The 60,948-nt window shown below is 35.1% G+C and overlaps 2 protein-coding genes across 12 annotated transcripts in view; one reads left to right on the top strand and one right to left on the bottom strand.

The window, feature by feature from the left end:
• Positions 1–475: 475 nt before the first annotated feature.
• rasgrp4 (RAS guanyl releasing protein 4) lies at positions 476–52,202 on the bottom strand. Of its 5 annotated transcripts, none has more exons than XM_056478213.1 (17): positions 51,708–52,202; positions 42,827–42,999; positions 39,891–39,996; positions 39,567–39,629; positions 39,340–39,471; positions 29,488–29,629; positions 29,074–29,247; positions 27,006–27,122; positions 21,145–21,420; positions 19,688–19,768; positions 12,926–13,030; positions 12,638–12,747; positions 10,714–10,864; positions 10,284–10,320; positions 10,036–10,188; positions 1,657–1,865; positions 476–1,264 (listed from the first exon to the last, which is right to left on the bottom strand). In XM_056478213.1, exons 1-17 carry the CDS (start codon positions 51,728–51,730, stop codon positions 1,244–1,246), a joined length of 2,073 nt encoding a protein of 690 aa, XP_056334188.1. In that variant the 5' UTR covers positions 51,731–52,202; the 3' UTR covers positions 476–1,243. The 5 variants fall into 5 exon arrangements, with proteins under 5 accessions (XP_056334188.1, XP_056334185.1, XP_056334184.1 ...); XM_056478210.1 differs by having other exon boundaries at positions 476–1,511; positions 42,827–42,996; XM_056478209.1 differs by having other exon boundaries at positions 476–1,511; positions 51,708–52,201.
• A 7,344-nt stretch (positions 52,203–59,546) lies between these two features.
• Positions 59,547–60,948, top strand: part of ryr1b (ryanodine receptor 1b (skeletal)) — a 188,007-nt gene continuing 186,605 nt past the window's right edge. For all 7 annotated transcript variants that reach the window (XM_056478876.1, XM_056478873.1, XM_056478870.1 and 4 more), the window contains exon 1: positions 59,547–59,780. In XM_056478876.1, coding sequence (XP_056334851.1) covers positions 59,733–59,780 — 48 coding nt within the window. In that variant the 5' untranslated portion in view covers positions 59,547–59,732. The remainder of the gene's footprint in view (positions 59,781–60,948) is intronic.

Here is a 60,948-nt window from a genome sequence, read left to right as displayed (position 1 = left end):
ACTGTAAATCTGCATTCTATGAATTTAGAAAACAAAAAATCTGAACGTCTATAAAAAATTCTGCCTTGAAAAATTCAGTTGTCTTACATGTCAGATGTTCAATTTCCAAGTTATGAAATTCAAATTAAGAAATTCAAATGTAAAAATTCATATAAAGAAATATAAAATTCAGATGTATTAAATTACAATTGTCAATAATTCAGATGAACACAATTCAATTTCAGATTGTTTTGGCATATCATTAGCTCCATATTAAAGGTAGAAATTGAAAATAGTCACAAACCTTTCACCGGAAGTTGATCATTGGCTGAAATACACTAGCTGTGCATAGAGCCCATTACTTGTATTTAAGATATTGTGATGTGCACATAGAAGAAAACCTTTTCATGCTCAGAAAGCAACATTAAAGTGTAAACAGCATAATAGGACCCCTATAATGAAACCTGGATTTTGACGACAATAAACACATTTCGACTTTTTCTTTCACATTCATATTTTAATCACACCAGGAGTGCTTTATCGTGGAAAATACTTAAGTTGTATCATTCCTCAATAAATAAAAATCTATAACCTAAATTCATGATTTAGTAAAACTGACATTCAAGTTGGAGATGACAAAAGAGATAACAGAAAACACATTAGAAAAACAATTGAAAATAGGTCCAGTGTTCATCAGAAATGACCCTTAATGTCACTCTCCCGCCGCTTTTCATTAATGCTCATACTTTAATACGCCGGAGCACTAATGAAGCCGATTGTGATCATTTTGAACCGAGACGGGACTATTGTCCGACATAAAACAGTGACGCAATACCCTTTGTGTGCTACTCGATGAATTGTTCATTACATAAGGCACAGTGATGCATTCTGGGATGCATTATATCAGCACCGAAATGGCATCCCTTTACAGAGGAGGTACATTCTTACTCTTCAAGTTCAATACAGTTGATCACAGTTGAAGTTTTCCAGTGTGGACATTAAGACAATACAGTTTCATACTCTGCTCAAACCTCACTCATCCTGACATAAGACCCATGTGGTCTCGTATAAAGACTACCGGTAGTGAGATGGATGGTGTAGCAGTCCAACTTTGAGTACTGGAGGTCCATTGATGTGGTCCTCGCTGGCAGTTTACGCTGGTGCATAGTGAGCTCTTAACGTACGGATCCACCAATAGGCTTTCAAACACAGATCATCAGCAATTCCTTAAATAAAATCCCTTCTGGGTAGAATTTCATCATAGTTAATGAACGTCATGAACAATCTGTTGAAGACAATAGAAGAAGACAGTTGGCGAGAAAGACGAGGACACGTTCTTCAGTGTGTTCTGTCCAGTGTATTTAACAGTTCCCCCACACACACACACACACAACCAGACAGCCACATGCACAAAAACTACTTCAGTCTGGTTCCTTTCGTTTATCTTTGTTCAGCTTCAGTTCATCCATTTTCTCCTGTAGGAGAGAGCTAGGGGCAGATGAACCTCGCACCCTTGCCGGAAGAGTTGCGCTCTGGGATGATATAAGGCAGGTAGGTGACGTTAGTCTCAAGACGTTTTGGTTACCCACTCGCTCACTACATTAGCTTCAATGTAATGTATTTTAAAACACGCTGTGGAAAAGCTTATAAAAGAAACACCATGCTTCATGGCAATACCTTTTCAAGAGGTGGATGCTGTTTCTGGGAATGAAGACGATCTTTCCGTTTGGCCACTGGTGTCCAAACTCCCGGGTCTGTCTGAGTGGACCTGTCAGATAGTGTAGCCGCTTCTGCGTCGCTGTCTGATGAAGTTTGACCCTTGGAATGTTCAGATTCATTTCCATTTGGAAAGACGAACGTTTCCTCTTCAGAACCTGATTGAAAGGCTGTAACACAGGAGAAGGTTTAATAAATCACCTGTCAGTTTAAAGTCCCCATATTAAGCTAATTTCATCTATGAGTTTACTAGTGTGATGGTGTTCAGCGAGTAAAGACACTTTTCCACAGCATGGTATGGAACTATTTGATTCAGTATGGCTCACTTTCGGGGGGCTTTATTAGTAGTTATGGATCGTTCTTGAACGATTCATTCATTTTGAACGAATCTTTTGTATGACTCGAGAACAATGAGTCCTCTCAGGGACAGTGCAGGTGGAGAAGAATAGTTTCGTTTTTTTCTCGAGTCCTCTATCGGGTTTGAGTCGTTCGTTCATCACGTGAAAGACAGAAGCCAATCATATGCAGTCAGATCTGGAAAAATATTTGATCTGTTCATTTTTCGAGTCATCTCTTTTTACATGCTGTCATGTGATAAACCAGTGACTCAAAAACCCGAAGACTCAAAAGGTGAACAAACAAGGGCTCAGACTGTATGCGTTGGTTAAGCTTATATGGACCTATCAGTATCAGGTGAACGAATGAACGAAATTTGATCAACGTTTAGGCTAGATGTAGATGTGTTTGAAAGCATCTCATAACATTTTATTCAATGTTATTTTGGCAAATTGAAGAAATGAGCCAAAGGTTCATTTATTTCGAAGACTCAAAGGTCAGAGTCAGTAAAATGATCCGAACTTCCCATCACTATTTACCAGTGTCACTTCAGGTGAGGTTTCAAGCGAGCTGAACCATGATGTATACACACCACTGATTAGTCTGAGAGAATTGTTTCTGCTACTGTCACTATTGGCATAAGACAGACTGTCTGGTTTCTGTCGCACATTTGTTTAAATTGCATTTGTGATGATATCACGACCATATAGGTGGTGCAACTAAAACAATAATCCCATCCACTTTAAGGGATTGTGTTCACCCAAACATTGAAATTCTGTCAAGAATTATTGACTCTGGTGTTGTTCCAAACCCCAAGACCTTTGTTCATCTTCAGAACACAAATTAAGATATTTTACATTAAATTCGAGAGCTCATCATCCTGCATAGACCTATGGAGAATGAGGGACCTCACTGATCTTACATTAAATAAAACAAAGTCTCAGGTGATTGTAAGAACATGAGAGTAAGTAAATAACAGCATAATTTTTAAATTTGCGTGAACTAACACTTTAAGTGGCACTAAACTGCGGTGGAAATACAAACCAAGCAGAGCAAAACTTAAACAAGCCGTGCTGAACTATACCGTACAATACCATGCAGTGGAAAACAAAAATAAGAGCTGAACAACTGTAGCTCACATTGATGTTAATCCTCACTAACACTGTCCTGTTTTTAATAATTCTTTATGATTGTAACTTGTCAGACTGTACGAACATGATCCCCATGTCCCTATAAGATTTTAGTTGTCAATGTCAAGACAAATTAAGACACAACATACACATGCAAGACTCATCTTAAATTTGGCATCATCAATCTTTGAGACATTCAGTAACGTGTTCGTTTTACTCATAACATGTCTTGAGAATGAAAAAAAAATTCAGCATTTCCTCAAGGTAGTTTGAAATTGTCTCACTGGTAATCAGGTTCAAAGCTTCAATTGGTTCTTAATTGATGCTTTTCATAAGAGAAGTTGCACTAAAAGTGTCTGATATCTACTGCTGCTTGAAGAAGAATTTTATTAGTGAAAACCTGACTTCAGTAGCCAATAAATGTCTGTGAGTGAATGTCAAACCAACGATCAAAGACCACAGACTTTAGCTTAGAAATAAAGGAATCTTTTTGGATTTCCAAAATTAGCCTCAGACGACTAAATCGAGGTCAAAATCAAACAATGTGAGTTAGGGTTTAAAGCTGGTTTATACATCTGTGTCAAGCCTAGCCATGCATTTATACTTCTGCATGCTGTTTGTGTTACTCTGCAATAACCCTTCTGAAACGTTAGCTGGCAGTAGGTTATGTATGTTCCTCTGTGTAGAGTTTCTTTGCGGGACTTTTGTTTTTTTCTGAATGCTACAAGTAACGTACAAGTAGCTAAAACTTGCTCATTCAGAGGAGGGAACTTGTGGACGCATAAAGCTGCGGTCACATTGGGCTTTGTGTGTGCGAAATTCTGTCGTGCGACGCTGCGAAAAGGGGCGGGATTAAACAAGCTTATTAGACATTTAAAAAAGTGAGCGATTGCTCCATGTTTTAAATTTCTGTCCAGAGAGGTCGTGTTTTGATCCTCGATTGGTCTCACGCAGTCAAGTGATGCGATTTAGCAGGTTAGAGTTCACCAAGCTTGAACTTTGCACTGCAGCAACCTGCGAAATTTAACGCATGACCCCGCGTTTCCGGTCTGACGCATTCGCGTGCGTATGAATGGAAGTCTATGGGAGGAAAAGTCAAGTGTGACCGCACCTAAACACCTTAGAAGATAAACACAAAACAAAGGTTTCCATCTGGAGCTCCTTGACGGGACTCGACACTTGTAAACACCATCGAGCTCACAGCTCTCAATGCAGCCCACGCTTGTCTCAGCTACCAAGCAGACCAATCACAGAGCTTGCACTACGTGTCGTTACATTTTTTGAGAGGTGCGCATCAGTGTCGGCATCAGCCTATGCGACCAATCAAAAGCTGTGCGCTTGACACAGAAGTATAAATCAGTCTTTAGAGGCTGCTATCAAGTTCCTGTCATCTATTGCTAATGGCTATAACATACCAAACCAACAGTTAAATACCAGGTCAGTATTTCAGTGTGTCCCATACCATTGATACTAGTTGTACACCAAATGGGGTATTCTGGCTATTTAAACTACATTCGGTGTGTCTGAAATAGCTATATAGTAAAACACTATATAGTAGCGAGTGGCTTTAGGGCAGAGAGATGTGAGAGCTAAATGAGGCCAGAGGCATTAATGTTAACGACTGTCACCTGTGTGTGCCACCTGTCTCTAATCTCACAGAGGAGCTCTGGAAGCTTGAATGAAGGAGAGACAGCAGTGGAAGATGAGAAGGGACCAGGCCTGGACACTTTGTTCGCTTTCAGCTTGGTGGTTGTCGCCACCTGTTTGCTTTATTTTCATTATTAAAATGATTTAAAGATCTTTGGTTCTCTGCGTCCTTCATCCCAATGGCTGGGGAGCCATCTAAACTCATTAAATATTTTGTGATAAACCGTATGTGAATTGGTCTAAGTTAATCGCATTCGCAAACCAGTACACCAGACAACCTACAGAATGCTGAGATTCTGAAGTGTGAATCTATGTGGCCATGGGAAACACAACGCAATAACACTGACGCAGGTAAATCACGACATAATGACAACATGACACATGTAATGTCTGAATTCCAGCAGTAACAAATGTTAACTTGAATTCACAGTAACCAGAATTAGGCAATTCAATTTTAGAGTCTTCCAGTAAAAGAGGTTAAAAATATTGATGACTCGTTTTGCATTACACACACTTCTGTCCAGTCAAACTCTTTGTAGAGTTAGAACACTTGCATTATTTACAAGCAACAGTAAATGTCTAACCCTAGTTCATGGTTGACCTAAAACATGTTTGCTATACTAAAATCCAAATATGACAGAAATGGCAACAGATGTTTCCTTTTGTATTTTGGCATGCGTCTGACTGAAACTGATTATTAAAGATGAAAAAAATGTTGACTGGAACTTGGTGCTTATCCATCGGAAATGGCAGATTGGATTTTGACCTTTAGGGTCTCCAAATGTTTGGAGTCCAACAAATGTCACCAGAGAAGCTTTTTTTTTTTCTTCACTGAGACATTTGAAAATTAAATGCAGTGACATGTATTATGCACAATAAAATCATCCACCATCATCACAGAATAAAATCATAATTTGGAATAGCATTCACTCTTACTTTATCTTACATATATTCTAATAAACTTGAAGCATAGTAGCTCATTAAAGAGACAGTTCACCCAAAACTGAAAAGTCTGTTATTTGCTCTGCCTTTACTTGTTCCAAACCTGTTTGACTTTCTTTTGCTGAACACGAAAGATGATATTTTGAAGAAATCTGTAAACCTGTAACCATTGACTTCCATAGTAATAGTGATTGCTTTTCCCAACATGGAAGTCAATGGTTACAGGTTTCCAAATTTCTTCAAAATATCATCTTCAATATATCTTCAGTGTTTGGAACCACTTGAGAGGGAGAGAGAGTAAATAGTGAGTACATTTTCATTTTGGTGTGAACTATCCCTTTAAGGACAGTATGCAGATTAATAATAGCTGGCAGTCTCCGTCAGAACTTCTAAGAACATCACATCACACCTAAAAATACAGCTCTATTCTGCTGAAAACACGAATGCTCAATTCATGAGTCAAAATGAGTATTAAATATAGCTCAATTCTACAGAAATGCTTAATTCAACACAACATCCTCTAAGCCACAAATAAACATGCACCAGTTTGTTTGCTTTGCAGGTAAATAAACACAGTATAAGAAAAGAAAAATTCACATATTCTGCAAGGGGTTCCCAAACTTATATATACAGTTGAAGGCAAAAAATATTAGCCCTCCTGTGAAAATTGTAATTGTTTTTGAAATATTTCCCAAGTGCTGTTTAATTTAGATATGATTTTAACATTTTTTTTTTGTCTTTAATGTTTTACTAGTTACTTTGCAAGTATTCAGATACTGATACTAGTATTCAGCTTAAAATGCAAATTAAAGGCTTAAAGGTGTAGTAGGTGATCTGTCAAAATGCTAGCCGTTAGCATAATTATTTTGAAACAGTTCCTCTCCTGCTGTCCAAAGCCACGCAGTGACGCCCCCCAGAAAATTTTCTTAGGGGTGGCCAGAAGAGGCCACACCAAATCTTGGAGTGGCACACACACACACACACACACACACACACAAAAAATGAATTCAGTGTAATGTTATATTTTTGTTACTGGTAAATAAAATAATGCGGTTTTATTCATTTAATTAATTACTCTTGAAATATTGCAGTTTATTGCTTGAAATAATTCAGCACGTACATGTGCAAACCAAATAAAATCAATATTTAGTTTAAAAACCTTTTTTTGTATATATATTTTCCAGTTATTTTTCATATACGTTTATTGTACAGCATATAGCACATGCCATGTCTAAAATTAATGAAAATTAATGAGTTTATAAAACAAACAAATGAATAAACTGAACAAAAGGCATTACTGTATACACACACACACACACACACACACACACACACACACACACACACACACACACTATACAGACCCTAATAATATAATTTATCCATATTCCTTTTTGAGACACAATATTATTAATGCAGCTTCTATTAATGTACCTTAAGGTAAATATTAAATTGTCCTCGCTGTATATTGAAGGTGTGTGCATGCTGTCAACGAAGATCGGGGAGTCGGAGGGGCAGTGAATCAACTACGACAGTGGCACCAATCAATCCACAATAATTTAGTGGCTGCTATTTATTTATACATTTATTTATTGAAATATTGTGAATTTACACAAGTACATGTACTTTATAAATATCAACAGTATAATCATACTGGGGTGGCCACAGGGGTGGCCAGAGTTTACACAGAGGTAGCCTTGTCCCTCAGAAGCCACGCCTCCTGAATTCACTAAGATGACAGTAGACAACCCACTAGATCATGTCATTCACCAGTTAAAAAACTTTATATTACTTTAATATACAATTCTAAATGAAAAACTGTATCAAATCTAGCACGTTGTCAGTTGTGGTGTAGTTATAGGGAGCAAAACTTGTCATAATGTGCAATATTTCATGCATGCAAGGATCTCTGGTTTCACTCTCTCATGTGCTTTGTCGTAAAGCCACTGCTGTATGCTTAGTGGTTAGGAGGCAGGGTGCAGGAATCACACTTAAGCCTCATTCACACTACAGGTGACTTGCAGTGGCAAAGCGACAAGCGACCTTTCATTTCAAAGGAGAGCAAGCTACTCCGTCTATGCGTGCGACAGTGACCATTGGCGACCAGGTGGGTGTGTCGAGCAACGCGACAAAGTTGAGAATCCTTCAACTTTTTGCAAATGAAGAGCGACTTTCTTGAGCGACAGCCAATAAGAGTAGGAGCACCAGTAGAGCTCACATGATCCTCTCTCAGCTCGCTCAGAGGCCAGTTGGATTCTCCATGCTGTAGAGCTACACAGACCTGTTTCAGCAAGCAGTGTTGCCAACTAAGCAATTTTGTTGCAAGATTTAGCAACTTTTTATACTACCCTAGCAACTTTTTTCCCAAAAAGGACCTAGCAACAAATTTAGCAATTTTTTACATTCATTTGGCTACTTTTAGCAATTTTTTACATTCATTTGGCTACTTTTAGCAACTTTAAAAAAGTGACTCAAAAGAGCAGTGGCTGCAGGCTTCACCCAACACACATATCACATTCAAGTTAAATTGCTAGCTCAGATTGTTTTTCATAACTGTTCATTTACTGATATTTGTTTACATGTATAATTGTTGGTAATTTAGGTAGCAATAAATTCCAATAGTGCTATAATTGTCACTTTCACAAATGTGTTAATTTCACAAGTTAACAAGAATACACAAGCTGTGATTGTTTAAAAGAATGTAACTGTTCATTATCAGTGTTATATTTAAAAATAATCTTATCAAAAAGTGTTTGTATTACTTTTACAAATAGTCAACTATATTTTTCATACAAATCTAAATGGACATATTCAAATAATGTTTATCCTGAGATGGCCAGTCAATTTGAGAAAACATTAATTATTCAGTATACTACATAAATAATGTAGTTTTGAGTAGCGATTACGCAATGACATTATCACGTAAAGTAATATGTTAATAAGAACCTATATATTGTGCATCTGGATGTAATGTTTTAATATAATATAATACACGGCGCCTCAGAGTAGAGACATGATGGGCTTACGCTTGTCAGATACTATATGATGACGTCACTGATATGCAAATGAGTGTGTGACGTCATCTGGTAACATTTAGCTACTTTTCATTGGAAATAGTTGGCAACACTGGCAGCAGGTCGCCACCCAGAGCGACAGACAGCTACAAAGTCACTGCTTGTGTAAATGAGGCATTATTGCTAAGCCATACTTACATGCTATTTCAGACCAAATATTCAGAGTAGCATGGTAAACAATATAGGGACCGCATTACAGATTGTCATTGCTCAAAAATGAACCAATGCGATCTGAATATAATACCAACTTCACCTCAGTAAAGCAGGCTAGGCTAGGTAGAATAGCGCTATTTACACTATTTGTTTTGTTTTTAAACTAAATACAAATCTACATTATCAATGTAGTAAAAGGTCACTTATGAAATTGAAAATAGTCACATCAATCTTAGGCCGGAAGATTTCAGTGGCTGAACAACACTTCTGTGCATATAACCTATTCTAAAATACTTTTAAAACATAACATTACCTGTCTAAAAGAAAGCTATGGAGTCATCCTTCCTCCAGCGTGCCAAAGTAACTCCAATATTGATTCAAGATTTAAAAAATTTTTGATTCAGCATTTGTTTTTACCGCTGTCTCTCTCTCTCTCTCGTGTGCATGTCATGAACGTGGCACACATTACGCACAAACAGCAGATCTGCGTGAATGGATGCACAGATGTCCAAATCTACACATCTTTTGGGATACTCATCACAATTATGAGAATTGTCGGCCTGACAAATTTTAATTGGATGAACATTTTTCAGTCTTATGCCTTACCCAGAATATAAAAATACATATAAATACATTTAAATAATTTATTTTAATCAGTACTATTGGACTGTAAAGAGACTTTCAACCAACACAACCAAAATGTTTCTGAAGACAATCACCTACTGCAACTTTAACTATGTTAAATAGGAAAGTCATTGCATAACAGAGCATTGTTCTGTAGTCATAAACTCTCTCAAGGGAGCTAATAATATTACCACAAATTATTTTTAAAATGTAAATGTTTGTATTCCTGCCAAACTAAAAGAAATAATTATATTAAATACTGTGAAATGTTCCTTGATCTGTTCAACATCACTTGGGAAATTTTTGAAAAATAATTAGAATTTCATAGGGAAAATAATATATATATTTTTTTCCTAGAGCTGTATAAGTATATAATATTATGATGGTCACTGAAGGATCTTGATCTATTTAGCATTAATGAGCGGCTCACATACATTGAGAAAACTCACTCCAGCTGTTGCCTTTAGTGTGAAGGCCTGAAACTGGGCCTGGTGTGCAGGGACAAGAGCTACTGTTGACTTGAAGCCTCTTCAGACACTCCATTCCCACCACATCCTTACAGTGCTTATGACAGTTCACTCCGCAGTCTAAAAAAGAGAGATAGGAAGAAGCTGCAGAGTTATTGTGGTGCTGAGGTGTCATTATATACAGTATAAGGACTGATTGATTAAGATATTGTAACCTTTGCAGTGATAGCCTTGTTTTATGACTCCCCATAACTAATGGAAAAGCAGAGGGGGGAAAAGTTAGATGTTGCATTTAGTCAAATCTGATCAAATGTATTGGCTCTAAGTTTGAAGGAACACGCCACTTTTTTTAAAAGGCTTTTTTTTTCAAGTCTCCTAAAGTTAAACAGTTGATGAATCATTTTTGAATTAAAAAAGAAATATATATATTTTTAATCGAGAATATTAACAAACATTTTTGGAATCAAATGCTAATGGTCTAATCCGATTCAATGAATTATGCTAAGCTAAGCTAAAAGTGACCCTACCAAACAAGAAATCGGCTCAATGGATTCAAAAATAGTTTAAGTCAATTGTTTAACTCTAGGTGACTTGTAAAAAAAAAAAAAAAAGGCTTAAAAAAGTGGTGTCTGTTTAAATACGTACAAATCCTCCGCATGTGTCGCAGAATGTGGGTCTCTTGTACGTGGTCTCATGGAAGTTGTGAAGGTTGTGGAGGTTGAAGCCGAGTTTGGCACACACTGACATCCCACGCATGAAATAAGAAGTGATTTCCTCCCGACTGATCTCTCCTTCTCTGGAAAACAGAGCAACGCAGAATAAGACCTGAATTCATTCAGTCCAGGAAAAAATCCAGTTAACAAATAATTAAATAAATAATCGTCAGCATTTTTACATCTTAAAGGTTGCGTGAACTGGAAGTTGTTGAGACTTTTATTTTAGTATGTTGATTTACTTTCAACTGAAATTAAATATTGGGAAAGGGGCGGGGCTTACTATTTGCGCATCATTCCCTCATGGCAAACTAAAGCTGCGGTCACACTGGGCTTTTCTTCCCATAGACTTCCATTCATACGCACGTGAATGCGTCAGACCGGAAACGCAAGGTCATGTTTCAAGTTTCGCATGTTGCTGCGGTGCAAAGTTCAAGCTTGGTGAACTCTGACCTGCGAAATCACATCACTTGACTGCGTGAGACCAATCGAGGATCAAAACACGACCTCTCTGGACAGAAATTTAAAGCATAGAGCAATCACTCGCTTTTTTTAATGTCTAATCATCTTGTTTAATCCCGCCCCTTTACACAGCGCCGCACGATAGAATTTCGCACACACAAAGCCCAGTGTGACCATAGCTTAATGGTTAAAGGGGTGTGGTTAAGAATGTTGTGGCTGAAGACTTCAAATTGACTTCAACAGAGAAGAAACACCACTTAAAAAATTGATTGAAGAAAAAAAAATTTGTAGATTAACTTTCATTAATTCAGGGTGTTAAACTCAATGCCTGAAAGATCGCAGCTCTGCAGAGTTTACTTCCAGCCCTGTTTCAACACACCTATCTGTAATTATCAAACCAGCCTAAAGCACTTAATTAGTTTGATCAGGTGTGTTTAATTAGGGTTGGAACTAAACTGTGCAGAGCTGTGGCCCTCCAGGAAGTTTTAACAGCTGTGGATTAATTGTTCACTTAAAGAACGACAATGTGCACTAGCAAAATAAACACTGTCAATTTGACCATGAACTAATGTCTCAATACATTTTGTTCTTAATTGTCTTGATAAATGTAGTCTTCTTTAGTTGAAAAATATAAATATTCTGCAAAATATATTTGTATAACAAAAAAAAATCATTATTAAATAGTTTTTTACAGAACTGTTGAATTTGTGTACAGTATTTAAGTAAATATATTATAAGTAACTGTAATTTACCTAAAAATTTTAAGTGATCCCTTTACTTTTAATCAAAAAAGTTATTTAATAGCAGTAACTAATTACTTTGTAAGTAATTACACCCAACACTGTGCATAACAAATTAGAAAACATTCAAAATTCATTCATTCATTTTCTTTTCAGTTTTGTCCCTCTATTAATCAGGGGTTGCCACAGCGGAATGAACCGCCAACTTATCCAGCATATGTTTTACGCAGTGGATGCCCTTCCATCTGCAACCCAACACTGGAAAACACCCATAGGCTCTTGCATTCACACACATACACTACGGCCAATTTAGCTTATTCAATTCACCTATAGCTCATGTCTTTGAACTGTGGGGGAAACCCACGCCAACACGGGGAGAACATGCAAACATCACACAGAAATGCCAACTGACCCAGCCGGGGTTCGAACCTGCTATCTTCTTGCTGTTAGGTGATCATGCTACCTACTGTGCCACCATGACACCCCACATTCAAAATTAGAAAAGATTTAGCAATTTTTTTACGATAATATTATTTTACTGTATTATTGATCAAATTGATACTGTCTCTGTAAGAACTTAATACTATTTCAGAATCAAACAAAAACAAATCTTACAAACCCTAAACTAAATCATCAGTGTAACAGTCATCTTACCTATCACTCTCATGTGTGCAGAAAGAGAAGGGGAAATTGGCAGCAATCTTCTCAAATTCTTCCAGAGAAATGTAGCCGTCCATGTTCAAATCATAGTTCTTTATGATGGACTGCAGAGGGCAACAGAATCACCGTGAGCTTCGATGTGAGACACTTTTGACATTTGCTTTTAAAGGCCCTTTACAATTTTAAGGAAGTGAGAGTGGACAGCCAGGAACTGGCCGTCTACATCTCAATCTAACTGGAACTGGCTCTAACAGTGGGAATGTGCATGTTTTTCTCACTTACATCCACCATTTGCTTGACGTGTTTTGAGATGGTGGCAGGATCCAGACGCGGAGTCACTCCAGATCCCCACTCTGCTACCACCGGGGGCTTAACAGGAGCTATGGGCTAAAAAACAAAACAAAAAAATTTTAATTAATTAATTGACAAAACATTATTTAAACATTAATGATCATTAATATGTACGCCTCAGGCTGCATTTTAAGATTATAATAATGATCCATTATTTTAAGCTTATTTTTAAGTTTTTCAAAGCTTATATATTAAACTTACCAATTTTGTGGGACACAAATTTTTTAAATACGAGATCGTCAAAGATACTCGCACCAATTTGTTTTCTATGCATTACTAAACACTGACCATTTAGAGCTCATCAGAACACAAAATGCTGGATATACAGATTTATAAATTTTTATCATCACCACAAAGGAAGCAGTTTATTTTTTTGGGGGGAGGGGGGGGGGATATGCAATGAAGTATGATTATTTTGCACATGTTTATTTCAGAGCACGTCATGGTATGTGAAAGCTCTGAGGTCTGCATCAGAGCCAAATATGGTTCCAAAAATGGTCAATAAGAACCTTCTGATTCTACTTACTTAAGCCACATACCTACTATGTTGATATCAGAGAACAATTTGACTAATTGAATCGATGCAGTACATGGCACCTTTAAACAGAGCACAGCAGATTTCTCAAGCACCCGCAGAGTGTTTTTAGAAGAACACAGGCATTTTCAGCTGCATCAGTGAACACTTGCCCTCTCAGTCTGCATTGTGTGAACGCACTGATGACGTCTACGCGAACAGAGTGCGTAGAGATATGCCAAAGCACTGTTCGGACCAAATATTTTGATTAGATGGAAGTTTTACATCCAATTTATTTTATAAATACATTTGAAATATGTGCTTTAGCCTAAATATTAGTAAAACTGCAAAAACCTAATTCAACACACAACTCATTCCAGATTTGCGGGTACATTTTATAGGGAAATATAATGTTGAAAATGGCCAAACATTGCAATCAACATCATTCGGATGTGAAGGAGTTCTCATATCACATCTTTTGTGAATTCTTTATTTCAAATGTAGACGTCACACACAAATAGAAAGTGGGACAGCTGATAATGTTTTGTGCTTCTTGGCTTGTTGCTGTTTGTCACAAGAAGAAAAAAGCTTTGTTTGAGCATGGTTCATTTCTGCACACTGTCATTTTATTATTAGTGTCATGCTTTGTCTGTGTATTTAACACAAGACACTTCTTGTGTTGTCGTTCCCCTGGTTTGTTACATGTGGAGGTGATTCTCTGTAAACCACTAGCATTCAACAGTGAATCTAGCTCCACCTTTTGGTATCATATTGTTGTGCTTAAAGAAATAGTTCACCCAAAAATGAAAATTAACTCAATCTTAACTCACCCACGTGTGGTTTACATTACAGAAGATATTTTGAAGAAAGCTGGAAACCTGTAACCACTGATTTCATAGTAGGAAAATAAAACATATGCTATTCAAAGTCAACTGTTCAGGCTTACGATTTTCTTCAATATATATATTTTTAAGAATTCACACTTAGCTGATGATTGATAATAAAGCGTATTTGACATGCTGTCCCGGGAGAGAGCCCTAAGTTCAGAATATCCTTGAGCCCGGGGCTCCTTCCCATTAGAAGGGGCGGGGAGAGAGTTTTAGCTCAGGTAGGTCTTGAGAACTCCCCTGCTTGTGAACGTGCTGAGATTTATCTGACTAAGAGTTGCCTTAAGATGCTATTTTGAAGTAGTCAATTTACTCTGCAGGCAAACTCCGCACAGAAAGCCGACCAGCTCGGAGAGGGGCAGAGCCAGTGGCGTTCTTGCTGTGAGGCAACAGTTGGGATTTTTCAAGAGGAAGATGATTGGAGTAGAAAGCTCTGGTAATTTATAGTGTGTCAGTATTCGTCTGATTGGTGCAATATACGAAGTTGATGCGGTACCGGCTGTGTTCAATCTTAAGCACATGATTCTCTCAAAATTTGTTTAGAAATAAACCACACTTTGTATTTAACAGAAAAAAAGAAACTTAAACAGGTGTGGACAAGTAAAGGGTGAGTAAATGATGACAGAATTTTCATTTTTGAGTGAACTATGCCTTTAAGAATGGGGTGCCAAAATAGCGGTACGGTACCTTATGGAAAAGTAAATAAATGTGTACTGTACCAAATTGTACCACTCAGTGGATACTGGCCATAACCTTAACCATAAACACGTTCTTATTAAAGGGCCATGAAACCCCCCTCTTTCAGTTCAAGTCTACCTCAGAATGTTTTCAAAAAACACGTCATGATGGGCGTGGAGCGCTGCGAGCAGAAGGAGGAGTGGGCGTGGCTGGCAGAGCAGGGGGAAAGGAGGGGAGAGAACAACTGTCAGTTGGCTCACAAAATAAGACACAAACCCTGCAGAGACGGATGACTTTATAGTTTACAAAGTTAAATTGCAAAGAAATAAACCATAAGTAATTTAATGCCCTGCTACATATATTATTCATAATTTCATATACATATAACTACAATTTGTTCTATCATTATAAAGATAAGAGCAATTCCATGTAAATGTCAACCTTGGCATGAAAAAAATGAAGTTTTCAACAAAATACTGAAACCGTTTCTATGTTTTTTGTGTAAGCAAGTATTTTACAGTACTTTAGACATGCTTAAAATGTCTCCGTCAATGTTTTTAAACAATTTAATTAGATTTACCAAAGTCACGCGAATAGCAATTTCACATCTATCACATCCAAAACGCAGAGGTGTCTATAACAAAGCTTTTTCCTCATAAATGCAAAAATATAAAATTAAATAAAATCAATCATGATTGTTCTATAGTGAGCCGACTTTTTCTCCTGTTGATTAGCATTATTTTTTTGGGGGTTGTGCTGTTTAATTCACAGAATTTCTAAAAAGTATGTTGTAAACTGTAAATTCGTCACATCCATAACGCATGTTTATTTTCCTCATTTAAAGTACAAAACATGTTTACAGATTGATATTTTTCTGATCTCATAGCTCTGTGGTCAGTACTTTTATAAAATATAAACAGATATTTCAATATAATGTTAATATAAACTTTTTATGTGAATTTATGTTGAGTTTTTACTGCAAATGTCACATCCACAACGTTGGAATTGCTCATAATCATGTTTATATAAACACTATAAATGAGGAGGATTTCTCTTCTCCTCAATCCCTGGTCAGAATGCAGACACATTGGAGCAGTGCAGCAGGTCTCTTGCCCTGACTATTTCAACCATTAACCCTGCCGATAATCTGAGGGGTTTTAACCATAGGCGAACACAGCAGCACAGATATAGGCGATGTATCTGAATGGTAACAAACTCAACTGATGAAAGACAAAGTCTGCTACTCTCCAATTCTTGTACAGTTCTCCCGACAAAAATGCTTGCTGCAAACTAACAGCTTTGCTCTATCCGCCCTGACAGCATCACAGGGAAAAACATGCAACAAACCCAGTAAATCATGAAAACAAACACATACGATCCTTCATGAACAGCTAAATACTGTGTGCCATGCGCGGACGCAGTCTCACAGCTTGGCAGGTCTGTCTTGCCTAGGAAAAGCACGTGCTCTCATGAATAATTAAGAAACAGGGTCTTCTCATAGGATAAGAAAACTCAGCTATGAATAATAATGAGAAACCGAAACGTCATCACTGGACAGGCCGATTGGCGATCTGTCACTGATTTTGATCTCACCCCAAAAATGATTTTAAACCTGGAAGATGAAACTAGCTGACAAAAGCTCATGATACTGTCTTAACTGATGCTCAACACATACAAATCTGTTAACATCACAAAAAAAGTACTCCAGGGTTTCTTCTTGAACCTTTAAACACCCATCAGTCATTTTAATAACAGTGTTTTGAATCTTTTATTCATTTTATTCATTCATATTCATTTTATTCAAATGTGTTGTTCTCCTTTGTGTTCTGCTATTTGATGAGAATATATAAACAAAAGAATGGGTTAGGGCAGAGTCAGTGTAAATAGCCTTTGCCAGCAGGGCAGTGTAAATATACACTCTGAAACAAAAAAACGGTGGTTAGAGACCTGACCGTTTTGTTTTGACGCTCAACACCAACTTGCACAAGATCAGCAACTGTGAAAACACTACACACACGAAGCTGGGCTGTTTGTAAAATGCGATCGCTCTTACAGGCGGAGTGGCCTTATGGGAAGTAATCGAAAAAAAAGGTTGTACGTAACAACACCCACACTGAAAGCGACCAAGATAAGGATCATGCGTCTTTCAGCACTGTGTGTCTTTGTGGTTTTCTTTGAAGTGTGCTTGCACAAAGAGGAGAACGCTAAGCCATGTACCCACACCTTAGCATGGGATACTCCCTGTCTAGAAACAGGTCACATACAAGGTCAGATTGTACCAAAACACGCAATAATATTAGCCGGTTGAATAATGTCTTATATGTAATCTGTGCCAAAAGTTTGTGTATGATGTCTTTTAGATGTTACAGACCAGAATGCTTTTCTACATTCTGAAGAAAATCTTGAGTGCTGCTGTCCCAGATACTGTAATACTAGGACACCGTTGGTGGTTGCCAGGGTGTTGCTGTGTGCTGTGCGCAAAGATGTTTTGAATTGTATTTAGGGTGTTCCTGGAGTGTGCTCTCTGGCTTCTTAATGGCCCACACCAAAAAAAAAACAGATATGATGGTGCATTTTCTTTCAAATCTGGGCTAACAAAGTACATTTAGTCTGTTTTGATATCATGCTGACTTTAGCATTGATTCAAGTATATTAATTAATAAGTTATCTGGTCCCCAGAGACTTTTAGTGGAATGCAAGCAGTTGAAAATGTGTTTTGAAGACAACCATTTCAAAAGTACAAATAAATTTAAATTAATTTAAATAGCATTTAAGTTATTTTAAATAAATAGTTTAATAAATGTTATTGAATATAAAATTAAAACAAGGTCATTAGGGGAGAATTTTTACATTTCTAAAAAAAATATAATATTTAAATAATTACAACAAAAAATTATTTAATAATATCTTAATAAATTAATAGTGAAAAACAAAAAAAAATACAGTGAATTAAGGCAAACAAAGACATAAAATGCAATTAAATAAGTAAAAACATACATAAAACTAATAATAATATAACTTTTATCAATAAATTGATTAGATCTTTATGAAACAAAATTATACACGTCTATGCAATACACGGCTGATCATATTTTGGTGTCCGTGACAGGTAATACATTAAAATTCCCTGCTAAATTAATGCAGATACAGTTAATCATAGTTTGGTCATTTTAGCTCAGACCCATTCAAAATAAACATACTGTAAACACACATTATTTCTGATTACAATAATTTATTAGCACATTTAAAAAAAGGAACATTACCTAATAATAATTATAAACTCTTTTAAATTTGTTAAATATTTTGTTAAATAACTAAGCTAACTAATGCTAACAAATGGAACCCTATATAAAAATCTGATATGGCAATATATGCAAATCACATATATCACATACACAATTATGTTGGGCATCACATCACTTCCAGTAGTCGACATTAGAAGTGGATCAAAAAAGAAGTGTATCATCCACTTCAAATGCTGATGACTGTACATAAAATATGCAACATATATTTCAAAATACTGAAAAAAATGCCTATTTACAGATGTGTAAAAACAAAGATTACAAATCTGTACATATTTTAAAATATCTCAGCTTATTACATATGTATTAATATACACTCACTGGCCACTTTATTAGGTACACCTTACTAGTACCGGTTTGGACCCCCTTTTGCCTTTAGAACTGCCTTAATCCTTCATGGCACAGATTCAACAAGGAACTAATGGAACAACAAGGAACCACAAGGAACTAATGGCCCATTTGTACTGATGGGCCCAAAGTGTTGCAAGAAAATATCCCCAACATCATTACACCACCACCAGCCTAAACCGTTGGTACAAGGCAGGATGGATCCATGCTTTAATGTTGTTGATGCCTAATTCTGACCCTCCCATCCGAATATCACAGCAGAAATCAAGACTCATCAGACCAGACAACATTTTTTCAATCTTCTATTGTGCAATTTTGGTGAGCCTGTGTGAACTGTAACCTCAGTTTCCTGTTCTTAGCAGACAGGAGGGGCACCTGGTGTGGTCTTCTGCTGCTGTAGCCCATCCACCTCAAGGTTTTATGTGTTGTGCACTCAGAGATGCTCTTCTGCAGACCTCGGTTGTAACGAGTGGCTATTTGAGTAACTGTTGCCTTTCTATCATCTTGAACCAGTCTAGCTATTCTCCTCTGACCTGTGGCGTCAAAAAGGCATTTGCACCCACAGAACTGCCACTCACTGAAAATCCCAGTAGATCAGCAGTTTCTGAAATATTAAGACCAGCCCGTCTGGCACCAACAACCATGATCAACAGCAGATCGTCTTGACCATGTCTACATGCCTAAATGCATTGAGTTGCTGCCATGTGATTGGCTGATTAATAAATTTGCGTTAACAAGCAGTTGGACAGGTGTACCTAATAAAGTGACCGGTAAGTGTATGTTCATAAAATATTTCCATACTCTATATCATATTTCTGTACTATACTGCAAAGTGTTACTACTGAAATGTACATATTAATAAATAAACTTAAGAAACAAACTGTATCATTGATGCTAATGTCGGGTTTTAGGGTTTTGACTGAATCCTTCACAAAAGCTGCAATATATGTATAGCCAGTATTACCTGTATTTTGGGGTTCTTGGGTTCCTTGGCATATGAAAGCTCATATATCTCATCCTCAGTGTAATACAAGTCTAGCGAGAGCTGTGGGCAAAGCAGAGCACAACGGATACACATGACAAAACAATCCACATCTCTCAGTATCACACACAAACAGTCCAGCATGACCACAGAAATGAGGGCTGCCCAGTCACATCCGAAAATACACTCTTAGGCTTATAAATAGATGAATGCTGGTCCGGAAATGAAGCTAAACGTTACGTGCTCCTAAACAGCCACCATTATTCCATGTGTGTACAGTCTAAACACATTAGTCGCTGCCTTCAATTTTTTAAGTTGAATCAAATTGACCTTTACAAGTCATTTCAACTTAAAATACATACAACTGACTTAATATATGAAATAGAATTTTGTAAAACATCAAAAAATGTTTGGTTACTGTCGGTAAACTGTTAACTTGGTTAAATGGTTAACTTATTTTAGTCAAAGCAACACAAAAACATGTCATCATCGTTGTGTGTAATTAGTTACTGTAATTCAATTGCTTTTCTGATGAAAAGGTAAGGACTTTTTTGCTTTTATGTAATTTATTTACAGTTACTTATAAAATACTTGCCTTAAAAATAAAGTTAAGGATTAAAGCCTTAGGGTATCGAGACATTTGTGCCTCCATTACACTGCAAACCACAGGAGAGGGAAAATTCTTCAGCAGGATAGCGCTCCTCATACTTCAGCCTCCACATCAAAATTCCTGAACTTTAAGGTGTTCTAGGATTAACCAGCCCAGTCACCAGACATGAACATTATAGAGCATGTCTGGGGTAAGATGAAGGAGAAGGCATTGAAGATGAATCCAAAGAATCTTGATGAACTCTGGGAGTCCTGAAAAAACGCCATGTTTTTCGTATAGAAATACATTTTGCTCAATAATTTTTTAACCAAAGAAATTTACATTTATGATGTATGAAATGTGGAGTTATTACCAGTTTTTAATAATTACCAGTTTAAGTAACAAGTAATGCATTACTTTTAAAAATTAAATAATAATATTTGAGTTACTTTTTTGTTTGGTTAATTCGCTTTTAAAAAATTGCTGAATTCCCGCACACAATGAGAGAATCAATGCCTTTGCACTGATATTTAAAGGCAATTTTAGCATTGAGCATTCCTTAATTAAGTAACTTTTTAGACAAAAATAATGAAATGATATTAAAAATAATAAAAAGTAATTTAAATACAATTTAATAATGTAATTAATAATCAGTAATTAATAATTTTTTTAAAGTAACTAACCCAACACTGTTTTTTGTGACTTGGAAATTATATTGTAATTTTTTACAGTGTATTCATACAACAAACACTACCAAGAAGACACTACCAAGGTTTTCTAGTAAAAATCTATTTGTTTGCTCCTTCTTGCTGTCAAAGCAGCCTTTTTTTGTTTTCATCATGTGTCTCACCGTTAGCAGGTGCAGCAGGTCTTTGTTGGCCTCAAACGGTGGAGTGCAGTCATGGATGGCCAACAGGTCACTGATGTTGCTGTATAAATGCTGCAGTTTGCCCAGGTTGATCTTATCATCCTCCAAGTAATCTGGCAGCGCTTCATTGAGGGAGATCAGGTCTTTCAGATGAACACCCAAGATGGGAACCTTGAAGCCTGCACATTCGCTGTACACACGCCTGTAGTTTGAGTAGTTGCTGTAGGAGGACAGCAGTTCTGTGAGCTCACTGAGAGTCTGGAAGAGGAAGAAAGCAACATGAATTGTTATTATATTGGTATAGAGATACTTAGAGAAAAAATTGTTTATCAGAAAAGTGGTTCTAATTGGATGTGCAATGTTAAATGTAAAAGTTATTTCATGTGTTATGTTTTCAGCTCCTATGCTCTCCCTGTACTCTGTTTATTTATTTATTTGTTTATTTTTTTTATCTGCTAGTTAGTTAGTTAGTTAGTTAGTTAGTTAGTTAGTTAGTTAGTTAGTTAGTTAGTTAGTTAGTTAGTTAGTTAGTTAGTTGGTTATTATACAATTCTGCACAGAAATTATAAAATGATAAAAGACAGATTCTGTCTGGCTCTGCTAATTCATTCATTCATTTTCTTTTCAGCTTAGTCCCTTTATTAATCTGGGGTCGCCACAGCGGAATGAACCGCCAACTTACCCAGCATGTTTTTACGCAGCGGATGCCCACAAAATATTTCTTTCTTCTGTTGAACACAAAACAAGATACTTTGAAGAATGTTAGGAATAAACATGAAAAAAGAATGCCTATTTTTTCCCAACATTCTTCAGTATATTTTCTTTTGTGTTCAACAGAAGGACAACTCAAACAGGTTTATAACAAGCAGAGGATGAATAGATGATGGCAGAATTTTCTTTTTTTTAGGGGTAAACTGTCTCTTTAAATTCACACTAAACCCCACACTACACAGACATGAAGGTACAAAAATGGTCTCTGTGGCAGTACCTTTATAAAAGTACATTTTTGTACTCTTTAATTAAAAATAAGTACAAGGATGTCAGCTGACATCAAATATAATTCTTGATATTCTTTCACTTGATAAAACAAAGTAAACTGTGACTTTTACCCACAGATTTTTCATATAATGGAGTAAAAAGCAACAGGAAGTCAAAAAAGCTGCTGCACAGAGTCTGGAAAAAATATTGACGTTCAGATTTTATGAGTTTGGTTGACAGCAGAGGCTACAGGCTGTCTTTGAGGATAACCATGAACCAACCACCAAGTGTTATGTAAATATTGTCATACCAACATTCGTATGAATTAATTTGGTTGATTATAATCCAACACAAATTCATCCTGATAATACCAGATAATGTTGATAGAAAGGTACAGAATCCTTTCTATCAACATTATCTGGTATTATCAGGATTAATTTGTTCCATCACAGTTGAACCACAAAGAACTGATTTATTGCAATATTTGATTGCAGTTTTCTGAACTAAAAAGAATAAACTGTGATAATGTTAGAAGGTGTCTGAATAACCTTTAGTTTTACTGTAGTTAATGTAGCATGAGTTGGAAATTCTGATGGACCATGCGTAAAGATAAATTACTGGTTGTAAAAACAAACAAAGGATCTAAATGCAAAATGGAAATGACACAGTATTATTATCTATAATAAAACTCAATCAAGAATGACTTTATAGAGGTTGTGAATGATTTGAAACCAACAAAAAGATGCTTAAAAAAACTTTAATTTGAGGCAAGGGTGTCCAAATTCTGTGCTAGAGGGCTGGTGTCCTGCTGAGTTTAGCTCCAACTTGCTTCAACACATCTGCCAGGAAGTTTCTAGCTTGATTAGCTGGTTTAGGTGTGTTTGATTAGGGTTGGAGCTAAACTCTACTGGGCACCGAGTTTCTTGTTTTTAAAGATATAGATAGAAAGGATATTTTGAACAACATGAAAGCCGATAGCCATTGGCATCCATAGTAGGGAAATATTTATGTACATTATGTAACGGCTACCGCACTCTTCAAAATATCTTCTTTTGTGTTCAACAGATGAAAGAAACCCAACCAGGATGACATATTTTTCAGTTTTTGGTAAAATACCCCGTTAATATTTTCTTGTATTATGTGGCTGTTTTGCATTTATTTATGCTTCAGAATTACATTATCGGAGCTGAATTTCTAAATTAATGTAGAAAAGTGACTTTTGTCAAGATTTTTAGTAATTTCACACAATATATCACCTTTGTTAGTCATGCAGATTACGATACAAAACATGCTAACACAATGGCAGTGTTTTTTCAGTAGTTTTATGAATTTAGAGGTTTTATTGCCTAATATTTTGGTTCAAACAGCTAAAATTGTGTCTGCAGAGTTACATTTTCAACGTTTATGGAGCAATATCAAGGTCAAGGTCCCATACAGAAATTCAAAAGCGTAAATGAACAAAAAAATACCTGTTCAGTGTTCATTCATTCATTTATTTTAATTTTTTCCTGTTATCAGGTAGGTTTTTTAATCTAATCAATAGTAATCCATGTAGTCAATGTCATTTGATTAAGTTGATGTTGTAATGTTCCGTATTTTATTTTTAAGGATTTTCATGTCTGTACTTCATCATAAGTTGCCAAAACAGCTTGTGTTTTTAGTTTCATCCACAGCTCACAGCAATTGCAAAATGAATTGATGAATTGCAAAAGTTGGTGACATTACTCATAAAAAAATAATAATTAATTAAACTGCAAAAAATTAATAAATTGTGATTTTGCTGTGTAATTTATTAACCACTAGAGGGTTAAAATGTGTATAGTGTACATATTAATGATATAATTACCATATAGAATATAGAATGATCTATTATACTATTACATCCTTTATTAATTTTGGTTATGATCATTTAAACACATAACCACATAATGTTAAAGGCAAATAAAAAACATTTTAGCATGTTAGTTGTTACTAAGTCAAATCTATTCTTTCTTTCTTTCTTTCTTTCTTTCTTTCTTTCTTTCTTTCTTTCTTTCTTTCTTTCTTTCTTTCTTTCTTTCTTTCGTTCTTTCTTTCTTTCTTTCTTTCTCAATATTTACTTTGCACACATTGCACTTGCGTTTATGTTCTGTTTTAATAAAGTGATTTATAGTTCATATCTCAGAAACATTTCAACCTGAAGCAACATGTGCTGTGCCTCGCTCAAAGGCAAAACAGCAGGATTGTTTTTTCAGTTCTCTTTTCTGAACAGGACAGCAACTAAAACATTTATGTAAGGAGCCTGAATCCTTCAGTATGAACATGCCCACAATGAACCCGCAGGCCAAAAAAATCTAAACAGTCACTGAAGGCGATTGACTTCTGGTTGCTGTATGTGGATAATGTACACAGCACTAAGTAGCTTTAGTATAAATATGAGGGTTTTTTAAATTAATAAGAGTGTGTTGTACATTATTTTTCACAACCAATGACCTCTGAGCTAACATGGTGCAGCTGTTTCTAACGAATCAGCAAATCAATGTAAAGATTATTATAGATCAACTGCTAAAAGCTCAATGGAAATTTCTGTCATTTGCTTGCCCTCTGCTTGTTCTAATCTTGTATGAGTTATTTAAGATATTTTGGATTTTCCTTGTATTTTTAATAGGAATTATTGACTTTTTGGATAACAACATTGTTCAAAATATATTTTGTGTTCAATAGAAAACAGAAACGCATACAAGTTTGGAACAACTCAATGGTGAGTTCAATTTCATTTTTATGTGAATTATCACTTTAATCACAATCTTAAAAGAATAGTTCACTTAAAAATAAAAATTCGGTCATGGTTTACTCACCCCCACTAGCTCCAAACATGAACGGAGGTATATTGAAGAGTGTTGGAAAAGAGAAGCCACTGAATTCCATTGTATTTTTTGTTCCCACTATGGAAGTCAATGGCTTTTTTCCTATTCTTCATAATATTTTGTTTTGTGTTCAACAAAACAAAGAAACTCATAAAAGTTTAGAACCACTTAAGTGTGAGGAAATGATGAGGAAATGTTTAGTTATATAACATTTTTTAATTTTTCATCACTTTCATATGATTAATGTGTAAAAGGGTTGCTGTTTTGAGAGTGCGAGTATGACTGTTATACCATGGTGTAGTTATATTCTCTCTCGCCTTTTTTAATTTGATGCGTGCCACAGTATATAGTGTGCTAGTAAAGATGGCATCCATACTGCTGGTTACTACATCAAGGTCATTTGCGTTTGCGGGTGCATTTCGAAATAGAGAAAGATCAGGTAAGTTATTTGTGAATTCATCTTTGGTGGACAGAACGATAGTTCAACTAGGGCGATATATTGGAGCGGATCTGCTAATTTTAGGTAAACACAGCTTTTATAGTAAGAGGTAGTGGTCTGTAATATCATCACTTTGTGGTATAATGTCTACATCAATGACCTCAATTCCTTAAGACAGAATTAGATCTAGTGTGTGCTGTAAGCGATGGATTGGACCAACAACGTTTTGCTTTATCCCAAGTGAGTGTAGTAAATCCATAAACGCGAGCCCTAATGTGTCGTTAGCGTCATCTATGTGGATGTTAAAGTCTCCTACATATTTTATCAGATTTAACTAGTAAGTCAGAGATGAAATCAGAAAACTCTTTTTGAAAATTTACATAGGGTCTTGGGGGTCTATATATGGTGATTAGAGCGAGAGATAACATAGGTTTTTGCAAAATGTCCGGAAGCATAACATTAACCGCTAATACTTCAAAGGAGTTACACTACGGACAATTAAGTCTTCCCAATTCACCTCTTTCTTCCCAATTCAAGCTCAGCAGAAGCATAAAAAAGACAAACTAATGAAACTGGCCAATTTTGTCCACATCTATTCATTCATTCTTTTTCTTTTCGACTTAGTCCCTTTATTAATCAGGGGTCGCCACAGCGGATTGAACCGTTAACTTATCCAGCATATGTTTTGCGCAGCGGATGCCCTTCCAGCCGCAACCCATCACTAACAAACACCCATACACTCCTGCATTCTCACACATACACTATGGCCAATTTATCTTATTCAATTCACCTGTACCGCATGTCTTTGGACTTGTGGGGGAAACCAAAGCGACCGGAGGAAACCCATGCAGACACGGGGAAAACATGCAAACTCCACACAGAAATGCCAACTGACATTTTACTAGATGTCACTTTGTAGAGCTGCACATCGATGGATTGCTCTTCAGTGTTTGGACTCTCAGTAGTGATAATTAAACCACACTGAACTGAGCTAAACTGAACTGAACTTAAATTTTGACTGAACTGCACTGTTTCAATTAACTATGATCTTTTATGTGAAGTTGCTTTGACAATCTTCATTGTAAAAGCGTTATACAAATAAAGGTGAATTGAATTGAATTGAAAAATTCGAAAGCAATATCTGTATTTTCATTAGTTTGTTTGCAATAATTCTTGATTGGTGATTACTATTAAATTTTTTCAGTGACCACTGTAGTTTTTCTTTCTTCAATGGAAGGTTACCAACAATATGATTAATTATGTTTTGATATATTTAGGTAAAGAATATTACGTAAAGAAATTTATATTGTGTCTTTAATGCAAGGGTACCAACAATATTGTCCAGGTCTGTAGTTAGTATTGAGATCATTTTTTAACCCTCAGATTCCACATTTAAAAACAGTCAAAATTTATCCTATCACAACAAATTGCACATCAATGGAAAGCTATTTATTCAGCTTTCAGATGAAGTACACATCTCAGTTTTCTAAAATTGACACATATAGACTGGTTTTGTGATCCGGGGTCACAAACAGTTGCTCAAAGAGGATGTGGGCAGCAATGCTGAGGGTCAGACTGACCTTTGTGACATCAGAGGACAGCAGGCTGGCAGTATCTTTGAGACGAGAGATAGAGCTGTGGCATAAACCTCCAATCACCGCCATCAGAGTATTGAAATTCTGCAGAGATCTCAACTTCTGCTCAAAAAATAAATAAAAAGACAAGAAAACACAATAAATTGTACTATTACGTTCTTTATATGCATGGCAACTTGCAAGCCGCTTACATCCTCTTTCCTGTAAAAAGCACTTGAAAGCAACAGTTATGCAACAGCTCTCCTTGATCATTTCCCAATACCGGAAGATTACTCTCAAATAAGCACACTTGTTTCAGATTTCCCCACTCCAATCTAATTGACGCATTTGCTTTTTCCTTGGTGTTTTCTTCAGGTTGTCTCATTACATGTTGTCTCAGTACTTTTATGTTTTCATGGTTCAATGCAGGACAGCACATGAAGCACACATTACGCAATCCTTTCCTTTCAACGTTTCAACACATGAAACGATTGGGCATCTTCAAAGTGAGCTGTCGTATATTGACATGGTCTGATGAATTGTCATGATTTTAAAATGTGTCATACCTCAAACGTCATGTCGTAAAATTGTTTTAAATGAGTAAGATGGACGGATATCATAGACAATCTGAAAAACGCATGGCCACAGGTTTGGAGTTTAACCACATGTTTTGTCATGCAGGCATACAGCACATTTTACGTCAGTGTCTTTATGGAAAATTACAGCAGTGCTAGAGTATTACTGATTTACATACATATTTCAACATGTCCTATCCTTTCATTTTCACATCCACAACTGAGCAGTGACTCCTCACTTTTTATAGTGACCTATTGGTCTTTAAAGTTTTATACAACTAATTCTTATCAATTTCAAAACAATTCTTCATTAAAGGATCCAAACCAAGTAGATAAAAAAAAAATAATAAAATATATATATATATATATATATATATATATATATATATATATATATATATATATATATATATATATATATATATATATATATATATATATATATATATATATATATATATATTTATTTTTTATTTTTTTTTTTTTTCAGTTTAATAGAAGACAGAAACTCAAACATGTTTGGTGAAGGGTTAATCAATGGTGATTAAATTTTCATTTTTGGGTGATCTTTAAAGAAAAAAAGAGGAAAAATGGATACAAGGCTGCATTAATTATAGAGATAGTTCAACAAAATTATAATTCACTGGTAATTTATTCATAACGTCAACAGCTATTGATTATATTTATATTAAAAGCATATAAATTAAACACAAAATAACACAAGTGTCTCCTAATGATTCATTAAGCAATTATGAATCAAAATACTGAACAATTCTTACTTTCCTTTAATTGCTTTAAACCTAATATTTTCTTTATGCTGTTGAACACAAAAGCAGATATACAGAAAAGCAGATAAACTTGGTAAGCTGTGACCATTGACTTTCATAGTATTTATTTTTCCTATCATGGATGTCAATGGTTACAGGTTTTCAGTTTTTTTTTCAGGTTTTCTTGTTCAGCAGAAGAAAGAAACTCATAAAGCAACCACTTGAGGGAGAGTAAACAGTGAATAAATTTTTACTTGTAGGGGGGTGCATCCTGCATACTGTTGAGGTCAGAATTATTAGCCCTCCTGAATTATTATTAAAATTAAAATTATATATTTTTCCCCAATTTCTGTTTAACAGAAAGATTTTTTTTCAACACATTTCTAAACTTTTATCATTGGTATGATGACAGTACATACTTTTTTCGGCAATATATTATATATTAGGCAAGCTGGGGAGTCATTGTATAACAGTGGTTTGTTCTGTAGACTGCTATAAACTGCTTTTATTCTAGCTGAAAAAACAAACAAACAAACAAACAAACATACAAACAAACAAACAAACAAATAAGACTTTCTCCAGAAGAAAAAATATTATAGGAAATACTATGAACAATTCCTTGCTCTGATAAGCATAATTTGGGAAATATTTGAAAAAGAAAAAAAATCCCAGGAGGGTTAATAATATTGACTTCAACTGTATGTGTGTGTGTGTATGTGTCTATATGAATACCTGTGCTACATGAATGAACTTGGTGAAGACCTCTGCCCTCTGCTGTGACGTGTGTCTGTTGAGGATCATGAGCTGCACCCACTGTGAGACTCCATTGCACAGCATGACTGATCGCTCCAGAGCAGGATTGTCCCGGACTGAGCCATGAACCACATAACTGCGGTAATCCAGGAACTAACGTGACACACACAAATAAACAGAATCAACAGATGTACCAGCCAGTCACCCAAAACGATCGGCGAGACACAACGATTCTCTGATATGAATGGGCACGTACAGGTATGAGTGTAATGGGTGTGATCATAGTAGTTTTATTAGTCAGCGGTATTCACCCATCAGATCAATTTTACACTTGCTTCAGAACATCTGTTCAGATAATGTGAGTGAAGCTGTCATCCGGGGAGAGTGACTTACTGAAACGTTGCAGAAGTTTTTGAACTCTAGATAGCTGAGGTGTTCAGCCATCTCATCCGGCTCCATGTGGTCAAACAGCAGAGAAACCTTCCGTTTCTTGACCAGGGGAGAGGGAGTCTGGGAAATATTCACTGGAGGATTACTGGAATCACATATAGTGATGGACAGACAAAAATCAAACAGATTATAACAAATCAGAGCAGAATCAAAACAAGATATAAACTTTTCAGAGCATAAAAATAATTTATATGATTTGATCATACTGTATATGTATATTTACATGTATAAAGTGTTATAAAGTAAATATACAGTAATTAAGTATTAATACAATATGAAGTGTTCAAATGCTTAAAACCCCTTAGTGCCATCTGAAACTGTTTTTTCACAGCCTGTGTAGGTTCAGTACTTTCACTTTTATGGCAATGACTAGTTCTTTTCATTGCCTTTAATGTAAAATATCTGAACATAAATTTAGATGACTGAGAAAACATTTTTGAAGTAAATTTTCAGATGATGCTTAGAGGCTTTACTTCTGAACTCTTCGGGCTCTATTTTAACCATATAGGTGCAAAGTCTAAAGCACTTGGTGCAAAAGCATTAAGGGCATGTCCAAATCCACTGCTATTTTAAGGACAGAAAAATCTGCTCTGCGCCGCAGCCCATGGTCTAACAGGGTTGAGCTTATTCTCTTAATGAGTTATAGGTGTGTTTTGAGAATAAATCATTCCCTTTAAGAGTCAGTTGCGTTGCGTCATGGCGTATTTGCTATTTACATGGTGGACTTTGTAAGTGGAAAACCTGGACGCTTCACTAGTGAGAAAACAGTTAAACAGACCATCTGCAGCTCGGGGATAAAGAATGAGCCTTCTCTAATTGGCCTTTACTTTCACTTTCTCTTCCCCTCTTTCATGGATAAGGAAATGATGTTGTTATCACAGACATCCATTAGCCTACATAATTAATTTCGTTTGTTAAGCGCAAAGATTTGTTTCAAAACTATTTCTAAATTCAGTTCTAATTTCCAGCAAATGAATAAATGAACAATAATAACGAAGTGTGGTCAAAAAACACACAAACGTTATTTCCAAACACACATGCTATCATATGGTCCAAAACCAGACAGGTGGACAAATCTAAGCTTGTTTTTAATAAAACAAATTTAATATGCATTTAATAAATAATACTACTAATAATATTAACGTTATACAAAAGCACATTTTTATGAATAAACTAAAAAAGCCCTCCGAGATGAAGAAGGCATAAAGGCGGTGGTTTTTATATTTATGTAGAAAATAAATTTTTTGGTAATATTTTAAGTCTTTAATTATTTTTCATTTGTAAAGATATTTGCGTATTTCTGTACATCCTGTGTGTTTTAGGCAATGTTAAGCGAGGAGCACAACTAACGCCTCAGCGCTGGACTTTAGACCTGCTTTCAGCTGTCTATTTTAGTTCCTCAAAATAGCAAAGCGACAACAATCAGAATCAAAATCGGTTTTATTGCCAAGTGTGCTTACACATACAAGGAATTCGTTTTGGCTACAGAAGTTTCCAGTGTACATAAAGTGACAAGTGACAACACAAAATAAAAGCTCAAAAAGCTCTGGATGTTGAATTGTGTGTACAGATTTGTTATAAATATACAAGTTATAAGGTGCCGTGTACAAATGCGTATGAGAAAGTATTGCACATGTTTATTGCACAGTAGGGGCATATTAACTGTTCATGAGGGAGATGGCATGAGGAAAGAAACTTTTCCTGTGTCTAGCTGTTTTTGTGCTTGGTGCTCTGTAGCGCTGACCAGACGGTAACAGTTCAAACAATAAGTGCGCTGGGTGTGAGGGGTCCAGAGTGATTTTGCAAACCCTTTTACTCACTCTGGAAGGGTTGTGCCAGTGATTCGTTCAGCAATCCGGACTATTTGCTGTAGTCTACGGAGCTCGTTTTTTGCAGCTGAGCCGAACCAGACGGTGATTGAAGTGCAGAGGATGGTTTGAATGACAGCTGAGTAGAACTGTACGAGCAGCTCCTGTGGCAGGTTGAACTTCCTCAGCTGACGAAGGAAGTACAGTCTCTGCTGGGCTTTCTTCACAATAGAGTCTATGTGAATGTCCCACTTCAGATCCTGAGAGATGGTGGTGCCCAGGAACCTGAAAGACTCTACTGCGGCCACAGTGCTGTTCATGATGGTGAAAGGGGGGAGTGCACGGGGGTTTCTCCTAAAGTCCATTATCATCTCCACCGTTTTGAGCGTGTTCAGCTCCAGGTTGTTGTATCTGCACCATAAAGCAAGCCGCACCACCTCCTGTCTGTATGCAGACTCATCACCATTCCAGATGAGGCCGATAACAGTAGTGTCCTCCGCAAACTTAAGGAGCTTGGTGGAGAGGTCTTTTGCGGTGCTGTCGTTGGTGTACAGGGAGAAGAGCAGTGGGTAAAGAACACATACCTGGGGGCAACAGTGCTGATGGTGCGGCTGTCTGATGTGATTTTGCCCATTCTTACTAGCTGTTGTCTATCTGTCAGAAAGCTGGTGATCCATTGACAGACAGAGCTAGGAACAGAGAGCTGGGTCAGTTTGTACCCGAGCAATGATGGGACGATGGTGTTGAAGGCAGAACTGAAGTCCACGGACAGAATCCTTGTGTAGTTCCCTGGTTTGTCCACATGTTGTAGGGTATAATGCAGTCCCAAGTTGACTGCATCATGCACAGACCGTTTTGCTCTATAGGCAAACTGCAGGGGGTCCATCAAAGGTTCAGTGATGACCTTCAGATATGCTAGCACCAGTCTTTCAAATTACTTCATGGCCACAGATGTAAAGGCAACAGGTCTGTAGTCATTAAGTCCTGTGATCTTTTGCTTCTTCGGGATTGGGATGATGGTGGAGCGCTTAAAGCAGGATGGAACTTTGCACTGTTCCAGCGATCTGTTGAAGATCTGTGAGAAAATGGGAGCCAGCAGGTCAGCACAGGTTCTCAGACAGGCTGGTGAAACACCGTCTGGGCCTGGTGCTTTCCTTCTCTTCTGTTTCCTGAAGATCTGACGTACATTATTCTGTCCAATGCGCCCTAACACACCTCTTTTCTAGACCAGAACACCCATAAGTCCACAAAAAGGCACAAATGGATTTGCTAATTAAAACATATGGCGGAAAATGGGTAAATTAAGGTTGCGTTGGTCTGAAGATAGCAACATGTCGGGGCAAACACGTCTTGCGCCTTATTTTGCCAGATGTATGATAGGGCCCTTCATGCTATATTTGCGTATTTTAATTAAATACTGTATTACTGTATATTTACTTTTTCAATTATTGATCAAATGATTGAAAACATTATGAGTCCACTTTAAAAACCCAAGATTTACTCAGGAGTTACTTGATTTATTAGGTATGGGTAGGCCAACACAGAATCTGCGTGCGCAGAAATCAGCAGACTAGCCCATCATTGAGTCTATTTATTTAGTTGTGTAAATGTGTGTACATTTTTATTTAATCAGTTTTTAAACTAATTTCAGAGATATAACTGACTAATATGACAATGTTCAAATAATTTATTTACAATACCGTTTGTTAAGTATTATTTTTTGTCTTTCAGTAGATATTTTATATAAGAGACTTGCTTTGTATACCGAACAATTGAATCTAATTGGATTTGCATTGTAAACATTAAATAAAGTTAAAAAGGTATTTTTTTTATTTCAATATATTAAGTTTTTAGTTATGATACTTGCAAAATCATTTCACATAAATCCACAGATTTTTTTTTACAAAATTCTGCGTAGAAATAGCAAAAAATATCTGCAGATTCTGTCTGGCCATATAAGGGTTTAAAGAAATGTTAATATTTGAAAAATTCTATAAAGTTCCTATTTCATTTCTTCCAAATTTTATTCCAAAGTCAAAAAATTGTTATATAGAGCATTTTTATTCTCTTTTTTCTGACAGTTTATTAGAATAGCACACATTTTCATTTGTTGTGATTGAAAATAAAAGCTATTGCACCAAATATTAATTTGTTATCATCTCTTAAACACTGTAAAAACAAGTTGGTATTGTGTTCTCAATAATTAATATAAAATGTCTGATGACATGGCACTTTTTTGGATCACACTTTACAATAAGGTGTCATTAGTTAACATATTTACAAACCTGAACTAATATTAAAAAATACAGAATTGCAAAATCATAGTTCAACATTTACTAATGTGTTATTAAAATCCAAATTCATGCTTATTAAAGTCCCCATGAAATCAAAACTATCCATCTTGATTTTGTTAGCTCACATTGCTAGTTTTTGGTGAACAATTCATCTGTGTATGTCAACAAGAAAAAAAAGGTTTGCCTTTCTAATCTCTAATTGAAATCTGAAAATGCACTTCCTGTATTTTTTTAGTTAAATTGTCAAATTACATATATCTTAGTAATCTGACAATGTAACTAAAAAAAAACCCAAATATGAATAAATAGATGTATACACTTCATTGTTCGTGTTACCCATTTTTATATACAAACAAAATGCTCTAAATGACAACATTTGTATTTTACATTTGAAAGAAATGTCATCAGTAGTCTACAGAATAAAACAAAAATTACCTTAAGCAATTACTCAAACACAAATCTATAAATCGTAAATACATAAAAACGGAGAATTTTCAAATGGTCTCTTAATTTTTTGTTATAAATGTTAAGTAAATCTCCTAAACCAGTGCTTCCCAGCCATATTCCTGGAGGACCACCAGCTCTGCACATTTTCCGTGTCTCCTTAACCAAATGTGTTTGATCTAGTTTTGTGTGTCACAGACAAAGGAGACATCCAAAACATGCAATGTTGGTGGTCCTTCAGGAATGTGGTTGAGAAACACTGTCCTAAATCATCAGTACATGTGCGTATGGATCATGACTCACTCCATAAACTGCTAGGATTTACATCACAGTAACCATATCACTAGTTTTAACTAAACCACTATCAACAAAGGTCCACCAACACATTCATCACACATCACTTTTGATTAAAAGGATGCTTTGCAGAGCATGCTTCTGAAGTTTAAATTAAAGCACCAAACAAAAAAAGAAATAATTAAGCATCACAACCCCCCTCCCAAAAAAAAAAAAAAAAAATGGGCCAGAAAATGGGCTAAAGTGATCCAGTGTTAAGTTACTAAAGGTGCAAGTTGCAATATTTTGTAATTAGGGAGCGAGTACCAGTGGTGTGTAGGCCAAATTGGAATTGTTCCATTTCTTCTTCTTCTTCTCTAGAATGAATGGCATTTTTAAGGTCTAAACATGCTTACAAACTCTGCACACTCTTTGAAAAACTTTGCACATGTGCCAGAAGTGGTGAAAATTTACGTTTGTTTTGGGTTTTGAAAGTGGGTGTGGCAAAGTGGCTTGACAGAGCCACCTATGCGCGTTTTATGCACTGGCCCCAAAGCTACGTTTCACGCACACAAATGAAAATTGGCACACACATCAAACATGCCAAAACCTACAAAAAAAAAAGTCTTGGAGTGAAATTTTATACCCAACAGGAAGTCAGATATTTTCAACTACCTCTGCCGAAAAAGGACAGTTTTTTTTCCATTTCCAGGCGTTGTATTTTAACAAATTCCTCCTAGGGGTTTTATCAGATCAAAACCAAAATAGGGTATTGTCATATAAAGGCCTTGGCAATGGTAAATTGCGAAGATCTAGAGTTTTTGCTGAAGGGTGTGTCCGTGGCGTCCTCACAAACTTTGATGTTTCGCCACGAAACAGAAAGGTATTATAACTCAGCGCTACATTGTCTGATCTGCCTCAAAATTCACATTTGATAACAGTCCTGACCTGAACACGTTTACATGAATCTATATATATATATATATATATATATATATATATATATATATATATATATATATATATATATATATATATATATATATATATATATACACAGTTGAAGTTAGAATTATTAGCCTCCCTGTTTAATTTTTTCCCCAATTTCCGTTTAACGGAGAGAAGATTTTTTCAACACATTTCTAAACATAATAGTTTTAATAACTCACCTCAAATAACTGATTTATTTTATCTATATTTTATCTAAATAATATTTGACTAGATATTTTTCAAGACAGTTCTATACAGATTAAAGTGACATTTAAAGGCTTAACTAGATTAATTAGGGTAACTAGGCAGGATAGGATAATTAGGCAAGTTATTGTATAACGATGGTTTGTTCTGTAGACTATCGAAAAAAATATAGCTTAAAGGGGCTAATAATATTGACTGTAACATGGTTTTAAAAAACTGCTTTTATTCTAGCCGAGATAAAACAAATAAGGCTTTCTCCAGAAGAAGAAATATTATCAGACATACTGTGAAAATTTCCTTGCTCTGTTAAACACAACTTTGTAAATATAAAAAAAAACAAAAAACACTGTGGACACTGTAGACATAGACTTGAAGATTAATTTATCTAGAAACAAAAAAATTAACCCAGAAAGCGTTCAGAACAACTGCATAACTCATAGAATTTAATTTTCGATTTGTTATGTGCTTATTCTTATTCATGCTTTTTTCATGCTAAATCTAGCAACACTAATAATGTCATAAGTCCCTGTGATTTTGTGCACTGTGTATTCAGCAAAGCTAAATTACATTTACATTTAGTTATTTATCAGACGCTTTTGTCCAAAGCGACTTACAGTAGAGGAGGCATTCAGTGATTCAACAAGAGGCAATGCAAACACAAGAAGTGCTAATTATACAGGGGAATTTTTTTGTTTTTTTAGAGAGAGAGAAAAGAGTGTGTCTACAGGTGGTGACTTTTAATCAAGGTTCATCACAGCAGATGGAACCGCCATCTTAGAAATAAATAAACCATCTTTCATCAAACCACCTAAACATCATTATCATCTAAACACAACATTATGAACTGGATTGCTTTATTCTTAATACACATCACAAATGACAAGTGGCAACACTTCAAGAGCATGCTCTGTAAAGCAGCCTTCTAAACATAAACACAAACTTTGTTGATGAGGGTTTGGTCGCCAACCATAATGTTGTTGCTGTAACAGTCATTTTATGAAAATGGTAACCATGCTGTCAAGCAATGTGGATTCAGGATTGATTTATGTTTCATACTGACACACAGAATGATCATTTATTAGATTGACTACTGTATCTATACACAGATCTCCTGAAACTTTAAAGGACAATTAAATTTAGTTGACCACTTCAGTAAATTAATGAGTGGGTGTGTATATAGGGCTGCACAATACATCAATTCAGCATCGATATCACAATGTGAATATGCAATAGTCCCATTGCAGAATCTGCACTGTTAAATTGTGATTATAATTAAACAGGAAACAGTTCTGAACACAAGCAAAGTTTAGCCCTACTACAGTCAACAAATATGGTAACACTTAATTTTGATGGCACAAGACGTTTGGCCAGCGGAGAAATTAAAATGGTCGTGCCCAACTGAGTCTGGTTTCTCTCAAGGTTTTTTTTTCTTCACTTTCGCCAATTAGTGAAGGTTTTTTTTCCCTCTCCGCTGTCGCCTCTGGCTTGATTGGTTCGGGATCTGAAGAGCTGCGCACCGTGGATTTGCTTTTCAGTGTTTGGACTCTCAGTAGTGATTTTTAAACCACACTGAACTGAGCTCAACTGAACTGAACTTAAACACTAAAAACTGAACTACACTGTTCCAATTTACTATGATCTTTTATGTGAAGCTGCTTTGACACAATCTACATTGTATAAGCGCTATACAAATAAAGGTGAATTGAATTGAATTCAATTGATGGTCCATTTGAGTATTAGTAGACTATCTGCTTAATATCTGTTGATACTGCTCCTTCAACAGACATTTAACTGACTATAAGAAACTTTGCAAGTACATGTCAACTTACACTAACCCTAACCCCAACCTAACAGTCTACTTACACTGTAAAAAATAAATCCGTAAAGTTTACGGTAAAAAACTGGCAGCTGTGGTTACCAGTATTTTTTCTTTAAAAATACGGTATAAACCGTAAAACTAATTTCTCATTTTTACAGTAAACTACCATATTTCATAAATTTATAATAAGTCTGTATTTTGAATTAACAACATCTACACATCTTTTCTTGCACAGTTAGACACATTAACACAGCCATATGCTGGTGGTGATGAGTATGATATAATTCACACAGCTACTAAACACCAGTGCGGTAACACGCATAAAATTAAAGTCATGAAATAAACATTGTTTATCAGCATTAGATGTAACATAAACCTCTAATATACATAACTGATGGGGAAACAACTAAAAAGATCCATAGTAATGTCAACAAAAAGCCTAAAAAGTGCCATGCAGAGAATTCTGGGAAAGTCAATTTACGGTTATTTGCCATATACATTAAGAAAACATACTGTTAACCAGGTTATGGATTTTTACAGTAGCATTTTTACAGTTTTTTACAGTTGAAATCATGGCCATTTTTTACAGTGTTTAATCTTTTTAGTTTTTTTTATTCTAATGACAATTAGTTGACATGTAGATGCAATGTAACTTAAATCAAACGGACCATCAAAATAATATATATATATATATATATATATATATATATATATATATATATATATATATATATATATATATATATATATATATATATATATATATATATATATATATATATATATATATATATATATATATATATATATATATTATTTTGATGGTCCGTTTAATTTAAGTTACATTTAGGCACAATAAATATAAAATCTGTAGCTTTAACAAAGAATTATTTAATCTTTTAACAAAGGTTAATTGTGTTTTTTTTTTTTATTACAATGAAGACTATACAGTGTTTTTTTCATTGTTTGATTACATTACATTGCTATTTTACATTTTACCACAATTTAATTCATTTCATCTTAATTTCTATAGCAATTTAACAATGTATATTGTGTCAAAGCAGCTTAACATAGAAGTTGTAGTACATTAAAATTGCTTCACTCCAGTTTTCAGAGTTGAAGTTCAGTTTAGTTCAGTTCAGTGTAACATAAATGTCACCGCTGAAAGCACACACAATATTCAGAAAACCATTAAGCACTGTCTATTTAATTTGTATCTGTGTTCTATTGTATTAATTTATGCTTGCAACGTGTTTATTACACTTTATAATAAACATGCTTGCCTGAAACAGGCACAGAAAAATCAACACTTCAAGAGCATGCTCTGTAAAGCAGCCTTCTAAACATAAACACAATATTTGTTGACGATGGTTTGGTCAGCAAACATAATGTTGTTGCTGTGGATATGGAAAGCATGTGAAAATATATATTTATTAGGGATGTGACTGTGTAAGATTTTAAGCTTATTCAAACCATTTGGGCAAAATAAATACATGAAGCTTTAACAAAGATTTATATTTAACTATACAGTGTAATTTTCCATTGTTTGATTATATTACATTTTTATTTTACATTTTACCACAATACCACTATCCAGAAAACCATTAAGTACTGTCTATTTAATTTGTATCTTAGTTCTATTGTATTCATTTATGCTCGTAATGTGCTTTATAATACTTTATAGTAAACACCTCCTACAAAAATTTCACAATTCCAAATTATGAATACTTTCCAAACAGACTTACTTAAAAATATCTTTTTAAATGACATGAATATCTCAATATACATCACAGAAAATCTAAATATTGCAATGTCAGCTTTTTCCCTAATATCTTGCAGTCCTAGTGTCTCCAAAAACTCCAAAACTCCAAAAAGTGAGTTGAATTCAGCTGCAGTGTGAACGCTGCCTTCACTAAAGCTTTTTCTATGCCAATACTTGAATTTTAACTGTAAAAACACTCACATATAAGGTGTGTTGATGAGCTGATGGTGCGAATCGGTTCCCTCAGCACTGACCAGAGCCCAGAGATCTCCCATGGCTTTTTCTAACAGAGGGTCCACCTCAAACATCAGTCTGAACTGGCTAATCCACTGCCTGAAACAGACCAAGAAGAAGCGGAGGACAGGCGTGAATCCTCCATTCATTCTGCAGTCTTTAGGTGCACGTGTGGAAGCTGTGGATCCACCAACCTGATGAAGTGACAGATTTGTGGACGCCTTTGTCCCCTTTTCTCTGCAGGACAATCCTTATATGTGATCACAAGTCAAGGAGAAAGCACACAACAGAGCGACTACAGACTCTCCTAATCTAAAAGAGAAAACAATCCAGCCTCAATTAATAGGCTAAACCAAAACAGGGCAGCTCTTGTTTCTTTGTCAGTGGGATTAAGAGCCATGTGAGGCTGCGTGTTGCTGTGACTGAATCTAAGACTGCTCAATGAATGATGGACTCAGCTGCTCTGGGATCAGATGCATAAATTAAAAAAGGTAAAATAATAGCCTGAAGAAGGATATAGAGAAAGCAGCTTATGGGCGAAGCTGTGTGATGGTACGACCCAGTTGTGCATCATGAGGGTCATGTTGACAAGCTGCGTCCCTCTGTTTAGCTTCCCATCGGAGTCTGCAAAAAAAAAAAAAAAAAAGTTTAGAATTCTATGAGTTATGCAGTTGTTCTGGGTGCTTTCTGTGTAAAATTTTTAGCTTCTAGTTAAATTAATCTTATGAGTGGCTATATACTGTACAAAAGCTAGTCATATATGACACTGCGTAGTCATATATAATATATTTATTTATTTAATTTTATAAAAATAAATGTTAAAATCTAAAGAGCTTAAAGTATAATCTCTTTTCACATTTCTCACGTTCCTCATCAGCAGAAGGTGTCATACAGTAGTGCGCAGTGGATGGGAGAGTACAACAAATCATTTCTTTACAATTCTATATGCTAAAATAATTTTAAAAGACTCCAAGATGATTATCAGGACTTTCAGAAAAAGGGAAAAAATTGTGTGAGACTGATAACGGCAGCCAGAGAAGAGAATAACGTTAAATTTACTCTCAGCCCCATAGACGCTGAATTAGAAACACTGCATAAGCGGTTATTTGTTTTTGTAATTTGACGCAAAGATGATATAATACATACAAAAATGCATATAAATGCATTTAAAAAAAATTAAATATTAAAAACTTTCAAGGATTTAAGATTATGATGACAGTTAAACACGTCATAACAGTCTTGTGAAAAGGGTTCATAGGAATCTATTATATTTAATATATATATATATATATATATATATATATATATATATATATATATATATATATATATATATATATATATATATATATATATATATATATATTTTTTTTTTTACATTATAATAAGTATTTTTTCTTCATTATACCAGCACTTTAAATATTATAAAAAAACATACACTACATAGAACCAGTTTATGCTTTTTAAACTCTACATGTTCATCATTAAACTCTCTAGGATTTTTTTTAACTCTCCAAAAACAAGTGTCTTCTCAGGATAAAAAGAAATGGCATGAGCTTAATATTATTTAAATACAGATATACCAATACATTATAATAATATCCTCTTTAATTACATTTCATTATAAACAAAACAACTTTTTAAAAATAAAAGTTGCAGAATGGATTTTGTGATGACATAGAAACAAACATTTTAGATCCTCAAAGGACCTCTCTGTTTAATTTTCTAAAAGTTTAAATCCTAAAAATATTTAATACAATTTTCCATATCCATAAATGCTAAAGTTGCTTCACAGAACCATCATTCTTATTTTTAAGAATACACTTGATTCTAAAATTATTTGTAAATGCACATGTGAATGTAGGCTTCGTTGAAGGAAAAAGTGCCAAAAGGTCAAAGCTCTTAAAAAATTATGCACCCCAATGTGATGAATCACACTGTGGCCATTTATTTTGTAATAATTAAATTGAGCATGTGATATGTTGTTTGAAATGCAATGTAGTTTTAGCATTATACAATTATTTTATAGATAAAACAATGGTAAAACAGCTAAAACATCAACTGCACTGACAAGACACGTCAGTGTGCACACGTTTGCTTCTAAAGAGTGAATATAAATCTAAAATAAACTACTTATTACATTTTACTGTGTTATTAAAGATAATTAGTTTTAATAATAACTTTTTAAGTGCAAATTAGATGCCAGAAAATCTTATATAAATGAATAGAAATAGTGGAAATTAGCATAGGTCTCACAATATTGACCTAAGCTCCAACAAAAGATTATTTCAGCAGGTATAACAACAACAACATCAAAAATCAGTGTATAGCTTTTAAAAAACATTTGTATCACTGTAATAAACAATATGTATCACTATAATAAAGTCTCATTAGTAAACTTTAGTTAATGCATTACAATCAACAATGAGAAACAGCTATATTTTAGTTATATTTTAAAGTTATTAAAAAATACAACAATATTGTAATAGTTATTAGGTCAATTTAATAAAACAATTATGATTATTTTTGGCTTTAACCCATTATTGGGCATTAACTAAGAAATGAAAAATGCTTTTGTAGTTGTCATTACATTGATTTGAGATAAATGTTACAAATACAGTCCTGGTGCACAGACTTAATGAACAAAAATCCTACAAATAGTCACAAAATGTTTTCAATTTATTTTCAAAATATTGTAAAACATGTTGTATGCCAGTATAACATGAAAATGTTTGTTTAAAAATAAATTGCATATTAAATGTACAAGCATTTGGTGCTGTGATGAACACCCACTGCCAATAAAACTATTTGAATATTCCTAAAAGATACTCTAAAAGTTTTAATAATCAATAATTATTCATAATAATTTAAACCATCCACGATATCAATATTGTACATGTTCATTATCACAATATATTGAATTATTGAATAGCGACATTAAATCGCATTTAAAAAATGTAAAAAAATCAGAGGAGGAGGGACATGAAAAGAGAGTGAGAGAAAGAGAGAGAGGGCAAGCCTGCAAAACTGAGGCGCACAATCAGGCTTTGTCTCATTAGCATACAGGGACAAACACATTCCCAGGCCCTGAATGCTGGTAAGCCAAAAGATTTCCCTCTGTTTCTCTTTATCTGCGTTTTTCTCTCCCTCTCTCTTTGACAAGAGCGCCTATCCCTCTGTCCCTCACACTCCTCGGCAGACTTACATAATCTGCCTGGCACAGGGAGACTGGGAATGATGGGCACATGAGGCCAGAGACAGGGCTGAGAACCCCGGGAAGAAAAAAAAAAGTGGGAGATGTGTGACTTCATCTTACGACGAGTAATGATCATATAATATAAAAGTCCTCGTTTAACTATTAGGGGGTCCAATATTTTTACACTACTTGAAAGATGCATGAGGCTGGCTGTCATTAAGGGTTTTGGCATGACATTGATCTGACACAGACACTGACCGAAGCAGTTGAGGCAGCGGATGATGAGTTCGTCCAGGCTGGCAGAGCGGAATGAAGCGTGAGCCGGTGGACTCTGAAGAGCCCTGCTGATCTCCTGAGCACTGGGGCAGGTCATTCTCCTCTGCACTGGTCTTCTGCTCTTTATCCCACACTCCTGACGGGACTTCCTGCTGCTGGAGACACATGTAAAAAAAAACACAGTTTGAGAATCCTTGATGCTATTAATATAGTAGACCAACCGCCAGGTACAGTTGTCAGAAATCAGAATTATAATCCCCCTGCATATGTTTCCCCTGGTTTTTATTTCATATTTTTGCTGGTTTTTAAAGATTATTCTTTTCAAATGAACATTTATAATTCTTATTATTCAGGTATATACTAATAGTTAATTTGTATGTATAATAAATGCTTTATTAACTCAACTTCATCCAGTTTTGTGACCTAATCTAAAGTAAGGACTTATTTATGCTTTATAAATCTCTTATAAATGACAATTAAATTATATTCTAAAGAGAAAAAAGAACATAAACAACTTTATTTATTTATATTCATTTCAAGATACACAAATGAAACTGTACTTCAAATGAATCTTTTCAACCTTATCTAAAACAAAATTACTATACAGTTTAAACACTGCTAAATAACATTGGAATGTTGTATCATAATATATTGTTAAATTATTATATTGTTGTTGTTTTATCCAGTTTTATTTATGTTTAAACTTTACAGTCATTTTACTTTTTCAGATAAGATTGCAAAGATGTATTGTTCATTTGATACTGAGCCTTTAATTCATATTTATTAGGGATTTAAAAAGCATAAATAGTCCTCACTTTAGATTAGGTCACAAAACTGGATGAAGTTGAGTTAATGTTGCATTTATAAACAGAAACAATTAACTATTAGTATATGCCTGATAATAAAATATATAAATGTTGATTTGAATAGTTTATTAATCATTTACTAACTCATTCTGAATGATCATAAAAAAACCCAACTACCCTTAAATACAAATGGTTTGTAAATAATGCAATACTCAATTTAGTCATGAAAAATTAACCAATAACAAGTATGAAAGTACAATTATTAAGCACATTTTAAATGTGCTTTTAAGTCAAGAATAGAGCATTTGTATCTGGAGTTATAAACTGGTAACTAACATCTGTTAATGTAGAGATAATGCTTAACAAACAATCTTTATCAATTCTTTATTTGCTAATGCTTAATAAATGATTTATAGTGTTTAGTTATTATAAATTTACAGATTTTCTCAGCACATTACTAAACATAATAGATTTAATAACTAATTTCTAATAACTGATTTCTTTTATCTTTGCCATGATGACAGTAAATAATATTTGACTAGATATTTTTCAAGACACTTCTATACAGCTTAAAGTGACATTTAAAGGCTTAATTAGGTTAATTAGGCAAATTAGGGTAATTAGACAAGTCATTGTATAAGTGGCTTGTTCTGTAGATAATCTGAAAAAATATTGCTTAAGATGGATAATAATATTGACCTTAAAATATATATTTTTTTATTTAAAACTGCTTTTATTCTAGCTAAAATAAAACAAATAAGACTTTCTCCAGAAGAAAAAATATTATAGGAAATAGGGTGAAAAATTCCATGATCTGTTTTTAAAAAATCCGTATTAAAATATTCGTATGAGGGCTAATAATTTTGACTTCAACTGTATATTCAAACAATCAGAATGATCGTCTGACCAAAAAAAAAAAACAAAAAAAACAAAACAAAACAAAGAACATTAAATTATCCAGAGTCACATTCGTTTTACAAAATGGATACTGTTTTAGTCCGAGCATCAGACCACGGGAACAAAACAATGATGTGTTGTCTTGTCAAGCGCATTTTGATAATTTTATATTATGATAAGTGTTGTTGATATTACAAACTTCATCTGTGGCATTTTTTAATGCTGCACTGAAAACCACAGCAGTGATGTGTGCAAGAGCCTGGTGAAGACATCTAGTTATGAGAAACATTGTTGCACACCAACCCCAAGTATAACCATGTAATGATACTATCATTTATCACAATGCCCATCTATGTTTCTCATACACTGTAAAAAAAATCGAACATACAAATTGTTAACTCAGTTTAAAATGGTAAGTTAGGTGAACATATTTTTGAGCTCAGAGTTGAATTTATTCATAAAAACAATTTAACTGCATGTTAAATGCCCTAGCAACCAGCCAGAACACTACATCAGCTACTTATTTAAATCCCTCTTAACTAGAGAGAATTCCTATAAGAGTTGGCACACAAAACACTTACAGTAAGCAACCACATCAAAATGCCCTAGCAACCTGCTAAAACACCTAGCAACTACTCAGAAACAAGCTGAAGTATCAAAAACTACTTTGGCCCAATCCCATTTCTACCCCTCAGCCCTTCCTCTTACCCCTCGTTTTGAAGTGAATTGGGTAGTGGTGTCCCAATTCTCTTTATCTTGAAGGCGTAGGGCTATGAGCTAGATACCCCTTGAAACGGAGAACTTCAAGACCACACTTTAAATCAAATGGTACGAAAATTTCATACAAAAATAGAATTGGGATTGGGCCTTAGTAACCTAAAAATAATGCCCTAGTAACCAATTAGAAACATTTACTTAATAACTCCAATGACCACACCAATCACAAAAAAAGAAGAAAAAAAAAGAAAATAGTTGTAAACACCCTAGAAACCGTCAAAAAATCCTTAGCAACCACTCTGAAATGTTCTAGCAACACGGGGCACCACTGTTGCTTCCCAGTACATGGAAATTGTATACCGTGAGTCTCAAACACTATTGTTTCCTTGTTCTCATGTAAATCCCATTCCAGTGGAAAAACAAGCCATACAAAAACACAGACTCATTATTATGCACACCCCAGCAGCATTTGATTGGCCAAAATATTATTACTACAATTTTATATTACAGCTCATCAGAACACAAAATTTAGCTAAAAGCAATTGTAAAGATACACAGCGCCACTGCGAAGAGGCTGTTTAACTGTATGATTTGGTAGTTTAAAATGTATATTGTGACGTGTGTGTTAGTAATGTGGTTATAGACAAGTGTATGTTGGTAATGATGGAACAAACACTTGTAGACTGTTGAATAACTATTTACGACATATTTCAAGAGTTCACACTTAGCTGATGATTAGTAAATAAAGTGTGTTTGGCATGCTGTCCTGGGAGAGAGCCCTGAGCTCGGAAGATCCTCAAGCCTGGGGCTCCCTCCCGTTTCATTGGGTGAGAGGGGAGTCTGAGCTCAGGTAGATTTAGAAAGCTCCCCTGAATTTAATCATTCATTCATTTTTCTTCTGCTTATTTCTTTGTTTATTAGGGGTTGCCACAGTGGAACTATTCCTATTCCATATGTTTTATGTAGCAGTTTGTAACCCAATATTAAGAAACACCCAAACACCCTCACACTAATATACTAAGGCCAATTTCGTTTATTCAATTCACATACAGCTGAGGTCAAAATTATTAACCCCTCTTAGATTTTTTTCTTGTTTAAAATTTTCACTGTATGTTTGATAATACTTTTTTCTTCTGGAGAAAGTCTCATTTGTTTTATTTCGGCTAGAATAAAAGCAGTTTTAATTTTTTTTAAAGCATTTTAAAGTCTAAAGAAAAACCATTGTTATACAATAACTTGCCTAATTACCCTAACCTGCCTAGTTAACCTAATTAACCTAGTTAAGCCTTTAATTGCCACTTTAAGTTGTATAGAAGTGTCTTGAAAAATATCTAGTCAAATATTATTTACTGTCATCGTGGCAAAGAGAAAATAAATCAGTTATTAGAAATGAGTTATTAAAACTATTATGTTTAGAAATGTGATACAAAATCTTCTCTCTGTTAAACACAAATTGGGGAAAAATTTTTACAGGGGCTAATAATTCAGGGGGGCTAATAATTCTGACTTCAACTGTATACTGCATATCTTTGGGCTGTGGAGGGAAATCGGAGCGCCCAGAGGAAACCCACGTGAGCATGGGGAGAACATGTAAACTCTATACAGAAACGCGAACTGGCCCAGCCAGGGCTCAAACCAGCAACGTTCTTGCTGTGAGGCAACAGTGAGCCAACATTCCACCCTACCCTGAATTATGCTAGGAAACATGGGGAGGAGTTGGGGTGGATGGGGGGATTCTTCAAGGCGAAGATGATTCAGGTAAGGGAATCCAGTTATAAATGTGTGTTTTGGATTCATCTGATTGGTAAATCATGGGATACTGTAGCTAATGAGGGACCAGCTGTGGTCAATCATAAGCACATAATCCTCTTGAAATTATTCATTCATTCATTTTCTTTTCAGCTTAGTCCCTTTATTAATCTGGGGTCGCCACAGTGGAATGAACCGCTGATTTATCCGACATATGTTTTACGCAGTGGATTAACACACATACACTACGATCAATTCACTAATACCACATGTCTTTGGACGCGAACACGGAGAGAACATCCAAACTCCACCAGCGACCTTCTTGCTGTGAGGCGAACGTGCTACCCACTATGACCGCGTCAGCCCTCTCGAAATTAGTTTATAAAAAAACTTCACTTATGGATCATCTCATATCACTGAATTTTCTGGAGAGAAAGGATAGCAATAAACAGTATATGATACCAATATGGCTACGGTTATGTCATCCATCACTCATTGAAAAATCCTTATTAACAGAACATGCCGAACCATCACTGTTCACACAAATAATCTTATGAACTAAAAACATTGGATTATGCATGTCAGGCCAGTAGTTGAATGTCACTTTGCTAACACGCACAGTCCTGAAGGTCGCCATTGCTGTTTTGATTGTCAAGTACTTGTGAATGTCTATAAACTAAACCTTTAATACGCTTACACAAAACAATTGCTTTAAAGTTTTGATCAGAGAACAAATGAGAGAAGAGAGAAAAACCCAAGATGTTTAGTCTTTTTTTACATACCCTTGGAGCCAAGGGTGGCCCTTGAAGGCCTGTACACACGTGTGACTGTGTGCACTCTGCAAACCCTACTGGTAGATCAGGTATGTTGATGTTTATATGTAAGGAGGTATGTTTATGTCTGCTGCCCTATACAGTAGATGTCATTATTCAGGTCGCCAATGTCACAGGAAGAGAAACACTATAGATAAGCATCTCTGTCTCTCTGCTTAGCTCTTTCTTTTATCAGTCACACAAAGAGAACTACAACAACATCAGGCTTCCAGTCTGTAATACTTACAGGTGCTGCGTAGTTTTAAGGATTATCCACTTTGTAAAGTTGCCTTTTCTGACTTATGTGTTGAAAAGTATCACAGGCAGCATCAGCAAGAATCACTGTGGTCTATGACGGCATGAACAGGAAGCTGGCCGCGACTGCAGAGAAGTAGCGATGAGTTCTTAGAACGTCCAAAACCCCTCCCTGCTGCTCTCTCTCCCTTCCTCCTGAATCAGTGTCCAGTTCAGCACACTGTTTTCAATTCTCTCTGCGCACAAACACAGATACACACACACACCCTGATGCTTACCTTTACACCTCATTGAGCAAAGCGCTAAGATCAGGGTCACACAAATACACTCTCAAGCCAAGTGTGTAAATTTACTACAACTGAAGCTCGTAGACCAGGAAGGCACTCGTATGTGGCCTTCCTATTTATACCTTCATGAACTGCACCTCACATTTCCTTTTTCTTCTGTTCAGGCTATTTTTGACACATTGAATATTAGACTTGACTCCAGTATGCAAATTCACCACGTTTTTGCATAAACCTGATGTGCAGCATAGACAATGCACAATTCACATACGCCAGAACTTTTCAGGCATGAGAAATACACACATGCAGAGATACAGCCTCACACACACACAGTAAACAAATTAGGGAAAATGCACTTGGATAATGTAAATGAATTAGTAAACAAGTCTATGCAAATGTATATGCCTGGTATATTTAGGCCATGATACGATATTGTGATAATACTGTTTATTGCTGAACACTGAAAAACACACAAATGTGGCACATCTGAGGTGACATTTTGGTTTACAATAGCTCAGACTGTTTAATGCATCTTAGAGGAGGGTGAATGCAGGATTAGGCTCTGATACTAAAGGCTGGACAGCCATACCCACTGGATCAAACTGACATCAATAATAATAATAATAATAATTCCTTACATTTATGTAGCGCTTTTCTGGCCACTTAAAGCTCTTTACACATTTTTGGGGGGAATCTCCTCATCCACCACCAGTGTGCAGCATCCACCTGGATAACACAACGGCAGCCATATTGCAACAGACGGAACACCACACACCAGCTGATTGGTGGAGAGGAGCCAGAGTGATGAAGCCAATTACGATATGGAGATGGTTAGGAGGTCATGATGGATAGAGTCCAGTGGGCAAACTTGGCCAGGATGCTGGGGTTAAAACCCCTACTCTTTTTACTCTTTAAGGACATCCTAAGACTTTCGTCTCATCCAAAAGATGGCACACACTGAGCAGTATAGTGTCCCAATCAATATACTAGGGCGTTAGGACCCACACAGACCACAGGTTGAGCGCCCCTGATGGTCTCACGAACACCTCTTCCGGTAGCAACCAATGAATGCCATGAATGCATTTACACAACAATTACAACTCTGTACCATTTTGTACTGTGATAAAGAAATAAAGATGTATGAAGAACTGCTCACACCGAAGTTCCATTCAAACCAAGCAGCCTTCTGTTGGTGGACTTGGCAAATGTGTGTATCCAGCTTGAATGTGAGCAAAATCTGGGTGAAAACTTCACTGCTCATGCTAGACTATAGAAAGTCTGGATTTCGGTTGGATCTAAGGCAGAAAGTGATTCTTTAGTTTGTATTTTAATTGAAAATAAATGATTAATCTCACATAAATCTTTTTGCAGCAAATTTTAATTTGATGTTTAATGAGTATTGTTACATTCCATCAAGTCAGACATTGCCTTCTGTGGCTTACATTTTGATGTAACTTTACCTCATAGTGCCTTTTTTACAACAAACATTCATTGAAAATGAATGATTATTATACACAAACACGGTGACTTATTGAATGTGTGTGCTGTTTTAGCACACCAAGCTTTTCAGCATTTCTCCAAACAAGAGTTTGTTTTGTTTGCGTCTGTACACACATGACAACCTGCCATTCAGTTTAATAATCCAATGAAACATTAGCAATCATATAGTGTGTGAGTGTTTCGGCCATGCATAGCACCTACTCGCTCACTTTCTCTTCCTCTCCTCCTGCATTTGCTCTATTCATGTCATTCAGAAAACAACTTCTCCTTTCTCTTTGGAAATCCCCCCTAACCTCCCCCCTATCCCTTCCCTGCCACAGTAGCCAGTGTTTTACTCCCAGTTCCTGGCTACATATCCAGCTCCATTCCCCTACCCCCAGCCCTCCTGCTTTCTCCTCATCTACTTCTTTTTTATTTTTTCTCTTTCTATCTAACACACACACACACACACACACACACACACACACACACACACACACACACACACACACACACACACACACACATACACACACACATGCAAATTCCTCCCTTTCTCTCGTTAATTGATTAATTGATGCCAGAGCCCTTTGAAGGCCTTGTTTGTGGACCACCCTCTCTCTATCTCTGTACCCGTGAGTCAGTTTACCCTCTTCATCATGTACCTGATGATCTGAGATCTCCGTCAACATGCTTCCAAAATCTATTAATTTAATGCTATTTATTATACAGATATTTGTAAATATATATTATTATACTATATATTATATATATTATAATACTAAAATACTAAAATTAGAATATACGGTAAATTTAAAGTCGTAAAAATGTTGACTACTATATATATATATATATATATATATATATATATATATATATATATATATATATATATATATATATATATACACACACATATATTTATTTATCTATTTATATTATTTTCAATATTAAGTACTATTTTATATAGTAAACATACATATTTTTCATCATAACCACTTGCTATAATGAGTCTTTCACAGATAGCATCACCTCAGCCGATGCTAAGTCAGTAATTTCCAGGCAATCAGATAACCCCTCTAAGATAACTTGCACAAAGCAGACGCCCCCAAAAACTCCTAGTCCTTATAATCATTAATCCCATTCACACTTTGCTTTGTTTCAGTTAAAGTATACAGTAATAATACTGTATACAGTTCAGATGTATACTAGCACATATATTTGATCACATGCATTAAAATCTGACCCCAAATGTAGCGTGGGTTACCTCAACGATTAGCTTTCAAATGAGTTTACAATAGCAATGTTTCTTCTCAACACCAACCAGTATGTTCGTGCTAATGCCTCTTATGTACTGTAAACAGAACAAGCGAACATACCTCTATCCACAACAGGTCACAGGAGAATAACTAGGTCAAAAGCACTTCATCTCCCTAGTGCGAAATCCCCTGTTAAAGATCAGAGACCAGCACCACTGCTACTTCACCACATACATGCGTGAATCTATGATCTTGCAAATGCAAACATACTCTGAGTGAAAAAGGGAGCGTCTGAATGATGAATCTGCAGTTTGAACCGTTTTGAGAGTGACTAGCCTGTCTCTCTCACACAGAGAACTGAAACCTAAACACATAGTTCTGAAGAACATGAGGAGAAACCACAGCTTGTCAGATAACCACAGTTATCATCACTTTGCAGTGTGCTGCAAAACGAGGCGCCAACAGAGTTATCGAACCTCAATTGCACTGACACAAAGAGCTAAAGCAGACATTTTGCTTTAAAGGTGACATCAAATAATTTGTGAAGAGCACGGACACCTGTCGAGACACAGTCAGAATGGAATAGAAAGTCAGAAAGTCTGTACCTTTTTGACTCCTTGCGATTCATGGTGTCAAATCCCCTCCACCGGTGTCCTGTTGGCGTCCCCCGTGCTGCTTAAACCCCTGCCTGTCCCATTGGGCAACTTAAAGTCTCTCTCTTCCAACCAGAGGTACTAGCTGACCTCTGACAGGTTGTGATGGACAGTCTGTTCAGTCCCTTCTGTCAAAGCGTAAAACCTGAAAACCAGCTGCTGCGTCTCAGAGTTCTCTCTCTCTCTCTCTCGCTCACTCACTTGCACTTACACACTCCCCCTCTTTTCTTCCTCTCTGTGTATTACCAGACAACATCAACCACAGGGCGCAGAGTTAACCAAAACAATAAATAAAAGAAAGCCCAACAACCCCTATTCAGCGACAGTGCATTAAAATCAAAAAGTACAACTGTACAATCAACAAAAAAAGTTGTTAAAATGAGCATATGCACAACAAACAACTAACTGCATTCACTACAAACAAGTCTCTATTTGAAATACAGGCACTGGCTCTGAAAGATAGGGGAACTGTCATCTGTTGCATGTGTGAGAGAGGGAGGGGAACAAAAGTGAGTGAGAGAGAGAGAGCGAGAAGAGAGGGAGGGCTTGAGCTCTTTCAAAGACTGTGAGAATGAGTGATACACATTAAAAATCACAGAAGATCACCGAGTGAAAACAGACAGTCTACAAATCTGAATCAGAATTGAGAGCAGTTTGCTTTCAATAGCTTCCTGCCTGTCAGTGTGTTTTTTGGTACACGTTTCAGCTTTGTTTCAGTCAGTGTCAGTTCCTTACCTTCAGGCCACAGGTAAATTAGCAAGCCTTCGGGTTTTTTTTTTTTTCACAAATTTGCGTGTAACATGTGAGTACAACTTACGAGTCTGTACCTGCCCTTTGAGTTCAGTTTGTTAACACATTTCTAATCTTCTTTGTCCCTTTTTGCTGTCTTTAACAGTAAGGTAGTGTCTCCAGGGTTGAATCCCTCCACGTGCAGCTGGAGAGGACACTGAAAGGATGCCTTGTTGAGGATGGAGGAGAGGGGAGATGATAGGAAAGACTGCTGCATGTGTGTTTGTGCATGTGTCTGCATGCAAACTCTGTGGGAACCTGTGCCCGTGTCTGTGTGTGTGTGTGTGTGTATGTGTGTTCACACAGAGGTGGGATTCTCATACAGGCCAGGATGAGGGGGGCTTCTGTCGGTTGAAGGATGGGTGTGAATGAATCAGACGCCATCTTTCAGAATGACACCTAGAATATCAATTCTGTGACATGTGGTTTGTCTTCTGCTGTATTAAAGCCATAGTTCATCCAAAACGGATAATTCTGTCACGCATTTACTCAACCTACACTTGTCACAAACCTTTTTGAGGTTCGTTTCGCTGTTTAACACAAAAAAAGTTAAAGCTGTTGGAAACCAGTAACTAGGGCCAGACAGAATCTGCTGACATTTTTTTCTATTTCTGCAATGAATTTTGTAAAAAATCTGTGGATTTATGCGCAATGATATTGGGAGTATCATAACTAAAAACTTAATGTATGAAATAAAAAATTTGCGCTTTTTACTTGTATTAAATGTTTACAATGCAAATTCATCTAGAGCCACTTATTTGGTAAACAAAGCAAGTATATATATAATATCTCTCTACTAAAAGACAGAAAATAGTATTTTACAAACTGTATTGTAAATAAATCAAATAAACACTTTCACATTAGTCAATATTATTACTGAAATTAATTTAAAACAGAAAAAAATTATATACACACCTTTACACAAGTGAGTACATAGACAAAACGATGGGCTAAAAATCTGCGAAAATCTGCTGATTTCTGCGTGCACAGATTCAGTGTGGGCATAACTGTAACCAATGACTTCCATAGATGAGCAATTCCATGCAAATGTCAACTTTGCCAGGAAGAAAAATGAAGTTTTCACCTAAATAGCGAAACCTATATTTTTTTTGTGTAAGCAAGTATTTTACAGTACTTTAAAAATGCTCAAAAATGTCTCTGTCAGTGTTTTTAAACTATTATATTTGATTTACCAAAGTCACACAAGTGCCAATTTCACATCTGTCACATCCATAACGTTCCATAGTGAGCCAACTCTAATCCTTTTGATTAGCATCATTTCTTTTGGGTTGTGCAGTTTCATTCACAGAATTTCTACAAAGTATGTTGCATACTGTAAACTCGCAAACGTTTTGACATTTTGTCACATCCATAACGCATGTTTATTTCCTTCAATTAAACTATAAAAAATGTTAACAGATTGATAATTTTCTGATCCCATAACTCTGTGGTTAGTTGTTCTGGAAAATATAAACAGTTGCTTCATTATAATGTTAACATAAACTTTCTATGTGAATTTATGTTTTGAGTTTTTACTGAAATTGCTGAGATATTTTTGCACTACTCTGGAAGTAAATGGTTACAGGTTTCCAATAGTTTTCTAAATCTATTGTTTTGTGCTCATCAGAATAAGGAAACTCATATATGGAACCACTTGTGTGTGGGCGAATGGTGATTAAATGATCATTTTTAGGTGAAATATCCCTTTAATTGGGTGAAGGGGAGGTCTGGGTTGTTACAGATGTATTCATGTTTTGTAGGAAGATGTTTTTGACTGTCTGAATTTACTGATTACTCCACCTTTGTTTACTTCTGCAAAATGCTTAGATTAGACTAAAACTTTTATATGGAAGCACTTGCTCTGGCTTTTTGAACGGAGCAATATCTGAGGCAGGGTGGTGTTTTGGTTGGTAGCAGTTGGCAGTGGACTTCTGCTGAAGTATTTTGCTGTAAAAATTACTATTTGCTTCTGATGTCATCTTCAGTAAATTACTTGCTGCACATTCTGCAATTGTGATTGCATAACTCAAGAAACCACACTGGCTCTCAAAATTGTACTCTTAACTTACTCAATGATTTTAACTTTAACTGGCTCTGTCAGGCCTAAACAGGCTGTTTGAAGCAGAAATTATGTCAGAACACCCAAGGATAATGTCTGTTGTAAACATAACTTAGTGATACTTAAACATTGTTTTCTACAATGTAAACTAGACACTTAAAATCAAAAATTTGTATACTGAAGCTGTTATGTGTATTTTACAAAACATAAATTTTTAATTACTAGACCTTATACTGCTGTTTACTTGCTCATCTGGAGCTATTAGAACAGTTTCCTCATTAGTTTCCCAACTGTTTCTGGGGCTCGTTAAACGTAAGCATTTTGGAACAGTCAAAATGTTCTTGAACTTTCGAGAACGAGTTGATCATATCTGCAAGTGTAGATAAGCTTGTATGAATATTCGCATCTGCAATAGACTGTAGAAGATGATTTTGGAAACCTAGCACAAAACAACAAGGTGAATCTTTTTCTAACAAAACATTAAAAGCATAAAAAAACATTTGTTTACATCAGTAGCTACTGGAGGCTAAATGTTGTGACATCTTGAAAGCCTTATTCGTTTGAGTAATCTTTTGAGTCTAAGAAAGTCGAATGTGCCCTCTACGCATACAAACTCATTTGAAAGATATACAAATGTAACCTACTGTATAGTAAATAGCCTAAGCCTACAATACTGCTTTTGAACAATACTGTGGTAAAGTGCTTGAATTTATTGTTGTAGTATTCTATAGTTACTTTTGTAATACAACTGTAATATAAACAAATAATCCAATAATCAACTATAGTTTTCCAGGTGATATTCTACCAGAAACGTACATTATCTGTCTCTGAGATAAAACATAAATACAGTGAATAAAACGTATTTAATGCTTTTTTTTGTAATTAACTTATGGTTGATTTCTGCAAGTTCTTCTGTAAAGGTGTGTCATTCATTTAGCTTTCAGATGTTTGTTTTTTATTAAAAAAACTTTACAAATGTACAAACCCTGTCCTTGCCCTCAGTCCAATTTTACGCTACAGCTTTTATGTTTTTGTTAAGCTGAAAACTGTTATTTAGAAAAAAGAAAACTTCAGAAATAGCAAGTTTAAGTTGTTATCATTCACATCAATTGATTAAAAACATAAAATTATAAATAAACTCTACAAATAAACACTACAGATATATAATACAAATAAATTTACAATTGTCCCCATGTTTCTGTCAGTCCTGTCACATTTGCTTGTCACATTTAAATTTAACATAAAATGTATGCAAAACACCTTTAAGGCTATGACTTGGAAGTGACATCATTTGATGGAGAAGAAGCTGACAGTGATCAAGGATGTGTTCTATCATTGAATTGTATGATTTTATGCTTGTTTTTGTATACTTTTTTTGAGTCAAGTTAGGCCCTGACATATTTTTTATTAGTGAAAATGTAAGTTTTTATACGACAATATACAACAGTTTACTGTAGTAAAAAACTGTATACTACAGTATTTATTACAGCTTAAATGTTCATATCAGTTAATATCAATGTATGCTGTAACATTTATTAACAAATTGTTGTAGCCTAAATCACATGACAAATAATAATAAAAGTTAAACACAATAGTATGGTTCAAAAACACAGTATTTGGTACAAATTACTACAGTATTTTTTTATGTGTGTACCTCAATTATTAAATATTCCCTATAATGCTAACCATTCCGCAATAATACCAACTTTATACTAACCTACAATACTAAAAACACACACTTGGTAAGAAAAACTATAAAGAAAAATGCAGGGTTTCACACAATCCATTCATGTTGTCCTCACACAAATCGATTAAGTTAATGTAACAAATTTAAGTGGATTGAACGTAAAAAATAAATTGTGGCAAAAAAGAATCGTGTCAGCTTATTATAAGTAGTTTGAACAAGCAATCATTTCTTTGAATTTAGAACATTTAAAGTCTTCTTGAAATAAAATTGTAACATTTTTTAAAGACACAATTCACATTAAAATAAATATTCAAAACAGTTCCTTACCTCCGACAACAAAGATCAACGATTTTTATAACATCACTTGCCTCTCACCTGGGTCAAATAATGTTGGTAAATCTTTTTGTTTCTGTGAATAACAGAAAATATTGTTATTTTCTGCATTTCGTTTAAAAAGACGCCATGATTAAGAACCAATACAGCTTTTTAAAAGTACAACAGCATTATCAGTATTAGCATCCTATTTAACCAAATACTGCAAATAATTTCAACTACGATTATATTTATATAATTGTTAATGTACTGTTATTATTATGTTGGTGTCTACATGTTATTTTGTATCTTACTTGTTTTGTGAGTTTTCTTTTTCTTTTAAGTATTTTCAACGTGAGTTTATAAAATGACACGACGACGGCGCCATCTTGCGGGCGCTATAAACGATTACGTGATGGCAAAAAGCGAATGCACTCTGGTTCCCAGTTTTCATTACGTGCAGTCGGAGCATGCTCTCTGAAGTTCAGTCCTCGGCTGCCAACAAAGACCCCCAAAATCCATCTGCATCCCCGTTACTTCACTCTCCGATGTACTAACAGTTGGAGACAGGAGGAGCCCGTGCAGACATGACACTCAGATGGAGATTGTGGAGGTGAGGAGTGATGCCAGCTGTCATCTTTGCATGTGATGGTGGCTTGTATGTGTGTGTGCGTGTGTGTGTGTGTGTGTGTTTATGTATGTGTGTATGTGTGTGTGTATTCGAGTGCAGCATGCTGGCTGTGTATTTTTCTAGAGTAATTTTATGGGTGTGTTGCTGATGCAGCTGTCAGACTGTCTGGCCGACTGGTGGACTGTGTGTGTCTGTGCATGCAAAACAGGGAAATATGATTGAAAATATGATTAACCTTCTCAATCTACCTCTCTGTACTACTCTCTGAACATCTATCTATCTATCTATCTATCTATCTATCTATCTATCTATCTATCTATCTATCTATCTATCTATCTATCTATCTATCTATCTATCTATCTATCTATCTATCTATCTATCTATCTATCTATCTATCTATCTATCTATCTGTCTGTCTGCTTTTCTGTTTATCTATCTATCTGTCTATCTATCTGTCTAATTGCTTAATTAGCTTGCTGGCTCAGTGCCCACTTAGTGTTATTATTTTTTTTTTTTTACTTGCTCGTGATACACACCATTTGTGATGTAATATTTTAGTGCATACAGTATCTCAATAACATACTCATTCTTGTATATCTTAACCTAGAGATTTTCTGCATTAGAGGAAAGGCTAGTAGTCAAAAGTCATGTTTCAGCAGTTTGCCATTACACAAAGAAATCCCAGAGAATCCAGTGCACACATATTTGGCTAAAATGTTTCATCCTGTACTTAGTCATTTGTGATGTAACAGTCTGTATTCTAGTTGTACCCAAATAAATGTTATTGTAAATTATATGAAAATGTAAAATTAAATTATTTATATATAACTTAATTATATATATATATATATATATATATATATATATATATATATATATATATATATATACTGTATATATATATATTTTTTTTTCACAGAACATAAAAAAGTTCATTGGTATTAGATATTCATATTTTTTATATTTATTTTTAGATGCACATCTTTATCAGGCTCCTAGTAAAAACAACTGACTTTTTTCTTGCCATTACATTGAAATTACCAAATCTAAAAATAGCTGATAAAAATACTTTAAAAAGTCAGACGGATATTTAGGTTCAAGACTTGATAAGACTGCATATATATATATATATGGCCCACCCTATATATATATATATATATATATATATATATATATATATATATATATATATATATATATATATATATATATATATATATATATATATATATATATATATATATATATAATGGAGAGAAGATTTTTTTCCACACATTTCTAAACATAATAGTTTTAATAACTCATTTCTAATAACTGATTTATTTTTTCTTTGACATGATGACAGTAAATAATATTTGACTAGATATTTTTCAAGACACTTACATACAGCTTAATGTGTGACATTTAAAGGCTTAACTAGGTTAATTAGGTTATCTAGGCAGGTTAGGGTACTTAGGCAAGTTATTGTATAATGATGGTTTGTTCTGTAGAGGATCATAAAAAAATTGTTTAAAGGGGCAAATAATTTTGACCCTAAAATGTTTTTTAAAAAATTTTTAAACTGCTTTTATTCTAGCCGAAATAAAAAAAAAAATAAGACTTTCTCCAGAAGAAAGAATATTATCAGACATACTGTGAAAATTTCCTTGCTCTGTTAAACATAATTTGGGAAATATTTAAAAAAGAAAAAGAAATTCAAAGGGAGGCTAATAATTCTGATTTCAACTGTATATATATCGAAAACAAAAACAAAAAAATGCTGTTGAATGTAAGTTAAATATATTATCTAAATAATATCCATTTCCAATCATTACAATTTATTTCACACACAGTGTCTGAAATTTATACAATTTTATGTTTATTTAGATTATTATATTATCAGTTTACTGTCTGCATTCTGTTTCAGTCACAGCGTGCCTGAGCTTACACGCACTCGATATAACGGGCTGCGTTCGGCTCACATTAGGCACACTACTGTGTTCAAGCTGTTGTTTTTGCACAGATATTACCATAGGATACCCCTAGTGCTGACATACCAACTAAATGAAGCATGATTATTTCAAATGACTTATATATCTGCTTGAGTGTGTCTCAGTCAGTGTCTTCCACCAGACATCATCATCATCACACACAAGCACTTTTTTCCATTTATAGCTCATTAGACCAGTGGGAGGATCAGTTTTAGCCAAAGGGGTGGCCCAGTTGTGCAAATATGGTTGCAGTGTGAATGTGTAAGAAGGTACAGCACCATCCACATGATCTGAGAGAGAGAGAGAGATAGAGAGAGAGAGAGAGAGAGAGAGAGAGAGAGAGAGGCAGCAGTGGATCTTCTGTCACTCTCTCTCACTCCGCTGTGAGAGATACAGGACTCATGCTGTCCTCCAGCACACCCACACACACACACACACTGATAGAGAGAAGACACTGAAACACACTGAAGAGAAAACGCACGGATTTTCTGATTTCTCCTGAGGAGCTGCAAATAACCCTCGGAGAAGGATGGCAGAGGGAGAGGGGGGAGATGAAGAGATCCAGTTCCTGCGGACGGTGAGTGATACCTTCTTGACCCCCTTTGATTTCATAATAATAATAAGAATAAGAATACAATTAAAGTTGAATCTCAATAAAAAAAAAGAGTTTTGAACAGTTTTTGCCTGTGCATTGTGCATGATTTTTTCATTCTTTACTTTATTTTACGGTGTCCTTGTTACTGTGTATTATCCATTTAGGTATTGAGCAATACTGTATTTATTAAGAATATACACTTGTTGTAAAGTTTAAGTTGGGAATATATCTGTAATTATTACTATATTATAGTATGGAACTAAATTATGATTGAACTAACAAGAACACATCCAGCATTCTGTGGAACTGAATGTGCCTCATGAAATGATGAAGCACTGATGAAGCTTTATAGCGAATTATTATTATTATAGCTCAATTATTATTTTTTCTTTTCCTTGTAAAGTTACATTGACACAATTTGCTTAGGATAAAGTTCAATAGTAATAAAAGCAACTTGATCACTACTGTGTATTGTTACATATACAGTATCTAGTAACAAGAACACTGTAAAATAAAGAAGTTCCTATATATATATATATATATATATATATATATATATATATATATATATATATATATATATATATATATATATATATATATATATACAGTATAATTATGATATAAAAAAAATTATATTTATGGTATATTAATGTGAATATTTAGATGAATGGTTAATTAGCAAACTCTAAATGCAGGTCTTTTTTTTGTTTAGTCCTTTTAGTTGGAACTTTTAGTAACATTAGTGCTGTTTTGATGGATTGGAAATGTCCCTGCATGTGACTGTGAATCTGATTGCATTTTTTATTGTATTCACATTTATTCATCATCACCCTTATAGACATTTCACATTCAGACTCTACTGGTTTACTAAATTGTTACCGATTCATTACTGATGGACATTTTTGCAAGGCTGGTTCTCACCCTGTATTTAGTTGACTATTTTTATGGTGGCCCACATGTCTTTTGACCTGCTTATGGAGTTGATAGTCTGCCTAACTCCACATTGAGGGACGGCATCTCTAATCAGGGACATGTCCTGCTTTTAATATTGCTGACTGAGAACTCATATTGTAAGTGTCTTGACTTTCTGCTCATTCTTCTAGAAGATTCTGTCTTTGGATGGATGTATGCATGTGAATGTGTGTGG

Source organism: Danio aesculapii, chromosome 18 (assembly GCF_903798145.1).
Source record: "Danio aesculapii chromosome 18, fDanAes4.1, whole genome shotgun sequence".
Classification (NCBI taxonomy): Eukaryota; Metazoa; Chordata; class Actinopteri; order Cypriniformes; family Danionidae; genus Danio; species Danio aesculapii.
Note: the sequence above shows the minus strand (reverse complement) of the source record. Positions and strands in the feature narration are given on the sequence as shown.

Excerpts from the sequence above, each read along its gene's own strand:
- rasgrp4 (XM_056478209.1), bottom strand. The coding sequence starts at position 51,730 with ATGAATCGCAAGGAGTCAAAAAG. Across the intron at positions 39,630-39,890 it reads GCCCATAAGCTGCTTTCTCT|ATATAAGGATTGTCCTGCAG; the intron begins ATATCCTTCTTC and ends ACTTGTGATCAC. Across the intron at positions 21,421-27,005 it reads TGTCCTCTGATGTCACAAAG|ACTCTCAGTGAGCTCACAGA; the intron begins GTCAGTCTGACC and ends TTCCTCTTCCAG.